The sequence below is a fragment of the Trachurus trachurus genome (genome assembly GCF_905171665.1).
Source record: "Trachurus trachurus genome assembly, chromosome: 24".
Taxonomy (NCBI): domain Eukaryota; kingdom Metazoa; phylum Chordata; class Actinopteri; order Carangiformes; family Carangidae; genus Trachurus; species Trachurus trachurus.
This window is the reverse complement of record NC_139910.1, coordinates 15351360-15423300: the sequence shown is the minus strand read 5'-3', so window position 1 is coordinate 15423300 and position 71941 is coordinate 15351360. Positions and strand designations below refer to the sequence as shown.

At 43.9% G+C, this 71941-nt stretch overlaps 3 protein-coding genes across 6 annotated transcripts in view; 2 read left to right on the top strand and 1 right to left on the bottom strand.

Moving 5' to 3' along the window:
- Positions 1-15393, top strand: part of LOC311007853 (prospero homeobox protein 1-like) — a 37930-nt gene extending 22537 nt beyond the window's left edge. For 3 of the 4 annotated variants that reach the window (XM_084001213.1, XM_084001214.1, XM_084001212.1), the window contains exons 5-6: positions 10248-10429; positions 10748-15393. In XM_084001213.1, the coding sequence (XP_083857339.1) occupies positions 10248-10429; positions 10748-10754 (189 nt within the window). In that variant the 3' untranslated portion in view covers positions 10755-15393. Of the gene's footprint in view, positions 1-10247 lie in introns of all 4 variants that reach the window. The other variant, XM_084001215.1, reaches the window with a different exon arrangement.
- Positions 15394-33685: 18292 nt separating this feature from the next.
- LOC311007386 (N-lysine methyltransferase SMYD2-A-like) lies at positions 33686-43768 on the top strand. The gene is made up of 13 exons (XM_084000537.1): positions 33686-33850; positions 35493-35699; positions 37794-37857; positions 39408-39518; positions 39605-39665; positions 40553-40677; positions 40777-40844; positions 41593-41695; positions 42124-42234; positions 42370-42490; positions 42853-43027; positions 43144-43252; positions 43340-43768. Exons 1-13 carry the CDS (start codon positions 33825-33827, stop codon positions 43418-43420), a joined length of 1362 nt encoding a protein of 453 aa, XP_083856663.1. The 5' UTR covers positions 33686-33824; the 3' UTR covers positions 43421-43768.
- A 211-nt stretch (positions 43769-43979) lies between these two features.
- Positions 43980-71058, bottom strand: LOC311007525 (tyrosine-protein phosphatase non-receptor type 14-like). Its single transcript, XM_084000748.1, has 19 exons — positions 70768-71058; positions 68042-68217; positions 59652-59749; positions 58231-58298; positions 57851-57921; positions 57660-57747; positions 57413-57501; positions 57202-57289; positions 56934-57016; positions 56686-56746; positions 55985-56063; positions 54585-55039; positions 52546-53886; positions 50601-50741; positions 49074-49292; positions 47832-47960; positions 47347-47581; positions 47073-47236; positions 43980-46353 (listed from the first exon to the last, which is right to left on the bottom strand). Exons 1-19 carry the CDS (start codon positions 70939-70941, stop codon positions 46225-46227), a joined length of 3888 nt encoding a protein of 1295 aa, XP_083856874.1. The 5' UTR covers positions 70942-71058; the 3' UTR covers positions 43980-46224.
- Positions 71059-71941: the final 883 nt, after the last annotated feature.

Here is a 71941-nt window from a genome sequence, read left to right as displayed (position 1 = left end):
CTTGTATTGTAGAACAGATAAGGCCAAATGTAAATTGAATGTACAAATAACTTTAAAAAAAAATATAATAATATGTATATTTGACTGAAATGTCAGGTTTACATTTCACCAGCCTCAGAAATTATATTTTAAGCGCAGCACCCAGCAAATACACTGTGCCTGTCCTGGCTGCGCAGCATCTTCTTCCCCCTCCCCGGCAGACAAACCCTGTCTTGCGTGCATTTCCTGTCACACCTCAGACAAGACTGTCATTCTTCTCCTGGCACCAGGAAGCTACTGTTGGAAAAGGCTTAAGGGGAACAGCCTATTTGCATACATAAATGTGAAAATTTGCAAGAAGGCAGACAGAGAGGAAAAGAGTGAGAGAGGCCAGGTGAATAAGTCTTCTATTGGCCGAGGAGCTGCAGTAGTTGGGGGAACGAGGGCGGAGGAGGGAGGGAAGGTGTTTTGCATATTAAGGGTTTTTTTTTTTTTTTTAGCCGGGCAGGTGTCTGAGAGATACAGGAGCTGATTAGAGTTTAACACAAGGAAAATTTGCCCAGCCATGCAAATTTTAACCCCCCTGACAAACCAACCGCCTTGGTGAACACGAAGACTCTGAGCCTAAGTGTTTGTGTGTGTATGAATGTGTGTGTATGTGTGTGTGGGGGTGTTATTTGTGTGTGTGTGTGTGTGTGTGTGTTGGTGAGTGCGGGTGCGTGGGTTGTGTGTTTTTTGCTGTTTGATGTTTGTGTGGGAATGATGTGTCCGTGTGTATTACATATGTGCACGGGCACATTTGTTATGTTTTTCCGTCTTATATGTGTGTGCGCGAGAGTGTGTGTGTGCATGTGCATGTGTGCGTATGTGTGTGTGTGTGTGTGTGTGTGTGTGAGTCATAGAGGTAATGTGGAGATGGAAATGTACTGGATGTGTATCAGGATGCCCCCAAGGCCCTTTTCTGTGGATCTCTCCCCTTTCTCCTCCACCACCACCACCACCACCTCCTCCTCCTCCTCTTCCTCCTCCTCCTCTTCCTCCCCTACCTGCCTGCACCACCACTTGAAACAGGAGCCTACGCAGATTCAGCAAGCGCACACACACACACACACACACACAGACACACACACACAGTGAGTTTTCCCTTTGCCAGCTTCTGCATCATCAAAGTTCCATCCACCTTGGTGGCGTCTTTGGAATGAATATGTCCTCTGTTTCAGTGATCACACACACACATACATAGACACACACACACATACACACACACATACACACACACACACACACACACACGTCTGTGGCCTTTCTTGTTTGATGCTAATCTGCTCTGTCACTGTGCTGGCCTAATACGCTCCCCATCTCCCTCCCAGCTCCTCTTTTGTCGCGATTGTTTCCCCTTTTCCTTTCATATCCCTCCTCCCTCACTCCCTCTCTACGTTCTCTCTTCCTTCTGTTGCCTCTCTCCTTTCATTCTTTCATCCTCCTCTTTTGCATGTCTTCCGCTTACCCCTCCTCTCCTCTCCTCCGCCGCCTCGCTTTTTCCCCCCCATTAGGAAGTTTTAATGGCATAATTGTCACATTCCTTCTGGCACAATGAACACCAGCGGTAATTAAAGAGCTTGCCGTTAATTACCTAGACCCTGGCTCTACTTTCCTCTTTTCTCAGCCCCCCTCCTGATCCCCTCTCTTCTTCTCTTTCTTCTCCGCTTCTCATTCGCTCTGTCCATCACCATCAAAGTCTTCCGAAACACACTCGGCCTCCCAAAGCCTTGACTTTGAGCAAGCAGCGCTTTCATGTGAGGACTCAAGTGAAAATTCTCGCTTAGTGTCCTTTTCTTTTTACTCTGCAGCCGCCTCTGTCTGTCTTTGAACCCCCAATGACAACACACATCATCTTTCATAAGACAGGAATGTGTGTGACCTGGTAATGGGTTAGAGAGAGAGAGAGAGAGAGAGAGAGAGAGAGAGAGAGAGAAAGAGAGGGAGAGAGAGCGCTGGGGTCTCATAAAGAGGCAGTTTTATGATGGCTCTGGGAAACTCTCAGATTTCCATAAGACAGACTAGGCCAAGTTTCCTCTGTCAGTGGCCACTCCTCCCACCGAGGACACACACTCACATATACATGCATACGGTGCGCACACCTCACCATTTAAAAGAGGAAGTCCTATGATCTCCATGTGAGAGGATGGTACCAGCAAAAACAGCGAGAAGCCTTCGTCCATGCTCGCACACACACACACAGGTATCGTGTGTCCTCTCTTATCAGCTGCTCTGTCTCCATTTGGAAAGATGTGTCACCCCTTTTGTCCCTCTTCCTCTTTTGTCCATCCATCTGTCTGTCATCCCTCTATTTGAAATGATAACACCCTGCCTCAGACACGCACTCACTCACCCACTGTGCTTTTATTAGTTATATTTCACAAAAAAGTGGCCGAGTGGTGACAGAAAACTTTCAAAAAGTTTGACTTTTCCGCTCCTGGTCCTCCTTTCCTCCTTTGTTTGCCTTTTCCCCTCATTATCCTCTCTTCCTCCCTCTTTCTTTCCTGCTTTTCATCCCACTCTCTCTCTCTTCCTCTCTGTCTACCTACTTCCCGCTCTCTCAGTGTCTCTCCAGCTCTCCATCCATTACCAGAGCCACAGAGAGCTGAGAGCAGATGCTGTCTGTCCAACCGCCGTGCCCCATAGCATTGTGTGCTTCACCTCTCCTTCCCCCCTCTTCTCCCTCGTTCCTCCTCTTCAGTCCCTCTCGGGGCTCCATTTGTTCTCCACCCAGAGAGGCTAATGTCTGTTTTCTCCTCCTCCTCCTCCTCCTCCTCCTCCTGCTGCTGCTTTTGCTCCCTCCATGTCTTCCACTCCTTCATCCCTGGTCTCTTTTTCCTCGCCACATAGGGCATGGTGTCTGTGTGTGTGTGTGTGTGTGTGTGTGTGTGTGTGTGTGTGTGTGTGTGTGTGTGTGTGTGTGTGTGTGTGTGTGTGTGTGTGTGTGTGTGTGTGTGTGTGTGTGTGACATCTTTGACCGGGGTTCGACCTCAGGGAATTTGAGGTGAAAAGGTCAGGGCTGTTGCACTGGATGCACAGGCCGAGGCACAGACGCAGATTCAAACACGTGTAAACATACATAAGTACTTAAAAGCACACACACACACACACACACACACACACACACACGGGTTTGGTGTTTTTCTGTAAAGTGCTCTAGGGTTTTCTTTGAAGAGCGATTGAAGGAAAAAAGAAGTAGAAGATACAAGGAGAGAGATGAAAAGATGGTCGTATAGATTTAGGTTCAGAGGTGCCAAAAATACAACCGATACAGTTTGCCAGTGGGTTTATGTCAACAACAACAACAACACACACGCATACATACACACACGCACACACACTTCCCCTCCCCTCATCCTCTTCTTCCCCCACAAATCTACACTATCTGCTGTCATCCCCCTCTACCCTTCACTCCCATTGAGAGAAGATCTCATCGCACCAAACATCCCACTACTATACATGAACATTCATCACAGGCCCATTACAGCTGCACTGGATGCTGTCATAGCAAATAATAATGAGGAGGGTACTCACTGTCCTTGTAAACATAAGCAGCTGTCCCTGAGTGTGCATTGGTGTGTGTGTGGGTGTTTTGTGTATTTGCACTTGTTTTAAAGTCATTGTTTTCACCATGCACAAGTTAGATGAATGATCATAGAAACACACTAAGATATATATATTATATATACTTATAATTATATATATACAGCATTAATAATATCAGTTGATAAACCGGCTCGTGAAGTTCCGGATAATCCACAACACACACTATTACAACATTTCACGGGAACTACTCTCTCCTGAAGCAGCCGTTCCTGTGAAAACTATCTTAGAGCAAAATCAGGACAAGCTGAGCAAAGACAATCAACAAGGCAAGATACCAGGAAAGATATCTGCAACAACCTCCCTTGTGTTGTGTGAGACACTGGTAACCCAGATGTTCTCCTGGTGTCTGCTGACAGCAGCACATGTATCTACAAAAGGAACAAACAAATCTTCAGATATTAGCCCGAGCCCTTGCTCTGTCACAAACGTCATTTCCAACTTGTAATGTGGCTTTTTAATTCTCTTAGTGAGAAGAGTTAGGGGAAGAAAAGAAAGGAGAGCAGCATCATCTGCTTCTCCGTGAATAGCCGGGGGCTATCGAGGGCCCCCGTTTGACACAGCCTGACAGGTCTTTTCTTCACCGTGCGGAGTGTGTGCACATATGTGTGTGTATGTGTATGTGTGTGTGTGTGAAGCCACTTTATTCTGTGCACTGATTAAATGACCAGAGCTGTGTTTAAAGCCTGGGGCGCCAGGGCTAGCAAGGAATCACTTAAACATAAAGAACTACATGATCCCCTCCCTCCTTTTCTCACCTGCTCTCTCTCTCTCTCTCGCGCACACACACACACACAAACACATCCTCTCCCTGCGCTCTCCTTACACTTGATTCTCCCTCCTTCCTGCTTTTCCACCAGTCCTCCCCCTTCCTCCTCCCCCTTCCTCCTCCTCCTCCTCCTCCTCCTCTTTGCTTCTTCTCCCCTCTCCTCCCTCCTTCTTCCCCTCCTCCTTCTGTCCCTGGTCACCTTGTGCGGGGCAGCCTGCTCTGTGGCACAGCTGCTGATTATGTCATTATTTCTGGACCATTTTGGTCTCCCTCCGTGTGTGTGTGTGTGTGTGTGTGCGTTAGAGAGACTAATGAAGCGTGGCAAAGGGACTCATGCCAAAATGACCAGGGCGTGCATCAGAGCTGCAGATGTGTCAAAGCAACTCCCCCATTCACACACACACACACGCACGCACACACACTGCTGATGCCAAACTCTGCCTCCTTCAATCCAATCTGCAGTTTATTATTTTGCTTTCTTCTCCTGCCATCTTGCTCCCTCACTTCCACCCTATCTCCTTCTCCTTCTATCCACCCATCCATCTTCCATCCTCCCTCCTTCGCTGCAGCTCCTTGCCCCCCTGTCCTTTATTGTTTGCCCGCCCACCCACACCCTCCTTCCTCTTACCCCTTCTATTCTTCCTCTCCCTCCCTCCCTCTGTTCTCCTCCTCTCCAGATGTCCTGTTCCTATCTTCCAGACTCCCTTGCTCCTTTCTTTCCCTTCTGCCTCCTGCTCTCTTGGTCTCTCTGAGCCGGGCTGACTTCCTGACCTCCAGAGGCCCCTGTTACAGCGGGTCCTGACACCCCCCCCTCCCTCCCAGATTGCCTTCTCTCAGCCTGTGTCCACCATAGAAGCTCAGACAATGAATTTTTAAGACTCTAAACAAGGGCTGAGCTGTGATTCCTGATTATTTTTCTGAGGAAAATACGGGGGAAGAGCCAAGAGGGGAGGAAAGAGATGTCAAGAGAGGCCATGACATGATATGAAGGTGGGGGGTTGAGGCAAGCAAAGGTGGAGGGAGGAGCGAGGAAAATGGGATCGGAGAGCGACTTCATCAGTGTCTTTGACCCTGTCCCGTCCTTGACTCCCCCCCAGCGAAGGTGCACCTTGAGAAGAGCCCATGTGACGCCTGCGCTCACTCTCACATATGTACACACATAACATGTATACACAACGGGTCCCTCAAGGCTCCACGTTCTCAAGGCTATCAGCGGAGAGAGGGTGGCTGCTGTTTGCTCAGCTTTGGGGCCTGCTTCCCGTCCCCAGTGGTGTCCTGAGCTCTGATCCACTCTTCACAAATGACAGACATGAGGAACTGAGAAGGTTGTGAAAATGAAGAGAGCAATGAAGACATTTAGAAAGACCGAAAAAAAAAGAAAAGAAAAATGAAGCGAATGAAGGATCCAACCAGCGCGACTCAAATCTTTTCCAAGTTGGTTGCACTCTTCTGCTGTGCCACAGTCTTATCAGTGGCAGAGGGGGTTGGGGACAAGCACAGCGAGGGGACAGGGAAGACAGGGGACATGGGTTGTGTTTGCCCAAAGTGACAGTGCGGGCCAAGGGCTTATCAAGGCCTTTGTAGATTATCGATCGCAGCAGATATGTGAGGCACAGGGGCCCATGTGCGAGTGCGTGTTCGAGGTACAGGAAGCTCTGGTTTGACTCACTGAAATGTCACAGGCTCCTGTTTTTACACTTAAGTTTCACTGTCAGCAGAAGTGAGAGCGTCCTTAAGATGCAGTCCCTTCATGAGACTCACATCAGTGCCGGATGAGCCCGTCTGGAGCCGGGAGCGCATGTTACATAAAATCTATAAATTACCCGTTTTTCACACACAAATACAGTGACGGACAAAAACCATGGGAAGTGCCGGTATTCCCAGGCTGAGTTGTGGTTAGGAATTAACCTGGCTGGCAGCGGGGGCTAAATGTTGTGTCCCTGCATTTCATCCTTCAAGGCTACAGCTTGCTAGCGCACACTCACTTACACACACGCTCTACACACAGCCTTATCTTCCAGGGTCTCGTCTTGTTTGGCCAACGCTGTGCAAATAGAAGGTGCAATACATCTCCTGACAGTTCCCAAAAGCAAGGGGGAGAAACATGTTAGCCAAACAAACAGCCAACCCTGAGTCACCCAGAGAGAAGAGATTTCTCAGGCTTTACCGAAACACACACACAGACACACACACACACACACTTGCGAGCAGTGTGTGTAACGGTAGCTTTTATTTGAGGGCTGGGCCCCTGGCTACCTTTTTAAACGTTTGTCTAAGCAGTCTTAAGACAGGGACCGCTGCTGGACTGAATAGCTCCCAGCAAGCCGTCCATAGGGCTCCTATTGTCCTCTGTCATATTTTATTATCTCATCAAAAAGCAGGAAATCCGATTCCCTCTCTCTGAAAAAGAGCTTATCCTTCTGTCTCAAAGCAACCTGTCACGAGAGAGGGAGATGGAGAGAGGTGGAGAGAACGGGTGAGAGAGAGAGGGGGGGGGGGAGTCAGTGAATGAGAGTGATTAACTGCCTCATTGCTGTCAGAAGTCCCTCAGTCTTTCATTCTTCCTTCCTTCCTTCTTTTCTTTCTTTCTTTATTCCAGATTAGTATTTACCCAACACACAGCACGAGGCAAAGTTTAGGGGTAGAAAGTGTGTGATATTAGAGACCAGCTTTATCTCCTTTGCTGGCTCTTCTCCCCCCTCTCTCCCTCCCTCTATCTTCCTCCTTTCATACTGTGTTACACAGTAGCAGTAATATCCTTTTTCTGTGTGTGGCACATGAAGAAGTCAGCTGGTCCTTCTCTTCCTCTCTCCTCTATCAGTCAATAAACTACAGAGCTCTTGAGCAGCAAGTCCACACCTCCAAAGGTCAAACTCATGATTGACTTATTACTTTCATACATGACCTATCAAGCACAATAGGATCATAAATTGTGGCTTAGAGATACAAGTTGTTTTCCTGGTGCGTGTTGCTGTGATACGACACAAAGTACGATTGAGAAGTCATCTGGCACAAATAAACAACATCAGGTAAATGACAATAGTTGTTGCATGTGATTGTCTGCAGCATATTGACATTTAACGTGAAATATCATCAGAAGGTTGTCTTTTTTAAATTCAGGGTTAGGACAGGACAGTGCTGGACAGGACTCTGTCATCATTTTCTAAAGTCATCATTTTCCTCGTCCACGTGAAAAAAAACCACAAAGCTGACGTTTTCAGATTGTTTTTCAGAAAAGTTAGAGAGAAAAGTGAAACGGAAAAGAAACGCTGCTTCAGTGAAGACTAAAATCTTCTAAAAGAGAAAAGGTGTGTTTTCAAATTTAGCCAGCGCAGCGTGGACGTAATCTCAGTCGTCTTATTTGCTTTTTCCAGGCTACAGTCCCTCCTCACATACAACTCTATCCCTCGCTCTATACTCTTCTTTTCCTGCCTCTACCTCCTCCCTCCCCTCTTTGTACATCTGTCCTTTAATTTTGGGCTCTGCTGAAAAGTTGTTAAAAAGCCCTATGAAATATGTATGAAGGATTGTGAGCCACGCGATTGGCCCCATTTACCGGACAGCCCGGCGAATGAACGGCCACACTGGATAATCCCCCACAATGCTTCTGGAACAAAGGCCCAACAGCTGACCCTAGAGAGAGAGATGAAGAGGGGGGAGTGGGGGGGGTGAGAGGGGGGATAGAGTGGGACAAGGGAGGGGTTGCAAACAGTTAAGGCTCACTGCTGGTCAGGAGGCAGCTCGCTCACATACACAACTCACACGTACTCACAAAACAAAGGCTTGCGGGACAGGAATAACTCCCCTCTGTTCTCTAGCTCTGCTCTCTCTCTCTCCTTAGACTCTTCTCAGCCCCTCCTTCTCTCGCCATCTCCCTCTCTCTCCCTCTCTCCCTCCCTCCCTCCCTCCCATTCTCACTCTCTCTCAGTCAAGAGGATCTGAAATACCAATACCCTTTTCTCCTTGACATTGCTTTCTCCTTGCAGTCAGCGTTTTGCTGTCCTTTTATAGTCAAAACGTCAGGAGAAATTCCATGCAGGAATATTCTTAGTAATGCGGCACTCCCTGCGTCTAACGGCTTGGGCGCTACGCTGCACTGGCCCGTTAGCCAGGTCTTTTGGGAAAAGCGTGCGCATGCCCACACGCGCTCTTCACTGTGCAGCGCATACACACAGAGTTGCCCTCAAACTGGGGTCATTGTGCCAGTGTTTCAGAGACTGCAGGAGCCCAAACAATGAATTATATCCACTTCTATTCCACCAGAGGGGAATTCAATATTTGGGGAATTGGGTTAGCTTGTGTTTTCGCTCTCTCTCTCAAACACACACACACACACACAGCGCACAAGCTCCTTATTCACGGCTCACCTTTTCACTCAAGCAGTGGACAGAGATATGCTCACACTCTCACACACACACACACACACACACACTAGACACACGGGCATCTTAGCCTCCATTCATCACCCCGAGGGGGGTGGGTGGCTGTCCCATGTGTGTGTATGTGTGCATGTAAAGACGCCTGCCTGTGTGTGCACTTGTCTGTCTGTGTGTATGTGTGTGTGTGTGTGTGTGTGTGTGTGTGTGTGTGTTCCAGTGGCCACTAACCTTGCTGTGTCCTGACACTCCTGATGAGTATCTGCAGGACACTGGAGGAGAGGAGCGGCGTGGAGTGCGCACTGTCAGGCATTTGGGCAAGCTGCTGCTGCTGTATGTGTGTGTGTGTGTCTGTGAGCATCAAGGGAGGTGGGCAGGGAGACAGTCAGCATTATCCAAACAGGTGACCCCTGAAGGCTGCATCGCCCTGGAGCTTCGAGTCGAGGAAAGAGACTCAGCCAAACGCACTGGGGTAGCCGGTGTGTGTGTACAGCGAGCGTTATGTAGAGCTCTGTCACAGTGCAGGATGTGTCATCTCCTTGGCACAAGGAGGTGTGTGCGCTGGTGTGTGTGCTCACGCCTGCATGAGCGTGTGTGTATGTGTGTGTGACAGAGTGTTGGCTTGGGGGAAGGTGTCACAGATCTTTGCCAGACTAATCATCTCCATGGTGTCGGTGAGCACTGCTGTCAGGGACACTAAAGAGGCGGCGTGTCTCCCCGTTCCCAAAGCATTTAGTACTTCCTCTTTCGCCAGCACCTCTCTGTCGCTCTTCACTCAGCTCCGCTGTCTTGTTTGGTCACAGATTTACAGTGCGACCCATAAAGATGTCACGCTGGCCGTGTCGTGGGGAGGGAAGTGTGGGGTGTGAGAAACCTGAGAATTCACAAGAAGTGGCTTTTCTCAGGCCGACGCCTCAATTGGCTTTTTGGGAAGTAGCTACTCAAGAGATGGGAGATTTATGGTTTTACATCCACTGTGAAAACAAGAACATATTCTACAACTGTATCGCTGACGGTGTCGAGGATGATGCAGGGAAACTACTGCAGACTGCAAAGTGCAGTAGAGCTGTGAGGCAGCAGGAAGAGGTTGCAGCTCCTGGAAGAAAAATCGCACTGTGGGGCGATTGACACTTGGGGCACCATGATCAGATGGACATGAAACTGACCTCACTGAATCATTAGTAAAAGAGGAGATATTATGGTAGAAAATGGTTGTTTGTGAGTGGAAGTTACCTCAAACAGCTTTATAAACATACAGGTTTCTGAGACTCACTTGTTCCTTGGTCTGGCACAGCTACAACATCCACAACAACAAGCTGGCAGATAAAAAGTTGGGGATGTGGGTAAAGACAATTAGAAAAATTGAGCCTTTATTGTTGTGAAATTATCTGTAAGGGAGATAATGCTTGTAATAATGATGGCTCAGTGATCTAAAATGTCTGGATGATTAACCAATTCCTTTTCTCTCTGTGTCTTTAAAGGTCCCCGAGCGCTTCTTGGAGGTGGCTGAAATCACACTGAGAGAGTTCTTCAACGCCATCGTGGCTGGTAAAGACGTGGACCCGTCCTGGAAGAAGGCCATCTACAAGGTCATCTGCAAACTGGACAGCGAGGTCCCAGAGATCTTCAAGTCCCCCAACTGTCTCCAAGAGCTTCTACACGAGTAAATTTCTTCTCCTCCTCCTCCTCCTCCTCCTCCTCCTCCTCGCACGATGCTTTGCGCTTTTTCTTTTCTTTTTTTTTGTCTGATTTCCTAGAATTTCAGGATGATATTCTCTTTTGTTTTCTTTTTATTTTCCCCGACTCTACGTTTGATTTCCTGTTTTTTATTTTTTATTTTTTTTAAATGTATTAAAGTTATGAAGTAGCATTCCCAATCTGAAGCCTCTGTGGCAGTTCCTAAATGACCTAGCTATTGTGTTGTTGTTCTTCTATGATGATAATTATCATGATGGTTATTATTTGTTTTTGTTTTTCTAAGATTCTGATTAACTGAAGAGACTCTAATCTTACTGGGTGTTTTCTGGACTGTGTGATCCCTCATCTGTTCTGGCCTGTTATATGATCAACACTAAGTCCTCAGTGTGTGGAAGGATTTCCTGAGTTCCCATTTACACTACTAAGAACATAGGCTGGGTTCCTTAAAGACTTTACTCATCGGCACCCGGGGGTGTCGCTCCAAACCAGAGGGCTGCCACATGAACTGTCCCTGCAAAGAGCAACAGCGGGCGCCCAACAGACTCTGCTACTGAAGATGTCCCTAACCGGACTGTCACACACACACACGTACACACACATGCACACAAAAACAAGGCCTAGTGAGGTTATTGACTGGACTAAGACTGGACTCGTGGTACTGGTCTGCACTGGTCTGCACTGGTCTGTGGGACTTGGACTGGTTTCAAATAGCTACTGAGCTCTACCATGTTTTGAAGTGTGTTTTCCCCGCAAGTAGGGCCATTGTGTTTATTGGGTGTACATTATTATTTTGATTATTATTATTGTTGTTGTTGTTTATGATTATTATTATTATTTGTCATCACTGCTTGCTGAAGATTGGCACTTCGAGATTTGTTTGTCCCTTGATGCCGTTGCAGAAAAAAAATAAATTATTGCTATTAATATTATTCCACAAGAGTTTAGATTCTGAAATATTTTTGCCCCCCATTTCCCATCCTTCTCCTTACTCTTGTTTTAGTTTGTCCATCTATGAGGTGGACTGTTTTTCTTTATTTTATTTTCCTCGGTCGGGGTCTGGGGGGTTTGGGGAGGGGGGGGGGCGACGCCGACTTGCTTGGAAAGTGTTTCGATTTGGGGCCATAACGAGTGGGCTTCTCTATATGTCTATAGCCACTAGTCTATCCTGCACAGGACCAGTGTGGTGGCGGTGCTGGTGAGGGCATTACAAGCAGAAATGCATGAAGTAAACAGTGCAGAAGTGGCCTTTTTGGTGCGTGACTTGCTGTCTTTAAAAAAGGCTACATTTCCATAGCCACTCCAGCTTTGATAACTAAACTGCTCCCACTATATGAGCCATTTGTTCAGCTATGAAATAATTCTTAGTCATTTAATTATCTGTTCAATATTGGTGAACTTGCACAGTAATGACTGTGTAGTTGTTGTTTTTTTGCCTTTTATACAACAGTTCATTAATTAACTCGTGTGTGAGATGAAGTCAGCCTGTTTCTATGGCAGGCCTTTAATGTGATTAGCCTACACAGGTGTAAATTACATTATGAAGTTATTTCAATAGCCGTCGATACTTGAATATATCAGAATACTGTGGCAATCTAAAGTGCAGTGTTGCTGAAACAATAAATAATTGAATATATACAAATAGGAGCATCACAGACGAGGAGGATAATTCAAGGAGAGCAAAGAGAGAGGTGAATATAAGCTGAAACACAGACGTTCATTAATTCTGCTTCAAGTGGAACTTACCCACAAACAAAACACACACACACGTACACACACTGCTCCTTCCCTCCACGCTCACCTGCCTTTGAGTGATCTAGCTCTTCTCTCAATGCAACAATGCTAGGTCGAAGGTGAGCACTCACCCCCGGGGGTAGATGGAGAAGCTCTCAGCACTACAAAGAGTACAGACAATGGCACAGAGCGAGGAGCGACACGCACCTAAAACCCACCGCTCTGTCCCGCCGTCCCACGCTGGCAGCTTTTAAGACCCAAAGTATGATTCTGTTGAAGCCACTGTGCCCACTTTGTTAAACACCATTCCTTTCACTTTTACCTGAGATACTAATCCCAGATTTTCCACTTGACTTGTATGTAAATCTAGTGTTTTATTACTTTCATCCACCCTCTCAGGCTATTACGGTTTTTTAAGAAGCAGTTAGTGTTAGCTGGCCTTTTGATGAGGTAAGTTTGAAGCAACGAGAGGACTTGAATACTTTCTAAAGTGCGTGCGAGCTAGCTGCTGATCTCACCTTGGCGACATTAGCTTATAGTGTGTCTGTGTGTGTGATCAAAAGATCAAAAGGGGCAGGTTGCTTAACCTGCTGACTTGTCTAAGGGAGACAAAGCGCTTGACAAAAGGAGGCAGAGAAAGACAGAGAGCTACTCCCTCCATTATATCATCCCCTCTCCTCCTCCCCAGACAGTGTTCTTCTTAAGATCCGGAGCCCTGAGAGAGCGAGCCGGACACTTTTCTCACTGAAGGATGGGCTCGGCCCTTCATGTCTCAGAGTCTCAAAGCACCAGCCAAGGGCTCTAAAGCGCCACAAACAAAGGAGAAGGGAAAGGACACTTTTATCTGATGCACAGATTATTATCGCTCCCCATCCTCCCCCTTCCTGCAACCCCACCCTAAAGTTAAAGAGTTCCTGCGCCTAAAAAGATTACTTCAGGATAATGAAGACTTATGTGCAAAAATAAAAGGATTAGCAAGACCTTAATACCACGTTGAAAATATTTTTGTCAAGTTTTCCTTTACTGGCGTCATTTGATTTTTAGGATAACATTATTGAAATACATATATAGCCTTTTTTAAGAAATGTAAAATATAAATCTATGAAAAAAATATATACTGTAGTGGAGGTTCTTTGAAAGGCACTGTTAGCAATTGTTTCATAAAAGAAATCTTGAGGGTATTTTTAGTGACGGCTTTGTTTAAATCTGTATTCTGAATAAGTGAGTTGTTGGTAGATTAGGAGCAATAGTTGTAGGTTTTTTGCAGGTTTTGTGACCAGTTTTCCTTTTGGTTTCTTTAACTTTTTGTATCGTGCTGAATGGCTGTCTTCTTGAGATCAGAAAAATAAACTTGGAATCCGTTTTCAGAGTATGAAATATTGTTGTTGCTGCTGTAAATACTGTCAGGATGAAACAAAGAATAGCTGTACAGTTTTTTTCTATGATCACTCAGAGTGCTCGAGAAAGGTGAGAGTGGTTTAAAAAAGAAGGGTGGAGAAAAAAAAGAGAAATGACCTGTTTCTCTCCAACTGGACTCATAACCACTCTTCCAAAGACAAGAGGAGAGTTTTTTGTTTGTTTGTTGGTTTTGTTTTTGTTGTTTTTTTTCCCTGCCATGCCTTTAACGGGGGTCTGTTTCCCGTCGGCAGTGCCCTTGAAGTTGCACCAGCATCCGTTTCTTTAATTTTTGCTGACAGAACAATGCATTAGGCTAGCAGCGGTCAGGTAATGATGATGTCACGGAGCGTCCCGTTGGCAGTCCATGGACCCGGTCTCGTCCAAAAACAAGGGCAGACTGCCACCGACGTAGCTCTAGATTCGACCCGGGAGAGAGAGACAGGAACTCATTGTCATCAGAAGACGAAGTGTCATGGAGGGGGCACATGTTGTACAGTAACAGTTGAAAAAAAAAAATGAAAAAAAAAAAGAAAAGAAAGAGAGACTACAAACAGAAAAAAGTGATTTATACCTTTTTTTTTTGACTGGGTTCAAACAGTTTGGAAAAGTCTGGACTTTTGTGGAATTTGTACGCTTTGCATTGTGTGTTTGTGAGTGTGTGTGTGTGTGTGTATGTGGATGTATATGAGTGTGTGTCTGTGTGAGAGAAAAGACCGATTATGAGAACCTGTGAACCAGTGAGTGACACAATTCTCAACACTGTGGCCCCTCCCCCACCCCTGGGAGTACCATCCTGACATGTAAATGATTCTCATTAAGCGTTGGCAACATGTGTGTGTGTGTGTGTGTGTGTGTGTGTGTGTGTGTGTGTGTGTGTGTGTGTGTGTGTGCGTGCGCGCGCGTGTGTGTGTGTTGTGATAATTTCCTCTGATCTGTTTTCTGACCTGTTTGAAAGGGGTTTTTGTTTCTCTATGCTTTCAGTAGTAATTCTTTTTTTTATTATTATTATTACATCGCTCCTCTTTTTTTTTTTTTTTTTGTAAATATAAATGATGTGGACTTACAGTGATAAATACTGCCTTTGTATAACTTAGCAATATGTTATGTAAATAGTGTTTTGTTGATGCTTTTTGTATGACATTATTATTCGATTCTAGTGCAGTAATTCCAACTGGAACGGCCATGTTTCAAATACAGTCTGAATAATTACACACAGGTTGTAAAATAAAACTCACTACATGGCTGCTTTTTTTTTTTTTTCTTTTATTGGTGTCTATTTGTCTTGCAGATTTTGTGTAATTTATTGGTTTAATTTATCCTAATTTATTTGATGTTGTTTTCTTTTGTTTTTCAAACAGGGAAGGCTGTACTGCATTTCATTAAGTAGAACCAACTTCAAATATTTGAATCCTTATCTACCTAAAAGTATGAATACAAAAACATAAAAAAAAAACCATTATATTCTACCTTGCTCATTCAATTGACAGAAATGATTAAATTGAGATTTTGGCAGCTAAATGGAACAGGACAGTTTTGAAAATTAAAAAAAATAAATAATGAGAAGGTTGTTAGGTTTTGTTCCGGGGACCGGGCCAATGTTGGGCTAGAAAGCTGTAACTAGTTTGAAGCAGTTTTGTATTTTCTCTTGAGATTTTTCCCCCTGTATTACTTTGGCCCAGCCCACAAACAACCAGTAGTCAAATTGCCTTTCGTGCCTTCACCCTCTATGAACTGAATGTATGTGCAGTATATATGCAAGCTTGTGTAAAATGAATTAAAAAATGGAAATAAAAATGAAAAACAGAGCAGAAAATGTGTTTGCTGTTTGTGCTTCATCTATATCACCTCAACATGCACGATTAAAAAAGCTTTGTGTGTGTGCGTGATGGGTGGGGAGATATAAATATAGAGAAGAAAGAAGAGATTTAAGTGATATAAAAAAAAATAGCGTTAACTCCACATCGCCGATGTAGCTTGTCAACTTTTTTCAGTTTCCAGTGCGTCACTGATCAGCTTGTGTCTTTACTCTACAGATACTTTATGAATCATCGCTGCTGTTTTCGCTCCCACAGTCGTTCAATGCACTAATGAGGGGTTTGGCTACAGAGTGCCAACCTCTCAGCCTTGTTTTCTCCACAGGCTCCACAGACAACTGCAGATGCCGCCTCATCAGGCTAAATACAACAATCGCCCCACACACACACACGCACACACACACACACACACACACACACACACACACACACACACACACACACACACACACACACACACACACACACACACACACACACACACACACACACACACACACACACACACACACACAATGAAACCATTAACTCCATTACAACCTACAGCATCAACACTTATGGAAGAAATCATTGGAAATGGTTTTATAAATTAAGCTCTCAGTGTTTGAAAGATTTTCTCAGTTAAAGACAAATTGATAAAAGTTTGAGAAATCAGCGGACAGACAAACTGTTGCGGCCGACATTTACTTGACCAGTTTTCTCAGTTCAATGATTTTTTTCGGTCAAATCTCAAATATTGTCAAGTGTTATTTGAGATTTACAATTGAAGTGTAATCAATCACCATAATCAACTGATCAACTAATCACTGTAGTTCCTTACACGTGTCATGTGTTTGGTGTTTGTGCTTGTTTAATGTTATTCATATAAAAAGATGTAAAAGATCTAGTTTAATTCATCAAGTGCCAGGGATCTTTAATGTTTTGTATGTGTGGATTTTATTTGCTGATGAGTTTGGAAGTCTTTGAAGAAAAAAAAAAAACGAGACTATTTTAAAAAGGTTCAGTGTGTTCCCTCAGTTCTCTCTGCGTCATTTTTCTGTTTTCTTATCATGACCTCTGTTGTATTTTCCACCACGCCTGCCCGATGCACCGTTCCTTTTCTTCCTTTTGTTCTTGCCTGACTGCTTTTCACTCTTTTTGCTTTGATGCTCAGTTTTGGAGTTGCTTCTTTTGTGTCTTTTTTGCTTGCCTTTTTTTTTTTCTCCCCTCTCTCCCTCTCTCTCTCCCATGTTCCTTTTCCCTCTCGTCCTCCCTCTGCCTGCCTCCCTCTGCCTGCCTTCACCGGAGGCTACAGCTCCTTAGGTTGGGCTGAGACAGCATCTTTGTACAACACCAACCGTCTGCTCTGTAATCAAATACCATCTGTCGCTACATCTGAAGACTCACTCTCTCGCTTCCTCCATCACGCACGCACACACACACACACACACACACATATACGTAGGCACACACATTGTTCAGGAGTGGAGAGCACAGATGTGGTGTGTGTGTTCATGTATGTGTGCGCCCGCGTGTGTATGTGTGTGTGTGCGCTTTTTATGTACAATGACCCGTGTACTTACAATCATTCCACTTGATTCATTCTTGGCCTGCAGGGAGGAAGTCACCGGAGTCACTTTCACCACTTCCTGTTTTTTCCACCTCTCCCACTGGGAGGGGTTCAAAGGTCATTGTCTTCAGGTATCCATGTTTGTTCTGTGGCTCTGTGTGTCAGCAAGACCTTGGCTGCTGTATCAGACGGGGAGATAGTGGACTTTAGCTCCTCAGTCTTAGATCAACGTCCCACTATCTCAAAGGCTGCCAGCCTTTCCCAATGTTTGCCCAATGTTTGTCCCTGCTCCGGCACAGAAAACGTTGACACGGTCCCCAAGGTCCCTCTCTCCGAGTCCCTCCTCCCTCCGTGGCGGCTTGTTATCACACGCTCAGGTTCAAGAACATTTTCCATTTAGCATTAAGTGTGCACTTTTTTTTTTTCTTTTTTTGAGCTGGAAAGATTTAACAGTGTATTTTGCAACCGGGCTGGGGAGAGGGGGGGTGTGAGGGTGGGAGTGGGGGGGTTTGCAGCACGCCAACCTGACAACAAATAGAAATCTTTCTGGTAAATATCACCACACACACACACACACAAGCACTGATGTAACTCGGTGCTGGGGGGAACCTTTGTGACGAAGAAACACAAGGACTCAGGACCTCTTTTCGATTTCTTCTCGGTGCGATCCTCCCACCAACGACCAAAATGAGCTGTCCACCGTTTGAACCATTTTGACACCTACTCCTCCAAAATGACTGTGGGCTTGAAACTAAAACAGCACAATATTACTGCTGTTTTATTTACACGGGCTGGCAATCTGCGTTTGTGTATGAAGCTTTTTATTTGCTTAACTGTGAGGATTTATTTTTTATTTAACCTGCAGCGTACAGTTCAACTTCCCAGTTTTGAATTTAAAAAAAAGCTTGAGAGCAGATTTCCACATTGCACAGATTGATGGATTCATTCTGCATGTGTTGGTAATTAAACACTGGATTTCATCTATTGTGGATGGAGCAACACACTGCGTGCTCCAGAGCCACTGGCACAGGCTGGGATTAACTCAGGGTTGCCCACATTTGGCATCAGTGATGAGGACACCTAGTGGTCAGTATGTGCAGCACCGACACACACTGACACTTGCTGTGAGCCATTTTTTGATGTCTTCTTCATCCCATCCTTATCCTCTTCTTTGTTCTTCCCGTCTTTGTGCAGTTTGTTCTCTATTCTTTGTTATTCATGTAATCATTTGCTTGTCTCTTTCTTCCTCTGCCCCCCCACCCCCTCCTCCTCCTCATCCTCTCTCTGCATCTCTACTTCTCTTGCGTGTGTGTGTGTGTGTCTGTGTATGTGTATGTGTATGTGTATGTGTATGTGTGTGTATGTGTACTTGTTTTGTGGAACTGGAAGATTCCAGTTGGACAGATCATTGTGCCCCCTTTTTCCTCCCAGCCACCCCCACCCCTCCATCCTCATCTCCCTCTCTCTCTTTCTTTCTTTTTCTCTCTCTCCCTCTCTTTCTCTTTCTCTCTCTCTCTCTGGAAGGCTTCGACGCAACTGGAGCCTCGGAGGCTCAAGAGAGGAGCCTGGGAAAGGAGGAACAAAGGGCCGTCCATCTGCAGCCATCACCACTCTGCGCCTCCTCTCCTCTCCCCCCCTCCTGTTCTTCCCTCCCTCGGTCCCCTCGCCTCTCTCTCTCTCTCTCTCCCCACTGGCCAGCGCCCCAAATTAAGACTTCAGACAAGAAAATGGGCTCACTAAAAAAGGGAGCGAAAAGCGAGAGAAAGAGAGAGAGAAGGAAGTCCCTAACAAGCCAAGAGGAGCAGAGCGACAAAGCCTCTGTTGTTGAACGGCAGGGCCCCTCTGTTGCTCCGCGAGGAACTGTCACTGTGTCAGCTTGGACCCCTTGTTGCAAGGAACACAAACCATAATGAACACACACACATACACACGCACACACACACAGGCAGAAACATGCTGCAGAGGACACTGCTCAAACCATCACACCTGCAAATAAAGCTGGGGGACGTAAACATACATATACACAACATACATGTCATCACACAGTTAGAGCACAGGTGAGAGGATGACAGGACCACTGTACACCTTCCTTTTGACCTGGGGGGCTGGGGGGCGGGGGTGGTTGGGCAACTTCCCTTGAAAGTCAATGTAAGCGAAGGCTTGTAAGGGTGTGTACATGTGAGAACGTGTTGGAGTCAGACAATGGTAGGATAAATGATAATATATAAATTATATGATGACACCCATAGACTCATGTCCTCTACAGGGAACCCCCCCGAGGGCAAACACCTGTTTTCTGGTCTTCTGATGCATGCACACACACACACACACACACACACACACACACACACACACACACACACACACGGCCAAGACCAAGACCTTGTAAATATAGGAAAGATCAAACAGTGCAGGTGCCTTTGACATGTGTTTGACCCCTAAATGCTCTTTGTATTCACTTCAAGAGAGGGAGAGGTTGTGAGGAGTGTGTGCTGTTTTGATGTGCGTGCGTGCGTGTGTGCGTGTGTGCGTGCGTGAGTGCTTGCACATAACTGTGCATTGGGGATAGAGCTAGAGGCTGAACTGGTTTGGCTTCTTCCAGTCTAAACTGGGTCTAGTGGGTCCAAGACAGATGGCACACAGGGCAAAGCTGGTCTGGCCTCTCTTGCTGTCTCTCTCTCTCTCTCTCGCTCGCTCGCTCTCTCTGTCACACACACACACACACACACACACACACATCTCTTTTAATAGCCATTATTGGCATCCTTTGCCTCTTCCAGATCTCTGAATCAGAAATCACAGAGGCCCATTATATTTCCTATTGACCCATTTGGCAAGATGGTGGGAGCATCGAGTGCTGGATTAAATCGAAAGCAGTTTATAATCCCGTAATTCTAATGTTTTAATTACTTAGATGAACAGGAGGTGTTTGAGCAAGGGCTAATCTCTGAGACATAAGGGGGAGAGACACACACATAGACAGAGAGAGAGAGAGAGAGAGAGAGAGAGAGAGAGAGAGAGGTGGGAAGAGATCTGTGTTTTTCCTTTACAACACACACACAGGCTAACTCGTGGAATATTAGCAGCGTATTAAAGTTCATCACCTGTTATCAACACAGATTAAAAGATTCACAGAGTTTATTATTCACATTAAGGTGATGCCCACAGAGCGGAGGTGCAAAATGATTTCCAAGCCGAGATGTCACAGTGTGTTGGTATGTGACTTACATGAGCATCTGGCTTGTTTTTATCTCACGCTCTATGTTCTGTTTTCTTTAAAAATCTGGATTTCTCAGTTTATTTCCATAAATTACTAAGTGTTTTTAATTTGAGGCAACTGAGTGACATCCATGGCTGTAACCGATCCCACAATTGTCTTTGATAACCCCCCCCCCTCCACCCCTCCTGTCAAGTCAATCAGGCTGTAGGACAAAGGCTGCTAAACCAAGGCTGATGACCTCATGCCTGGGGTCCGCTCCATACCGAAGGGGTCTTAACACCGTTCAACTTGCCTTTTGTGTCTGGGACCGTTTTTCAGACGCTGCTCAATACCCACAATCACCTCGCAGTATCTCTCGGGGCTCGGGATGCACGCACATACAAACACACACACACACACGAATGCATGCACTACCACATGCGCCAACACACATCCCCTTGATCCATGGGCTGGAGCGTTGAGCCAGGAGTGAGCCTTAAGACAAGGAGTGACAACCGGGACAGCTGCAGGGGCTGGAAGCCAGTCTTAGCCCCCTCCACCCCCTTCCACCAGCACCACCACCACCACCGCCTCCAGCCAGCCAAACAAGCCATTGTTTCTGGCCGGGGCCTGTGGTATTTCATTTGTCATGAAATGGATACGGACACGAGACGACCATGAGGCTGTTTCTCCAAAAAAGACACTGCTACCGCTACTGTTACTGCTGCTGCTGCTGCGCGGCTGAGCCGAGATTGCCAACTCCCCTCATCCTTAACCTTCTCGTGCAGCTTGCCCCAAGCACCCCGCTCTGAACTATTAATAAACCCGCTTTTTACTAGGTAGAGAAAGAGGTGGGGAGGAGGAGGGGGGGGGGGGTTGGTCCAAGGGGTATTGTTTTCTGAAGGGTTGCGAGAAGAAAGAAAAAGAGAAGGAGCGAGAGTGTGGGAGGGAGAGAGGGAGGTTAGCTTATGTGCCAATCTGCTTTTGTCATCCTCCATGATCTTCACTTTCTCGGGTTTCTCAGTGGACATTAGGCAGGTCAGGCCTGTGAGCCAGGTAGGTCATCGACATCCTGCTCAGCTGTTGTCAATCTCTGCTGAGAATGAGTTTGGTTTCTGTGGGCGTTATGAGACAAGAGGCTATATCAGCCGCCCCGGTAATTGGCCAACCTTTACACATTCATATGGCTGCTTGAAAGCTGTTTGCACATGCCGCGTCTTAGGGGCAACTGTCAACGTACGGTAAACGGCAAAAAGGAAGAACAGCAACATCTATAAAGACGCTAAGACGTTCATCTCCGTTGCAGCTCCATCATCTGTAAGTCCACAGAACAAAAGAGTTCATGGGCATAAAAACAATAGCCCTCTATCTCCGTCAAGGGCATTCCTTGGCACAACAATAGGACCATCTCCTCTCCCCGTATTTTCCTTTCCTCCCCTCCCTCCTCATTCTCCAGCCCCTCCATCAAAGAGCATTCCAGCTCCAGAGCCCCCTAAGCCCTTCACTTTGGGCCTGTCCATGTGACACGGCACGCAGACAGTCATCTTTAAGAATTGATTCACTCTGGTATCCAAAGCCTAGGGAGCCAGGCTGCCAAGATACCCAGCATAGGCGCCACTCATGGGGTCCAGGTACACAACAGCTGCTCCCCAACAATAAAGGCAAAAAATGGGAGGCACTCAGGGGGAAGATGCAGCCCTAACCTCCCTCTCAAGCCTGAACTGGTCACCTTGAGCCAGTTGTTCCCTGTCCGCCTGCCTTCAGAGACGACAAAGGATTGGGTCCAACTTTGGGATGAGGGTGGTGGTAGGGGGTGGCTATTGAAAGACACCTATAATTCACAATAGAACTGGAGAGAAAGAGAGCGCCGCAGGGTAAAAGAGGGCAGGAGGAATATTTTTTCCTTCCTTGGAAGAAGCACGGCTGTGCAACCAAGATGGTCCAGAGTGACACATGGAAGACCATAAATAAGACAATGGCATGTTGTTTTCTTGTGCGGCGCATTGTGTAGAAGCCTGGGGGTCAAGTGAAGGAGATGCAAGCCCATCCCAGAAACCTTTCACACACACACACACACACACACACACACACACACACACACACACACACATATGCACACACAGAAGTAACAGCGGGTATGTTGTGGTACCACAGATAGGAATCACAAATCATGCAGAAGGAGACAGGCGAGATATTACCTCACCTGAAGTGTTTCCATAAACTCCAGTGTACCAAAGCCTTGGGAAGTGGTATCACTCTTCAAGCAGGTCGTGACCCACACACAGAGTGATTTATGGTGATACAATCTAGTACATCATCCGTCATAAATAAGGGAGATTAAATGAATAGACTGAGGCTGTGGATATAAGCAATTCCACCGCCAGAAATTATGTATACCGCTGAGCCACTGTGTCGTCTTAACGCCAACACTGACACCAATGTTGTTTAAGATAGAGAGGCAAATATCTCCTGCTATTTTATTTTTTTTAAATGGAAGTTAAAGAGATAGTTTGTGTTTTTTTTTTTCAGGGGGGGTTATGTGAGGCAGTCGTGCATAGTTAGTACAACACCCACATTAGATCCTGTACAGCGCGTTCCCAGTAAGGAAAGCCGACCAGGAGCACCAGCGGACTAGCAGAGCTACTGTGTGTGTTTTCACTTGTTTATATTCCTGTCAAAGACATAATGGTGCAACATTTTCAACCTAAGCACAAATAGGTGAAAATATTTTTCATGGCTACCTCACACGACCCCACCTTAAAAAAAAATCCAAAAACCCTAATTAGGCAGGAGTCAGAAAAGAGGAAGAGGACAGCTAGAAGACGAGAGGCAGGCGAGGACAGAGAGGAACTTGGCATCATTGGTCTTCCTGTTAAAGCGGAAAGGCAGAAGAGGGAACGCGAGAGCCATGGAGAGCTCGGGAGAGAGGGGGAATTTACCAAAGCAGCTCAGGAGGGCCCTCATTACGATATTAAACAAGATTTAATAAGTGAGAGTGATTTGATGAGGTGATTATCCTGGCCCATTAATCAAGCAGGCTTCTGGCCTCGCTGTAATATGGCCCATCTTTCCCCCTATACCAAAGCCTCTTTAGACGCTGAGCTCCTTACTGCACTAACGCCGCTTCAGAAACAACACCAGACCAGGAAAAAAAAAAAAAAAAAGAGGCATATTACGTCTCATCTCTCAAGCCTGCGGGTATTTTCAATGCTCACTCATCCCTCCACCTCCCTGTCCGCTCTTCTGGTGCATCTGATAAATTGAACTCCTTAACATCTGGGTCAGAAAGTAAAGTCTTATCAGAGAGAGCTAAGAGTGATAACTGGCAATGATAACGTGAAAGCATCTGTTGGCTTTAAGGCTTTTGGTTTGAGAACAGAAGGAACTTGCACAGATTCCATGGGATTGTTGGGTTTTGTGGAGAGGTAGGAGGGGCACGCGTGTGTGTGTGTGAGTGAGTGTGTGTGTGTAAATGTGTGCGGACAAGCTGATTCATAGAACGCATTGCAGTTGCATCAGGACGCAAGAGAGCGAGTACAGTCACCTGTTTGTTCTCAATCAGATCACAGAAGACTAATATGACCAAGACTGACCTCCCGAAACACACCTGCAAGGACTCCAACCAAGATTATTCTCACTATCGATCAGTCACTCGATGTTTTCTGTTGTAACTGTTGTTTGTGTGTTGTGTGTTGATACAGACAGTAGCCTAGTGGAGGGAAAAAAGAGACAAAGACGTTCAATTTAAGTGAGAAAGACAGTAAATCCTCATAATTGCTTCACGCAGGTACTTCATAATTAACTTGACTAATTAATTAAAGTATTTGGATACAAACAGCTGTCAAATAACTAAATGTTAGAGTAAATGTAACTGTATTGTTTAATTAATACTAATCATCCAAATAGCTGCATTTTAATTTCCTAGTGATTGACTATTAGGTTAATTGACTGTTTCACCGTCATTTTGTCCATCACACAGCATGATAATGTGATGACAGTGTTGCCAGAACAAGCTGGCACCACTGAAATCTAACTTAAAATTTTGGTAAAACTAGTTATTTAATGTGCTGTATTCTTTATGCGATTTGTTTTTATTGGTGTTGGCCTTAACTCTTTTTAAGCCATGTCTAAAGCTCATCATCCACTTCTTCAGCTGCATACAAGATAAAATAACATGTGCAGCATTGCTGTGGTCACTGTTTCATATGACTCTGCATTTTAAGTTGTTTTAAGATTATTGTTTATTACTTACAGTTAACTGGTGTTGATGAGCTGTCTCACAGACAATTGGTTGGTTGCCACCCTGAACCTGAGATCATATTAGTAGCGCACAATAAGCAGACATCCTGAAGACACATTTGATCTCAAGAAATGTAATATTCTCCTCACTGTGGTTAAATCAAACCTGTAGGGCAACAACGAGCCTTCAAAACTTAAACCTAAACCGACTGAATGAATCCAGTCAGACACAGCCCCGATCCACATATTTATTAAAGATGTAGCCTATAATTTATTGTGTAGACTGGTATGATGATGATACAACTGAGTCAAAGACAAGAGGTCAAATATAACCTCAAGAGTGGGAGAGCATAGGTATTACAAGACAGCCAATCTCCCCAAAACATTTTAAAAGCTCAAGTGGAAGAAGATTACCTTAAAGCAGGCGTGGGACGGAGCTTTTTCTGGGAACTGCCTGAGAGTATTAATACAATAAGCACAGAAAATATAATACAAGAATGTTTTTATCAACATAATCCGGAGAGATGAGGCCGAACCAACCTGGAATATAATCCCAAGGAGAAGTTCCCCTGGTTATCAGCCACACACACACACACACTTACTGAGACACACTCGTACACACTCTCGTGTCTCGTCCTGGCTTCAAATAATCGACAGATAATCTTCAAGAGGATGTTGTCTCTTCAGTCTCATCTTAACTGTAACGTCCGCGCCACCATTAAGGGTCAAGAGGTCAGGGGCTGGGTTAAGCTATCAGTGGGAGGTCAGCTTGTTAATATTTACATTAATAGGACTTTTTTATGTTTTTCACAGGCACTGTGTTTGGAGGGTAAGATCCTACATTTGATAAAGGCTGACCTTTGACCCATGCAATTGTTTCATTTAAGAATAAACAGCAGCATTAAATAAGTCACTCTGTCTGTCCCTGTTGTCATCTTAAGTAGTAACTCACACACCGTGGAGCTAGATTTAACTGCACAAAGTTGGAACAACTGTCTGTTTATTTTAAATGTGAACCTAACCTCAGCTATTTGTGAGTCTAAATTAAAAACATTTCATAGTTTTATTGTCTCCTACATTTATTAAATCTAGGGCAGCATATTGTTGTATTGAATGTGCATTTATCCATCATTGTTGTCCATGTCTCTTCTATTTTTTTCTCTTACAATCAATTTTTATTCCTCTCTTTATTATGCTTTAAATTGTTATATTGCCTTTTTTAAACACATCAAATTGCCTTTATATTTGAACAGTACCAATGCACTTGTCTTCCATTTATAATAAGACAATTAGATAGTAATGATGACAGGAGTACAACAGTATCACTGTAGTTGAGGGACACCTCCAGGGGTAGAAGCGGGGGTTTGCTTGAAGGACAGATGCAGAATTTGGTAGCTGACACTCAGAGGGCTGTAAGACAATGTCGCCTTGGCGAGTAACTTTCTCTCTCTCGTTTTCTCGTTCTCTCGCTCTCTCTCTCACTCTCTCTCTCTCCCTCCGTGTATCTAAGCAGCGTAATTTGAGTAAATGACAGGGGAACATCTGCTGTGCATAAGAGAGAGGCCAACACTTTAACATGCAGATGTCTCTCTCCATCTGCATTAATTCAATAATTACCGCAATGGAGGGAGGGGAAAAAAATCTTTTTTTATAGCTTAAGACAATGTTATCTGTGCCAGTTGGTATGGGGCGGGCGAAAGGGGAGGGGGAGTGAATGAGTGTGTGTGTGCCTGTGTGTGTGTGTGCTGCTGGAGGTTTGCGAGAGGAGGGGTAGATTATTACACCATTTAGCCAGAGCAAGCTGTCACATTGCAGAGAATCTCACTAATTCCATTGTGCCCTTGGTGAGTCACTGGCAGACTCCAAGTGACCGATGATGCCTCAACGCCACCACTTGGCCACTGAACAAGCAACCTGCTTTCCTGAGGGTGCAGCGGCGTGTGTCTTATAATGCATGTGTGTGTGCGTGTGAGCAACCACGTGTGTGTGTGTGTGTTTGATATGACTAACCTCTGGATTTTAATAGAAGAGTATGCGAGCGCATGCAAGTGTATGCTCGGAAACGCAACCACTTTTAAACATGCGTCACGCTAAGTAAGAGTGTGTGCGTGCAGGTGTGTGTGTGTGTGTTTGTGTGTGCGTGCAGTTGTGTGTGTGTGAACATTAGACATATTACGGTATAGTGCAACCCATCGGCCAAGGTCTCTGAATACCAAATTCAGGGGAATTTGAAGCACAGCAGTAACGACAGAGACCTGCGGGTCAAGGCTTTGGATATATTTCCAGAACTGCTCAATGAGTCCTTGTGACATTTAAAATGTCAGGCAATCATATTTTGGCCGGGCACAATCAATTACAGCGAAAATATCACGCCACAGAGAGCATTAACATGGAATGGTTTCCATTCAAATTGAGCTAATTACTTTATTGAAAGGTGGGCTCAAATAACTCATTTCCATCAAAAGCTTTTATAAAGCAATCAGACAAATCTGATTATAATGTCTTTGTTCGATAAATGGAAGGGATGAACTGTGCTGAAAAGGATAGGCCAGATAATAAGACTTGTACTTTTGAACAATTAAAACACTACATCACGCACCTGGAGACGGAACTGCGAACACAAACAGTAGCCTATGTACAACAGATTAACGTGCATTCATCCAAACAGCATACCGACACACTAACAACCGGCCGAGCACACGACCTCTCACATAAAAAAGGTCACACTGTCCATGAGTGGCGAACATATACACTCACACTGACACACAATTAGGATGTATCGTTGTGCATATACGATTACACACATAAATAAACATACAAACTGACATAATACCCACGAGCATGCACGCACTCGCTCGTAGAACCTCAGAGACACGCACCCACATCGAAGAACAGTTACACGCACACACACACAAACACGAACACACACACACATATCTAACTCTTACATGCCGGCTAAACATAGGGACAAAGGAAAATATTTGTATACTTGGCAGGCCAACTTCCTTTGATTGCAGCAGTGCCACTGTAGGAAACAATGCACAGGCACTAATAATACACCAAGGCGAAAGAGAATTCCTCTTAGAGGAAAGCTCAAAGGAGCCATCGGCCAGGCTATTTACAGACTTACTGACTGATTGGATGACCGACTGCACTATACTTACTGTAGTCTCTGCATCTTGTCTTACTCGACTCTTTTTTTCTGCAAGGACTCCAACATGCTGACACACACAGTATAGGCCTACGTTGTGCATTAGAGGCCCAGTGGCACACATTCCTCTATAATATCTTCTTTTATATATTTGCTGACTGTTGAGCTCATGGTAGTTTCACTGTGCAGACATCAATCAGAGGCAAATGCTGAGGAAATGTAACAGATCTTTCATGTTCTTCCACTTCTGTATCATGTCCACATTGTGACATTTGACCGGTGGTAAATAGCCGGCCGGCCGCACTTATGATGGCCTCTCCTTTCTAAAAGTGCCCAGTTAAAGAGCATCAAATCCCCACTCACTAAACCCACACAAGCCCAACCTTCATTAGCATAGCTAACAAACTCCCTGAAAGAGCAACAGTGGAGGGAGAGAACAATGGCAGTCTATTAAAGGGGGAGATGAGGGGGTGAGAGGAGGAGAGGAGGAGGGGGGGGGGGAGCTATTGTTCGGGTCTTATTTAGCCTTTGGTGTCACCCTGCAACTGTTGTCACTTCTAAGTTTAGCCGGATGGCTGAAGAGGACAGTGAAAAGAAGGAGGAGGGAAGGCAGGCGGAGGAGGACAAGGAGGAGGAGGAGGAGGAGGGAGAAGGACGAGAGGAAGATGGAGATCAGAGGGAGGGTGAACAGGAAGAGATGGCGTGAGGAAGAAGGGATGATGAAGGGTGGAGGATGAAATGACTGCAAGAGGAAAGAATGAAGAGTGAGTTATAAAAGAAAGAAGGGAAGTGATGAGATAAGGTTTATGGAGGAAGGCGGTTTGAATTTGAGTAAAAAAAAGAAAGAAAGAGTTATTCATGAAACACAACTGCAAATAACAAATATTCATTGTCAATAAACCTGACAATTATTTATTGCAATAAAGTTGACAAAGTGTAAAACTGAAAATACTGAACATTTAACATAATCATGGCAAATGGTAAAAGTGGCAAATCTTGAGATTTGGGAAACTGCATGGAGGCATCAACATTTTTGTTGAAAACTGGTCATAAAAATAAATAAATAAAATAAAATCACCAAAAACAGTTGTAATTTTTCTGTTGCTCTACTCAACAGTCTCCAGAGTCATGACTCAGCTCTGTGAGTGACAGTCTCTCAGGTAGAAGCTTGAGTTAAGTCCTGAGTCAAGTTCAGGCTTAACAACAACATGATTCTTATCAGCCAGTAATGAGAGCAGCTCATAAACTGCGAACGTGGCCCGATATACGTAAATAAGCGATTAAAAACCTTTTGACCAAACCTCTCTCATAACCCGTTTCACAACTTTTCCTGTCAAAGACCGAACTTTGCGTTGCCAGAGGGAATCTTTAATGATTTAATTGAACATAAGCTCTTTATGCAAAGTTAACCTGCAGCCGACACTGTGGTAACACACAGACATGCTGACCTGTCTGGATGTGTTTTCAAAGTCCCGTAAAAAAGAATCTGAAGCTGCTCAGTTCACAGATTACAGTTTCCTGGCTGGATGTCACAGAAACAATCACACCTCCAAGCCACAAGTGTGTCAGCTGGTAGCCACACACACACCTTGTGATCGCACTTTATAAAAGGCATCATTAAACGTCAATAAAAATGAATTGAGAGTCAGTGGATTTATTTGTAGCTTGAGTGCAACTTAAACCCTGAAACCAGGCGCCTTGATGAGCCTGGGACCAGTCCTGACAGGAAAGATACAAAAAGGGAGTTTTTGTTGCATATTGTGTGTGTGTTTGTCTGTGTTTGTGTACTGAGGAAACAGAAACAGCCGTGTCAGTGTGTGTGTGTGTGTGTGTGTGCGAGGAATGAGAGCGAACTACACAACAAACACAGAGCCCAAAGGAGCCAAAAGAAGCAATGAGGCAAGACCTAAGGAGAAAGAAAGAGGGAGACAGATTAGCCCAGCTGTCTGCTCATAAAGCGGCTGGAGGGTGAGGCGTTAAGCCCCTCAGTGAAAGCAGAGCTTAGGTGGGTGACACAGGGCAGCGGACCCCACTCAGCCCACAGTGGCCTACAGCATAGGGCCTGAGCCAAAGCAAAGACACATGGATAAACAGAGGGAGATGAGGCTCCGCGCCTGCAAAGCCCACAGGGCTAAGACAGTCGAGCAGGCGAGCAGGCAGGCAGGCAGGCAGGCAGGCGTCACATTCCCCCCCAGCCAGGAGTGGAGACAGGGGGGTTACGGCTTAAGGCTTGGCTCCCTAACTGGCTGACAAGGGACAAGGCAGGATGGTAGACACTGTCTCAGTCAAGTCAGTGAGTTCATCAAAAAGAATGTGGATTTACTGTATATTGCCTATAGGCTCCGCTCAGGGGAATATAGGGACAATTACTTATGGTCTTGGCATGTACAACCCCTTCAACTCTACCGACAGGCCAGAATTATCAATTACTCTGTCTCCACTCCTTCCATCAGACGCAAACACACACACGGCGACGTCCATCTTGCCAGCCGTGCCCTGCGGATGACCCCTAGTTAGCAAAGCAGCCTGGGAACGGCCTGTGATGACAAGGTCATGAATATGAGGTGAAGAGGCCTCAGTCCACCGCCGTGCTGCAGCAAGGGTCTTTAACTGCACTGGATTTCACACACAACCCCTCATCCACGACCTCATGGCAGAGAGACGTTAGCAGCTGTCGTTTTACGAGGTCCCTTATGTGACAATGTACCGAATCCATCAACAGCACAGCAACAAGTTTATACATGCAGTGTCTTCTAAAACAGCCACAGCGCCCACACTGATCCTTGAAGAGGGGCAGGGGCAGGGGGGGAAGAGGGTCCTGACAACATGCAGATAAATCATGAGACAGTAAAAGTGTAGATTCATGGTAAGCCTTTCATTTTGATCCTGTGACCTAAGCCATGACTGAACATAGCCTAACTTCCTTCAATGGTTAAGTCCAAATAATATAACACTGGAAGAGCAAATATTAAACAATTAACCAGTGCATCTTCACTGATCTGTGTGTAAAGCTGAGAAGCACCACCCTCTGTTGTCAGTGATTTAATGGATTAATCTGTACGGTGTGGTCGGTGCCCCCTGTTGAAGTGCTATCGTCCCATGTCCGCTGTCATGTTTACTTCTGTTTTCCAACTGGACTGAGGACATTTCCTTTACATTTGGAAACTAATTTATCTATTTCAACTCACTGGCAGCCAAGCCCACCATGCTCTGGAGAGAAGACAAAGACACATGACAACATGACATTAAGATTTTCACATTTTTCACAAACTGCCAGTAAGTGCAAAGAAGAGCAAGTAGGTTTAGGTTTTTCATTAAATTGACGTTTTAGCATCTCAAGACCTAATCATTCTTCATAGCTGTAAGAAAACTGAAGAACACATTTCTGGATAAAAGAGCATGAAAAGATGTGTTCACACCTAAGGCAAAGGAATATTTTCACTATCAATATGTTGAATATTTTAATGACTAATCATTTCATTTATTTGTTCTACCAAATGTCAGAAAACAGTGGAAAAGTCTTGTTTTTTTGTTCAATCGACATAAGTGAAAATTTAATATGACAAATAAAAGCAGCAAATTTTAACAACTGACTAACTAGGATACACATCTTGAAAATTGATCTTGAACGACACAATAAATCATAGATAATGACATTTCTGTCAATCAAGTTAATCAGTCATCTAATGTTGTTCAGATTGATGGGAAAAGAAAATCAGAAGGGAAGTTGATATTTGCATCAGCGAGCTTCATTTGACTTTCAGGAAGCAACCTGAGCACCAAGAGAAACTCAGCAGAGAACACAAACTTTAACAGAGGACCTTCCTCTGGGTGTCTACAGCTGAAGCAATTAAATCTAATATAAAAAAGTTAATGTTCTGCTGATCAACTAATTGCTTCATTTCTATCTATGAGTAAGAACAGTCAAATCTTGCAAGATGAGCAAATGTTCAAATTACAATATAGCCTAACTGATGTTTAGAGGAACTTATCGTGAACTGTCATGTTGAAATCGTCCTCTTCCTGTCTGCACACCAACAGGTCAGGACTACTGTCTCTATTTAATGCCACTGTCCTCTCTCCTTTCTGTCCTGTCTCTTATTCTGTTGATTTTCCCTAACAGGGTTTCCTTGAGAACTAAATCTACTTAGGATTTATTGTTTCTTATTATTTCTCGTCATTGGAAATTATAATCCTTTCACCTAATCCCCCTCTCCCTCCCTCTCTTTCAGATCATATTCATCAAGATCATCCCCTCTGACAAAGCAAGAAATCAGCACAGTGGGGAGGTCTAAAGAGATCGCGCACTGGAACAGGGGGGTTTCTTCCAAATCAAATCAGGTTCCTCTGATGTAATCAAGACGAGACGCCAAAGACGACGACATAATCTCCCGCGGACATGCTTCCCTTGCTTGCACGTTATTAAAAAACGAGGAGGAACAAATCTTTAGATTGAAAGACTGGAAAAATGGAATTATAATAAATCAGGGCAAACTGGGGCAAGGTTGGATAAAGGCTTCAGATACAGATGAGGACAAATCTTCACTGTGGTTTGTGTTTGTATGTGTTTATGTGTGTGTGTGTGTGTGTGTGTGTGTGTGTGTGTGTGTGTGTGTGTGTGTGTGTGTGTGTGTGTGTGTGTGTGTGTGTGTGTGTGTGTGTGTGTGTGTGTGTGTGTGTGTGTGTGTGTGTGTGTGTATGTGTGTGTGTGTGTGTGTGTGAGTGAGTGAGATAGAGAGGGAGAGAGAGAGAGAGAGAGAGAGAGTACTGTAGGTGCGTGGACATCCAATTTGTTTGTATGGCTGCTTATGAATACTTTTAATTTACTCAAGATCAAGTCCCCTACCTCTGTGTGAAAAAGAAGAAGAAAAAAAAACAGGAGTGTTGGTCGTCCCACTAGAACTCACACAGTTGTCAGATAATCTGTGTGAATCTCAGGTGACAGGTGGACTGTGATGCTGCTGCGGCTGTACACCCCTTCATTTGTGGGTGTACTTGCAGGGAACACCCACATGATGGCACAATGTGACAAAAGTGGACACACAACCAGTCAATAACTTGGAGGCTCTTTCTATCAATGTCATGGTCTGATCTCCATAATGGGTAGAGCATTGTGGAATTCATGATGTAAACAAATCATGTGTTGCTTAAGGTGTAGCCTATGCCTATATAGTTATAGTTGAATGTACAAACTCTTACTTGCCACAACATATAGACATAAACTGAGCATGATATACATAGACATCAGCTTTTAAGACACACTCCATCTTCTCCACCAGATGGCCTCAGTGAACTGCAGTAAAAAGTTTCCAACACCGTTTTGACACTGTCAACCATTCGTAATATAAGGGTGACATTTGTTTTTTCCATCACCTAAATCAGAAAAAAAGGATATCCCTAACTTTCACCCAAAATATCCCTGTCATCTCTCCCCGTATTTCTTGCAATCTTTCTACTGTCCACTCTACAATAAGCTGTTAAAAAAACAACTACAACAGAATTTACTTAAACCCCTTAATGCACCATCACATCTTATAACATCCATAACAACAAGGCATTACAGAAATGACCATAATTTCAAATTTGAAGCAAAATTGCTAATAATCACTTACACAACTTTTAAATCACAGGTTACGATATAAACAAGAAGAACAACAACTGTGGTGCTTTCAGTTACCACGGTGGATGGACAGTGTCACAACACCTCCATGACAGTTCAATGTCTATACTTTAAGTGAGGTGTGTGTGTGCTTGTTAATGTGGCGCACACATACACACACTACAGCGCTCAGGCACAGTAAGGACATCAACATCATGTCATTTCTTGAACCTGATCCCACTCACAGCCATGAAAGAGCACAGCAGGCACTCACAATGGAAATGCAGCAACACAATCACACTATCTGTATTCACTGCAAGTGCACATGTAATTTGTGCTAAATATAATGTAATGTGTGACTTTTATTTTTATTTTTATTGAGAGCAATGTTGTTTTGTGATACATCTAATTCACTGGCAGGTCTTACGACGTATCCATAAAGTTATTATGGTAAAAACAGCTCATGGTTTGTTAATGTGATGTGGAGCAGGCGTAGCCTATAAAGGCTGCAACACTAGACCTGGACAACAACCAAGGTTCAGACCCCAACCAGCCCGCCAGCACACAACTCATCTGCTAAAGTTAGCAAACAACTGTTTGGACTGGTATTACTGAAGAGAACGAAGATAAAGACACATCTAATTTTTAAGGTGGGAGCAAAGAAAATAGAAGATGCCAATATGTCAACAGATGTTGGTAAAGGTAGGTATATGGATGTGCAAAATGCACAATGCGAGAATCTATGGAGTGCTTATGTTGTCCCAGTCCCACTATGACCTATGAGTAGGGCTCATGTCAACTATGGAGTAGCCTGAAGAACATGTTTTATTGTAGTGTTGAGTTGACTTCTCCTCTTATGTTTGAGTGTTGTGTTTAAAATGTATCATAGCTCAGAAATCATTCAGCTGCAGGATGAGGTCATTTCATTGTTCGTACACCTGCACCAATGAACAGCTCTCCACAGAATAAGAGGAGAACATGTTTGTAGTAGCCTATATGGTCAAGTGGGACTTGTTTGCATAATTATGTAAACATTAACAGAATAATTTTGTGCACATTTCATTATTTTCATAGGCCCCTATGTTTCTCAAGACCTAGCCTTGGCAAAAGCAATTAAATATCCCCTTCAACTTTTTCACAAATAAAATGCACAGACACTGCACAGATAAACTTCAAATGTCTGACGTAGGAAAACAAGCTGTAGCGCCGAAATGCGGACGCTGCGAGTCAGACGCTGACTTCACAGCCAGATAAACAAAGTAGCTATTACTTACAGTAGGACATGGCGAAGAGGACCATCTTTTCGATGACTTGTGATTATCCAGGTGACCAGGTCACACAGTCCCACTGTACGTGTTGCTGTGGTTATTTGAAGGCAGAACTCTTCATCCTCTCAGCAAACCAAAGAAATGGTAACATTAGCAAAAGTGGAGAACAAGCTAACATCTTAAGCTAACTCAACGTAACTTAACGTGGAGGAACTGTATACAGTTTCTACATTTAAATATTTTTTACATTTAACTTTTTGACAAGGTGGTTATTTGACAACACACGCTTTATGCATGATTGTTTTGTTTGTGTATTTGTTGGCAAGTTTTTACCTTGACCTCACTGCTGGTCAGTATCTCTCCATCACTGTAGTACCACAGGTGACCGCAGCTCCTCGTCGCTAGGGGCGCTGTCGCATTCACTGAAGATTTAAAACATGGGCCAACCAGGACTTGAAATAATATTAAAATATTATTTCAATATCTTCTATTATTATTAATTATTGAAATAATATTAAAATATTATTTCAATCAAAAAGGAGATAATAATAACTGTTATTATTATTATTAAGTAGTAGGTTTAGGAGTTTTTTTTTCTTTCATAACTGTCAGATTGTTTCCACATTTGCCATTTAGATTAAAAAAATAAAAAATTTAGATAAAATGGAGTGGGAGAAAAAAGAAGAAACAAAAAAGATGTGGCATCTATTTTAAGAAATTCAAGATTTTCCTTAGCTGTTGGGTTTTTTGGGTTTTTTTTTAATGCCTATATTGGACTATTCAATGTTGCTGTCCTTGAACGTCCCACTTGGAAACCTGGTTGTTTCTGAGGCCTCAGATGGGCTGATGTCATTTGATGTGGTTGATGTGAAATTAATCTATTGGGAATCATCTATTGTGTGCTAAAATAAGGACAGAGACTTCATCTGTCACACACACCTGCACAAAGAGTTTTATGGTTTTTATTAGTCGTGCGCATTGTGTCCCCTTGGGTGCCACTATGAACCTTGGCAACGCCCCAAGCAGTGCTGCTGCTGCTGAGGTGCCACATCCCACTTTCTCTCTACAGTCTATGGTGAGGAGTCATTCACAAGGAAGGAGAGCCGGAGGCAGCACAATGACGGGCAGCATCGAGGGACTCGACAGGTTTGACAGTCCGGAAAAAGGCCGAGGTCTGCGCGTTACCAGACCGTTTAAAGTTGGGCAGCTCCTGTTCACCAGCCCGGCGTACTCCTACGTGCTGTCAGTGAGTGAGAGGAGCTGCTACTGCGAGTTCTGCTTCACAAGGTAGCTACTGGACTGGTTATTTTTATCCGTGCATGCATACTTTGATAACTCATTTTATTGCCCTCCAGCATTTAATACAGTTTATATCAGATCACGTTGGCCTGTATCAGATCATGCAACTTTGATGATGACTGACATCCGGTGGCAGCACCTCATGATGCAACAACACGATTTATTAATTTGGTAGATCTGAATTAATAATAATAATAATAATACATTTTATTTGTTGGCGCCTTTCAAGGCACTCAAGGTCGCCTTACAAATAGATAACAGAAAACATTAGAACAGTACAGTAGCAAAATAAATATACAAATAACAGACATGCAGAACATACAAATAGCAAAATAAATGTAGCTACAAGTAATAAACATAAGGAACATAAAAATACAGGTGGCTAAAGATGGATATTGGGATTAAAGGGAGTAGGCAGTTTTGAAGAGGTGTGTCTTGAGATGTGACTTGAAGGTATCAAATGAGTCCAAGATATGGTTAATTTACTACTTTTTGTTAATTGGTAATGATGTATTGATTACTAAAGCAGCACCTTAAAGGCTATTTGTCATAAAAAATGCCACTCTATAAAATCTATTTCGGTTGTGAGGCTCGCCTTTCCAATATATCTTCTTTCACAGATCTGCATACCCTCTGTCTGAATGGCAGCATTGGAGTTTGTGAACTGAATGGTGCCACGATACAGTTATTTTCACCTCTAGCTCTAGTTGTCATTAATGACTGGGATATAAAGACAAATCGGTTTATGGAGTGATCAATGAATAAGATGATCAAATGACACATACTACAACTTTGTTTACATACTATCCATTTGGATGCTAAACTCTATTTGTTGGACTATAACCTACTGTGTGTAACCACAATAAAGTGCTAATCTAATTTAATCAAATTTAATATTTGGTTGCGCTGTGTTTCTCCATATTGAGAGCGCTATGATGTTAAAGTTACAGCACTTTCTTTTGCAGCAGCAGTTTTTTATGCTTTGTTATGCTTAACAATGTCAGATTAGTTGTGCTTGGTGTGAAAGCAGTGTTTTCTTTGGCAGCGCTCTCTGAGGTTCACTGGATGATGTACAGTAGTTACTGAAGCACCAGTCATTTGTCCCCTTTGACTCCTTTAATGACACTGCAGTGCTGCTGACAGAGTGGTGCTGCTTGTGTGGAGGCGCTGTCGCTTTAATGATGCTGCCTTTAAAATAATTTGAACAGTTGCAGAAGATTAATGTGCTTAGTTATGATTCTGTCTAGTCAAGTGGCTTGTTTTTACTGCTCAGCCCTGAACTCTCAACTATCAAATGACAAAAAGGAAATTAAAGGTATCACTTGTGTTGTAGCTGGCTATAATCCTGCATCTGACCTCAGTCCTAACCCTGTCTTATCTCAACACTGTCCTCTTTAACTGTAACCATAGTCTCCAGTAAGGGCTTTGTTATGTCAACTTGTACATGTTTCCAATTCTAATGTGAGTGAAGGAGTCGTGTTTCATTTATTTAGCTGTGAGTTTGAAAACACCACGGAGGCAACTCTCTAGGTGGTGCAGTCAAATACTCTTTGGTCACTTTTAGAGGGTCAAGATTTTGCATTTTAATCTACATATCATGTATTTTCCCACCACTTAATCTGACTGCATTCTGCGTGCTTGAACTTGTCGCAAGGATCTGAATATTATCAGTGCACTTTTGGTCTGCTTTACTGTTTCATTGAGGTAGGGAGACAGCTGGTCCCTCCTAAGGTCAACTCTATTAATACCCCAGAATGTTTTAAAGCCCTTCATTGCTTTCACTTATGCCAGGCCACCAGCAACTGCTGCGTCTTGTCTCAGAGCAGGATGTTCAAATGTTCGTACACACACTTGGACGGCGACAGACAGAAGGAACCAGATACTGTACTCACCCATACCCATACAAATACATTCACAGGATTAAAGTGTAACATTTTTTGAGCTATCTTTGGTGTGCAAGAGAGTTATTTCTTTGTGCGACTGTGAAGTTCTTCAAGGACCTGTGAGGATCGCTTAGTAACTCCTTTATGGTGTCCTATACTTGTCACCTATGAGATAATATACCCTTTTTGTCATTCATAGGAAAGAGGGATTGGCAAGATGTGGAAAGTGCAAGAAAGCCTTCTACTGCAATGCAAAATGTCAGGTAGGAAACACTTTGGTAGAGTTTCTCCTGGATGACACTCCACATGATGCTCAAAATCTCAGTCTGCAGAGCTGCCACAGTTACAACAACCACATTTATGTTGTTCTGCAAGCATCTTGGCATTGTGGTTCCCTGGTTTGTCAGAGTAAAATATCCCAACAACAATTTGATAGGATGACTTGATGTTCTTTGTCCAAACCCTACATATTTGGCCCCACTGGTTCTGAAGATGATAGCAAAGGTGATTCATGAAGGTCCATCAGTAATGTCTATGATGAGCATTACATGTTTTTAAGTCCAGTCTTATGCTGTGGATGAATAAGTGGTGACCTCTCAGTTATCAGTTGAGGACCTCAAAATGCCCACATGCGCGATTATATTTGTGTGGTTCTGTATGTGCATTATACACTGTTGCCCATAAAGTTGGAATAATTTTGTTTTCAGACACATTCTTTTTTTAAATTCCTAGTTATACACATCAGTAATCACCTTTGACCACGTGCAATGATTACATACTGAGTCCCAGGTTCCAGTTTTGAGGAGATATACACTATCAAGAATTGTTTTTTTGTTTTTTTTATTGTATTTGTTAATTTGCACAATATTACAAGCAAGCAAGCAAAACAACTAAAATACAGCAAACCGGATGTGCAGGTGAGATTAAAAAAACACAGAGAGGTTTATAAAGGAAATCTCACCTCATAAAAAGAAAGAATAAAAGACCACAGCAGTAAACAAAACAAGCAGACTTAGAAACATAAAATCAAGAGGTAAGAATAATTCAAAAATCACAATATAGAACACATCTAAACTTATAAGTGAGGGCACAAGTGTGTGTGTCTGTAGGCTAGTCATGTTCAAGCAAGCATGGAAATGTGCAACTGTAGGCTACACATGTTCCAGAGCATACTCCAGTTCAGCCAAATCCTTTCAGTGGAAGGAGAAGGGTCAGTTGTAGTCAGGTATGAGTTTGGTTCATCAGATAGGACCGAAGCCTTTGTTTGAAATTCTGCAGGGAGGTGGACTGAAATGAGATTTGAATATAATTGTTCCAAAGCATTTTTTTACCTCTTCATGAGAACAGGTTAAAAAAAAAAGTTTGATTCCAACTTTATGGGCAACACTGTAATTGATAAATGCATTTATATTGAGCTTCATAGTCTAATACCTCTCAAAGCACTTGCCACATTCACCCATTTACTCACACATTCACACACTGATAAGGTCGGCAATCAGCCCACATGTTTATGACGTATGTCTGTATAACATGTATGATAAGGACCCACTGTATATGAATTTGCCCCAATTTGATTGTAATGAACTAAATCAGACAGTAAATTAATGGGTCAGTTACTCAGTTTACATGTTGGATGGGGAAAGGGGTGGCGGTAGCATTAGATTAACACAGCGTGGAGTCACATTGCACGATACTGCTTAATGTTACAGCTGGCAGTGAAGCTCCGTATACCAACTGTTAGGTGTTTGGCTGTGGTTGGACTTACACCAGCAATAGTTGTCTCTACTGAAGATACTCACTCTTTTGTGTGTAGAAAGGAGACTGGGCCATGCACAAGCTGGAGTGCTCTGCAATCACTGCATTTGGAGAGAACTGGTGTCCGTCAGAGATAACCCGCCTGGTGGCCCGAATCCTCGCCAAGAAGGTTGAAGAGTTAATGGAACACATGAAGACTTAATGAGAGATTAGCACATACTGTACTGTAGTTCACTGCTGCCATTTTCCACACAGAAAACACAGAAAGAAAGATGTTTGTCTGAGAAGATCTTGCAAATAGAAGACATACAATCCCGTGAGTATTTGTCTAACAAGTGAAAAAGCATGTGTGTTCAATCTTATGATTGTACTTAAACCAACCTGGAAGGTATTTGTTTAAATTTGAGAGAAACTGAATACTGAGTATAGTCTGTGCACTTCAGTCCTAAGTGCCCCCAGATGTCCCTCTTCAAAAAGCACAGCCCATTCAGATTAAAGTGACAGAGACACCCATGGCCACATCTATATCTCTCACTATATACACACACACATATCCTATGGCTGTGGAATTGCCATAAGACAGCGTAACAAGTGTAACAGCTTGAAAGAGAAGCAGCAGCACTTTAGACTGACACAGTGCTGGTTGCATGTGCATCTGTGTGTCAGATGGTGTTGGACCAAAGAAACCACATTAAATGATTAATAAATTAGTCTCTGTTCAAAATCTGAAAAATATACATTAATCAATTATTCTTGACGTAAAAAAACAAAAAACATTACAGGTATAAATATATACGTGCTATGGCATAAAAAGCAGTCAGCAATATGGCTGTTTCTGCTTCTTTTAATAGTAGAACCCACTATTAGAGTGAAACAAGCCCATCTCCTCACATTAACATCGCTGTAACATTATATAACATGTGTTTGTTTTTTTTGGCCATTGTGCTATGAGTCGTCATGGCTCCTCCCATTTCCTGTAAGGAATATCATACATTTGGCCTGCACAGATTGCTGTTCAGATCATTTATTGAACTTCTATAAATGTCTGCTGGTTGGAGTGAATGTGGCTCACATTGTTAATAGAGCTTGAAATCCACACAGAAACAGGTTCACAGAGTAAAAAATAAGTCAAAGCTACATGTCAATAATCGTGTCAAATGAGTGCAATCAAGTGAAAATGTAAATCCCTCTCCCTGTTAACAGACGTGGAGGACATAGATAATGAGAAAAGAGAAATGAGTGAGGGAGATATTGCCGGACTGCATCGTTTTTACTCCAAACACTTGTACATCCCTGACAAGAAAGACCTGCTCACACTATTCTCCCAGGTAACACACACACACACACACACACCTCACTGTAAAATAGGCAAAGGATGATTATATATAAGCATTGTTTCTCTCTCTGCTCTGTCGTCTCTTCAACAGGTTGCTTGTAATGGTTTCACTATAGAGGATGATGAACTGTCCCATATAGGGACTGCAGTCTACCCAGAGTAAGAAGGAAAACTTTCATGCACACATACGACCACATTGTCATTCAGTACTGTTTTAACATCGCTTGTTCAGGTACAGTATACCACACTGTGTGTTCTCCTTTGTTGTGATTCATTCAGATTCACTCTGTGAAAATCGTATGTGTTGTCAGTGTTTGTGAGTTTAATTTTTAATCTGCATTAGCATTTCCAAGGTTAGTTAATTCAATTGTTACTGATACTGACAGTGTACAATTTGATTGCCTTTTCTGTGTTTTTGACTATGTACTGTATTTGCCATGTGGATGCTGTGTAGGAATCTGTTTGTAGAAGTTGTGTATGTGCATGATATTTAAAGCAACTTGAAGCCAGTAAGAGAAATTCAAAGAAGCCTGACGAGACAACTTTTCTTCAGCAGCTGGTGTTTTGGTGGTAAAATGGGCTCCCTGCTGTTGGTGATGTTTTAAAACTTGCTGAGTTGGGCTGAAAATGTTTCCTCAGAATCTTGTTGAGATATTTCCAGCCTGACACCCAGGTAGTGACAAGGCTGCTGACGTATTTCAGGGTCTCTCAAGACCTCTCTGTAGGCAGAGCTGTAGCATGGTGCTAACGTCGTTCAAAAATAAAGCAGTTATGTCACTGTTATGTCAGTGCTCTGTCTCACTGCTCCTCCATGCTCATCCGTTTTACTAAGAAAGGATAAGTGTAGTGTGGTATTTTTATTTTAACCTCCCCGTTTCTCTTGTTATCTTTGTGTTTCTCCTCACAGTGTGGCACTGATAAACCACAGCTGTCTTCCCAGCGTCATAGTCACTTATAACGGGATGTCAGCCGAGGTCCGAGCTGTGCAGAACATGAAGCCTGGAGATGAAGTGAGGAAAGGGGACAGCTGCCTTTAGAGGGGGTTGAGTCCTGTTCTCTTTTTGTGTGTTTGTGTGTGTGAAGGAGGGCGCCCTGCTTCCCTTATGAGAGGGCAAAGTGTGCCGACACTTCAAATCCCCCTAGCGGCTCTTTGCTGCGTGTCATTCCCCCTCTCTGTCTCTCTCTCTGACTATCCTATCAATTAAAAGCATAAAAGCCCCCCAAAATATATACATTTTAAAGACAATGATTGAAACAATACCATGCAGCAACTTTGTTGAAGAGGCTGGTGGCAATTTTTATACCTGACCTTTTAACCTAAGAGGTCTAAGAGCTGTCTGCCAGAGAACTGACACCGTCAAACAAGAGGAAATACATCAGGAATGCAGAGTGGGACTTGTTTTGAATTCTTTTTTCCATGTGTTATTTCTACCTCTAGGTGCTCATCAGCTACATAGACCTCCTTTATCCAACAGATGACCGTAACAACAGGCTGAGAGAGTCCTATTTCTTCACCTGTGAATGCCAGGAATGTAAAAGCAAGTCCAAAGTAAGACAAATTCAAAAGATAAAAAAAAAAAAAAAAATGTTATTAGCAATATTTTTGGGAAGACACACGTGTGCTGTGTATCCCATCGGTTGGGTTGGTTGACTACCACGTTGAGGCTCTTGTCGTCACTTACAGGACAAGGCAAAATTGAAAGTCCGTAAGCAGAGTGACCCCTTCGAGCCGGATGTCATCAGCAACATGGTACGCTACGCCCGGAAAACCATCAGAGAGTTCAGAGCCTTCAAACACACAAAAAATATCCTTTCATGTCATGAAATAACACTTTGATTTTGTGTTGTCTGCAGGAAACCCAAGTAAAAGTTGTGTAACTGTTCATTGTCCATAAAATGAGCCTTATGAGCCTGATAGTTCAACTGTCAAACCTCTGTTTGCACTGAAGAGCTTTGATCTGAATTCATTCATTTGGTGAATAATTTGCATGATGTAGTAGTAGTGGACATTTTCTAATTATTTGCAGTTAAGTTGTGATTTACTCACTGACTCACTCAGTGTAGATTTTATTCTTTATCTGAGTAGTTAAAGACTGGTTCATCAGAGGCCCTTTGACATCTCAGTTCAACCTCAGCTTGTGTTGATGCAGCCTTGACTCTGTAGCACCCCCTAGTGAGTTAATGGAGATGTGTGAGCAGAGCCTGGAGGAGATGGGCGCCGTCTTTGATGACTCTAACGTCTACATGCTCCACATGATGTACCAAGCCATGGGGATTTGTCTTCACATGCAAGATTTAGACGGAGCGATCAGTTACGGCGAGAAGATCCTCAAACACTACAAGTAATAAGTAAAATATGTGCAATACAGTTCTTTGCAAAGACTTTAATTATATCTACACTTGTGAGATTTTTGTGCTTGAGTAAAATAACCAAGTATGGTCTCCCTCTCCAATGCAGCAATCTGTATCCTCCGTACTCCTTGAACGTGTCCTCCTTGTGCCTGAAGATGGCCAGACTGTACATGGTGATGGATCGGCACTCCATGGGCGTTAGTGCTTTTAAGAAGGTAATTTGACATTCTGACTTTTAAAAAAAAATCAGACTTTTAATGAACTTAACAATACTTGACTAAGAGGATTTCGTGTGCCCACAGGCAATGGCCATAATGGAGGTGGTTCATGGGAAAGATCACTACTACTTGACAGAGTTACGCAAAGAAATCGCACAAAAATGAAGAGAAGGGAAGGAGATGATGGAGCATGGCTGATTCCTATGGACTGCATTTACTCCTTGGATAAGGAGCGTTACAGAACTGTAGGCACTTTCCATTCTTTTTGGTATTAGAGGCAATTCATGTTTTTATGACTTATTTTATTTATTGATTTTTAGAGGTTGACACAGGGACTTGAGTTGTGTGAAGAATACTTTTGTATTTGTTCCTTGTTAAAGTTGTTACACCAAGATGTGTTTTTTTTTTACTTTCACAATGACCATAAGGCGTCTGAGAAGTTCTTTTTCCAAACTGTTAAGGATTTTGTATTTGTTTTTGGCTCACTGACTGACACGTCAGCTGCACCCTGTCATCCATAATAATAATAATAATAATAGCATTTATTTGAATAGGGACAGTGCATATTAATGAACATTAGTATAACTAAAAGAAATACTGCTGTAAATATGCCGGATTATAGCCAGGCGGCTAATTTGCGTCCGACGTCCCTAATAAATAAATAAAATACAGCAGTACACCACAAGGAATAAAAACAAAACAATAAATACAATATCAGCATCAGTCACGATGTTTACGTTTACGTGTAGAAGGTCAGCGCAACCAAGTCGCTGTCAGCCAGTCAGGACAGCTGCCTCACCACAAGGGGCCTATTAAAGCTGCAGAATGTGCCGAGGCCTCAACAAGAGGGCTGGGAGAGAGGACTGTGTTTGCATTAACACCTTCTGTGACAGCTCTGTTATAACTAATGTCTCCAGCACTGTGAGAAAAACCCTCTCCAACACACACAATACCAGTGGAAAAAAGAGAAACTGATTTCTAATAATGCCTAAATAAATTAATTCATGGCCAAAGTAAAGAAAATAAGGCTTTATTGCATAATAAGCAAGTACGACAGCTTCATACATGTCTGGGGAGAGAAAAACAAAAGACTTGATGCACTGAAAACGCATATACAAAACATATGTACACATACTTTGAAACGTATTTGGGAATTTTGCCAAAATAAAAAAAAATTAAAAATTAAAAAGGGAAAAATTAAATATTAACAAACAGTGGAATGCCGTGTGAGAAAATACTGTCACAAAGAACTGAAGTGCAACAAAACACTTACATGTCAAGAGAGCATAAAGCTTATACTTATCTGAGAATATATACATTGAAATATAAAAATGCATGCATAGTTTATTATGTTGCGGTATTTTTAGGGTACCAAGTCAAAAAAAAAAAAAAATTAACTATATAAAACATTTGTAGAAATCTTTTTTTCTTACATGCCCATTATGTACAAAGTTATTTTGGACACGGCAGGCTTTGCATTACAATTAAAAAAAAAAAGTATATTTAGGGTAAGATGTAGAAGGAAAATCTTCAGAAGGTGAATTTATAAACAGGATTCAGATTCTTGGCAACACAGTAATCTACTGGGTTTGGATCAGGTCAGTAGAAACAGCTGTCTTTTTGTGGAAAAAGACAGTTGTGTCACTAAACTATTATCCTTCAAAAATAAACCAAGACATCAGCATTCTCCCACTGCCAAATCTTTACCTGAGAGTTAGGTAAATGACTTGTGTTTACGTTGTGCTCACCTCAACACATAACCTGTAAAATACTGATTTAAAGATTTAATCTTTGGAGGTTAAAATAACAAGTTTATCAAACCCATTCAGGACCATAGAACAAGAATAACTCAGGCAGCTTCTTGTTTTCAATAAGGCGTCATGATACAGTGTATGCTGTATCTAGTTTTCTATTCACTGCATATGCAAACTGAAATGATATGTATACATTATCTCCAATTCATCAGAAAGTGTTTTGAAATGCCTTTAGGTAAAAAAAATAAAATGTAACAAGACACTTGTTTTGAAGGAGCTGCGATTAAAGAAAACAAATGACTGAAATGTACTTTGTATATGTTTGCATGTGGCGGTGGGATCTCAATAGAAATATTTAAACTGAAGAAAAGTCAAAGGGAACCCTCATGGCATTCACAAGGAAGGCTTCTCTGGAAAATATAGGAAAATTAAGACAAGTCTGAAAAGATCAACATGCTCATCAATGCTCTGTTCTACGGCAAATGTGACCTCACTCTTGATAGAAATAAATAAAAAAAACATTTGTTACAATGTTGAAGTAAATATCTGCTGTATTAATCAATATTCTGTTAAAAAATAAAGGAACATTTTAGAACAGTGATTTGAAGAGTTATTTCTGTTTGGCAAACTCTTTGAGAGTGTCGAGTTTAGTAATAATACTGCTGCCACCTACTGTTCATGCAGCATAATGCCATTTCTATTAACGGCTGAATAATGAAGGAGGAAAGTAGCAGACAGGCAAAGTGTGACTGACACTTGATTTCTCCAGATATTTCCGAAGGAATCTCAGGAGCACACGCTCAGGGCACGGAGACAGACATGCACGTTCACGCCTGCGGGAAAGATAAGCTGCTTATTCACCTGACCTCGTGCAGAGAGAACGCACAAACATGTCTGCTCTTACACAGAAAGATCAGGTCCCCCAAAACCCCAGGGGGGATCAAAGAATGAAATGTGAACACACTTGACTGGGAGAAACGGTCATCACTTTCACTACAGCCCGAATCCTCTCCTCCCATGAGGTGAGTTTGTACGCAAACTCGACACATTTTCATAACCATTAACTGCCACATGGAAAACGCAACATCAAAGTGAGTTGCTTCTAACTGCATCTGCTTCAAACCGACGCCATCTGTTTAACTCCGCCGTATCAGTCCTCATGCTTGCGTTAAAGTACCATTTTCATGTTTATGCCACGTCACGTAAGGTCTGCGCTCAGATGAGGCGCGAGTTCTTGAGGAACTGGATGAGGACCTGGTAGACAAACTTGTACTGGGAGATGGTCTGGACCATCAGCATCCTCTGCTGCCTCAGCTCGGACAACATGGCGGGAACCTCCATCGGCTGAGGAGAAAGGAAGAGAGGAAGAAGATTTACAGAGAGAATAAAAAATGGACATACAGTACCTGGATATATCTGGTCCACATATATATTTTTTTTTCACTTTAATTTTTATAGAGAATTTTTCCTTTATACAGTTGTAACAACTCAATTAATACAAGGAAATACAAAAACAAATTAACACATGGGAGTCACTATCAAAGTAATCTGTCCATTTTCCATTTTCTTTTACTCAATCAGGTTTTTTGTTTTGTTGCTGTTCAGTCATAAATATTGTCCATCTCATTCATTTCTCTTGGAACTGAGCTTCCTGTAGCCTTAGGCGGTGCGTCATTTCTTCCATTGGTCCACATATATTTTTAAAAAAGGATAAGGGGAGGAAAAGCCATCAGACTCATGACAAATTTTTATTGTAGGCTTTTCCTCCCCTTTTCAGTTACTGCTGTAGCCATGCACCTCCTTAAGTTTTATCCTTTTTTTGGGTGAGTGCTCGCTTCTCCCTCTTTTTGTACTAAAAAAAGGATAAGCAAGTGTTTTTAGTTTGAGTAACTGATTTCTTAAAAGCAACTTTTACAAAATAAAAGTCTTTTGTGCATGTTCTTCAAGTTGAATGATATATATTTCGGGTCAAAATAAAAGTATCTAGAAATGACTTAAACTTAAACCAGAGCCAAATCAGACTCTTGAATTTGCGACCCTGCCTCTTGACTCCATCCACCCACCTCATTGTGCTCCAGGCAGCTGATCATGAGCTCTGTGAGGATGACCACGCCGGTCCGACCCACGCCGGCGCTGCAGTGCACCACCACAGGAGGATTGGGGCTCTTTGAAGTGTCTAGCATGGAGTTAGTGTGTCTCCTTACAGACTGGATCTCCTCCAGGTAGGCTGCAGGAAAAAGGAGGAAACGTTAATAACTGTGAATAACAACTGAAAACAAACGACATCAGTAACCCCCCGGTAACAGATGATAGTGATGATTATAATGACACACTCACAGAGAAATCCCATGACATATTCAGGACAGCCCTGCTCAGGCCAGTCGGTGTACTGCAGGTGCCAGACCGTCCTCTCCTGGCCAGACAGCAGGTGTTTGACTTTTAACCCCGTGGTGGCGTAGCATCCTGAGTCGGTACGGAATTTGGTGGTCACCTTGAACTTTCCGTGAGTGGCCGAGTTGTGTTTGGAGCCCAGTTTGGGCCAGTAGCGGTGACTCTTGGACCGGCCACCCTCCTGGATGAAGAGAATGAAGGATGAGGATTGATTGGTGATTGGAGCAGAGGGCAAGGCAGAAGGAGATGGGTTTGTGTGCACATACATACACACACACAAACACAAAGGCACGGCGACACACACACACACACACACACACACACTCTCACTGGCATCGTATTTCTCACACACAGACAAACACCAGCTGTCGGCCGCTGAAAAATATCCACATCTGCGTGCGCCATGTGTGTGCATCTGTGCGCGCGGGTACCTCCTCTGCAGTAACCATGGCGATGACGTTGACCCCCTGCTCCCAGACCATCTGCCAGAAGTCGGCACAGGTGTTGGCGAGCGGGCCCTGGGTGGCGATGTAGTGCCACTCCTCCCCTCTGACCATCACCTGGGAAAACACACACAAAAGACACACACATACACATTTATTAACGATCAATTAGTGCACATGCAGATTAAAGTGACACAAATCCAGTGAACAAAGTCGAAATCTAAACTAAATACAATTCATATACATCTTAGCCAAAGAATGAATGAGTTTACATTTTAAAATAGATTTTCTTTACGGCTCATTTAAAGCACCGACAATAATGTCGTCCTCCACTAGAGGGCAGTGTAAACACCTCTGACTTCTGACCACAGTGGCACCACATCTCTCTCATTTATAAAACTATCAACTCCTCTCCTCTAACTTTCCGTCGCTACCCCTCATTAATAACCATAAGGCCACACACGGCACTTGAAAACTCTTCTCGTCTTCGATACGCTCCCGCCAGAGACTCCAGAGCCATTACATAATGAGCATGTCTCGGCCGATTCCTCGGGGCCGCCTCGTGACTGTAAACACAGTATTAGGAGATGGATGGGGAATAAACAAGGCCTTTTGTTCTGTGGCAGCTACCTTAAATGACAGAAGGAGGGGGGGGGGAGTAAGAGGGTTACACCGTGATAGGCAGCGATTCCGTGTGGTGATCGCACTCTTACACCGGATTCGCAATTAGGCATCCGCACGAAACGCAAACTCATGCGCACACACACACACCCCGTTTGCAACTAAGCATGAATAGAGGGGCTAGTGAGAGCAGCTCAGGTTGACTTAAGAGGGTTTGGAGTTTGGACCACATTCTTTGGGAATTCCACAAGCTCTGTGAGCTTAAAGGCCCAAACAGCCTTCAATAGCTGCCTTTCATCCTTTCCTCCGAGCCATTCCCCGCTTAGAAAACGACCACAACAATGACTCGCAGAGAGCTGAATGTATCAAGTTTATATCCTTTGATTCTATTTATATTGTATGATGCACATGAGGGCAAAGCATTTGGAGACTGATGCACGTGTAAACCTGAGTTTTATAAAGCAATTTGTGACTTTTCCCACCAATTTATACCACACCTCTATATACATTTAAATTGAATTTTCAAATTCAGGTTCCCATGTTTACATCATTGGAGATTCATGGGCTTCAAAGGACAGTGTGTTGTATGCAAACCATCAGATATCACACCTTGATGTGCGAGGCGTTGATGTAGCCTGTGTTGTTTTCCTTGTTGGGCACAAGCTCCACGCGATTCTCTTCGTAAGGAACGACGTCACGGAAACGGTTGCGCTCTGTGTTCTCGGGCAGAGTTGCGGTGGTGAGGACGCAGTTCGGCCTCTTCTTGGGCACCTGCTCGTACTCAGTGAAGACCCGCTCCTCCTCCAGCTTCAGCTCCAAGGTCTTACACTGGAGAAACAGAGAAGAAGAGAAGAGAGGAGAGGAGGAGGGGGGGGGGTTAGCCATTGAAAACCAAGCGATGCAACCAAAGGGCTTTTATTCGTTTACATTCCACCACACCTAAAAGGCTATTCAGCCCGGCAGAATCCAGAAATCTCATTAAAATATGTGTCCACAATTCTTAAGTGACAACTGAACACTGACTCAAACCGTGTACAAAGCATCAACACAGCTGTAAAAAAAAAAAAAAAAAAGCAGGACATGCAGCGGTGTTATTCATCCTGCTGGGGGGACGTGTTTATTAGGCCAGTCATGTCTGAGAGACCAGCATCTCTCTTTCTCTCTTTTTCTATCCCTCTCTCTCTCTCCCGGGTCACATTCTTAACATACCAGCGGGCCCGGAGGCGATAAGCACCACCATGCCACGCGTTCCACAGCCCACTTAGGGCTTGCCCCCATTAGCTTAGCAACAGCGGGGACAAAGACCGGGCTTCACATCTCTGCACTCAAAAGCAGAGCAAACAGACAGTACCGGGGAAGTGGAATTCATTAAATTAATGTGATTATCAGGGGGCTGTTTTTGGAGTTTCACGGTTATCGACTATTGGCCAAACAGCCTGAACTTCTTCACCTCTGAGAGAGCCGTTTAAACAGACACCACTAATCAATCATTAATTTGAACAAGACAATGAATCTGAATCTGCTATTTCCAGCCTTAATTTATTTATTTATTATGATCTAAAATAGAAGATTATTGACAGTGAAGCTCATTTCCAATGATGTTGTGTAGAGAGATGAAAATGCCAGTTAAACAAAGGATGTGAAATCAAAACAAACAAGAATCTATTAAAATGTGTTCGCTCCTTTGCATTTTGTGAGTGTGAGTAAAACAAAAAGCTTGTTTGTTACCTATAGTTTCATAAAATTGCACCTTAATTTTTTTCTCCCAAGGAGATAACAGAAAGAGCTGCTGTAATAAAGGAGCAAGCAGATTCAATAATAATTTCATTAAGTAATCACTCAACAGTTCATACTGTCAATCTGTAAAAATCTAAACAAACAAGAATCTATTGAAGTGAGTAAAACAAAAAGCTTGTTTGTTACCTTAAGTTTCATAGAATTGAACCTATTTTTTCCCCCCAAGGAGATACAGATTGAGCTACTGTAATATAGGAGCAAGCAGATTCAATCATAATTTCATAAAATAATCCCTCCACAGTTAGTCACACTGTCTATACTGTCAATCTGTAAAACAAGCGAAAACAGTTCAATCCATGATCTTGCGACACAGCATCCGAGAGAGGAGAGACGACTTACCCGTTCGTCGGTAGCAGCCTTGGCGCCGTCCTCCGTTGCACTCTTGGGGACAGGCATCCGGCCCACATGGAGGCCGTTGAGGGCGGCCATCATCAGCGGCCTCTTCATGGAGTCCACGGACATCTTCTGTCTCTCCAGCGTCTTCAAGAGAGAGGAAAATCCCGGGGTCATGGTTACAGGTACCGGCAGCATTGTGAGACTGACTGACCTGCCGTGGCCCGAGTCTGCAAGATGTGTGCGTGTACGGAAGTGGGTGGGGAGAATTTGACGTGCATGTGCATGTGAGTATGTGTGTGTGTGTGTGTGTGTGTGTGTGTGTGCGTCCTGTTTGTAGGGCAAACTTGGCCGTACCAATCCCCTTGTATTCTGTCCAAAAGTGTGAACTAGCAAGCCTCCGTATACAAAGCCTATTAAGAGTAGACTTGTACCTTCTTATCCATCTCATTGCCTTCAACTTTTCCTTTCTTCCTTGTTTTGTCCTTTCTCACATATTCCTTCATCCCTTTGTTTATCCCCACCTACGTCCTCAGCCTCTTCTTCTTCTTCTTCTTCCTCCCAGCACACATCCCGACTCTTTTTCTGTCGACCAAACTCTGACCCACATTGCGCGGCCGCTCCTTCCTCCGAGGATTACCTCTCCTAATCTCTGATGCTATTAAACCTCCAGGACAGCTCCACCCTTCCCCTCTCCACGGTCCTCACGCCCCCTGTGGGACTGTCAAAACAACAGCTTGGGGGTCACCGGGGGGAGCCCTCCATGTATGAGCTCAACCAGCTGGTATCAATAGCAGATATTAGCTCTGGAGTTTTGGCGGATGGAAGAAAAGACAAAACACTTTTCTGAGCTCAAATCGACGGGCCACACCTGGTCAGTCTTGAACACCGAGGTTTATCACAACCAAGTGAGGCAGGCGATTATATGATTTAACTTATACCTGGACCCTGGCGCTGTGTCAAATGTTTGCTCCTTAACAAAGAGCCGACATACACAAGAACACCTAACCCAAAGAATAATCTGAGGGATTTATGAGGGCTTTAGCTGCATGGGGCGACTCAGAACCTAGTGCTACCCTCTCAGGTGCTGAACCCCGGATTACTGCTAATCAGGAGCTATGAAACCAGCAAGCAAACAACAGACTGCAACATTTAAAAATGCACCAGTATGATGATGGCAGGATGATGGTCAGCTCTCATATTTCTGTTCAATTACTCTTACATGTCTGGATTAGATCATAATGCCATTATCATCACAAAGATGCAGAATGATACAAGCCAGTTATTCACACCAAAATACAACATTAATGTTGATTCTATTCTCTATTCTGAATATCGAAAAATAATCATCATCATAAATTGTCAAAGCTATTTTTTTTTAGAGGTATTCTGTTCACATTGAAAAAAAAAATACAATATCAAATCCTCTTATACAAAGAAAAACTGAAATTCCTCACATTTGAAAAGTTAGAGTCATCAAATGTTGGCCGACTGATTGTAAAGATGTTCCCATATTATAGATACAGATCTCACCAGCTGAACTTGTGCATCAGTCAACACAGAGCACTGATACAATGCCACACAGTTAAAATCATTTAACCAGCTGTATATTGCTAACCCTGTGTGGGTGTGATATGTTAAACTCTTTGTAAATCATATAAATGCCACAGAATCTCTCTCTTATCATGTTATCTCACTGTCAACCATACAAATCAAACTGATTTCCAGGAAAACTGCTTTTATTAATTCCTAAATGCATGCTTGTCATTACCCAATAACCAAGAGGATTTTCCGATTCAAGCAACTCTGAATGAATGCTATTAAATCCTTTTTTGTTGACTGACACAAAATGAAATGGATAAATCAGTGTAGTAATAAATGTTGGCACAGGCTTCAATTAAACTATGAATAAAGGGGTATTGAAAGTTGGACCAATAAGAGATTGTCTTACCCTTTGCGCGATCTCCCTCTCCACGATGCTGTCCTCCAATGAGAACATCTCTGACACTGGCCTCTCCTTGACTGGCTCCTTCCTCACCCTCTCCTTCACACTGGTCAGGTCTGGTTCTGAGATGGATGGACCTAAAACTATTCCATTCACCCCACCCTGGTCCCCTCGGGTCAGCGTCCCACCAGCACCTGCACCACCGCCACCACCACCTCCTCCAGGCCCACCGCCGCCCTGGCTCTGCCCAGTTTTGTGGACTCGGCCCTGGGCTTGGTTTGGGTCCATGGGTCCCTGGTTGCTCTGTGGTCCTTGACTGTGGTTGTGGTGGTGAGTGTGGTTGTGATTGTGGGTGTGGTTGCGGATTTGAGCGCTGCTAGTTGGTCTGGGAGGACCGGGGTACTCGGGAGGGGGCTTGTTGGGCAGTTTAGCCAGAGCAGCCTGCAGCTGAGCGCTGATGCTGATGTCCTCGTTGAGGCCTGGGATTTGAACGTCCAGCTCAGGCCTCTCCTCCTCCTCCTCCTCCTCTTCTTCGCTCTCACTACTGTGAATGAGCATGGTCGCATTAGAAAGAGTCTTTTGATGCTGGTAGGCCACGGCTGCAGGTGGCGCTACGGAGGCCTCGGGCGCTTTCTGGGCAGCGGGCATCTGCATGGGCAGCTCCTTGGGCTGCTGAGGCGGAGGCTGGGGCTGCGGCTGAGGTTGCGACTGAGCGGTCTGGGGCTGGGGCTGAGGAATGGACTGAGGCTGAGGCTGAGGCGGCATCACATGTTCTCTGAGAGTGTTCCTCCGATGAAGCGGAGCATTCATGCCTTTCATCACCAAGCCCTCCATCCCTCCTCCCCCTCCTCCGCCTCTCATGCTGCTGATCACCTCCATGCTGTGTCTCTTGCCAAGAGTGGAGCGGTGCTTAGCAGCTGCAGTCAACGGTTCGCTGACCTCCTGCAGGGACTGATGCACCACGGCCGAGCTGTCCGGCTGGAAGGTCTTGACCGACAGCTGCACCATGCGGGTGACCAGCTCCGGACTGCTGCCCCCGATGCAGCGGTGGCGGTGGCTGGCCAAGTCCGGCGTGCTGGTGGCCGGGCGGAAGGAGCTGGAGGGGTACGGCGGAGGCGGGCGCGACATGTGGTTCCTCAGCATATTGGCTGTAGCTGCGTAGCTCCCCGCGTTGGTCCCCTGCTGTTTAGTATTCGCCAGCTCAGGTGTGCTGACGGTGTGAGAGATGGAGCTTCCTACCCCGCCGCCGCCTCCGCCACCGTTCACACAGGGTGAATGACAGGGGCCCTGGCTGCTGGCTGGTCCCCCCTGGTGAGGGCCGTGGGACACTGGCTTACTGTAGCTGATCTGCAAGGTACACAGTGACAAAGATGTGAAATGTAGAAAAATCGAAGAAGGAAATCAAAGAGCGGTGCAGTTTACTTAGAGAATCGGCCTCTACTTTTGTTCATATGTTATTATTATTACATATTCATGCCCCGTGATAGACTTACTATGGTCTAAGATTATCTCCTTTATTAACACTGTAATGTCCTCTACTCTGGTACAACAACCACTGCTTTGTCTATTAGGTGTGTTACCAAAATGAAGTGGTCTAACTGTCCACCAGACGGTATGGTGTAGAACAGCACTTATTACTGGATGCAGGATAGTACTGCGACACTGGACAACAAAATAAGTTTTACAGGTGAAAGAATGGTTCGATGAGATGGCCAAGATTGCTTTCTACGAACGTCTTAGTTATGGATTGCAAGACAAGGAAGACTTATACATGAAAATATGGGGCCCCTATACCACAGCATCTTGATACAATGGTGGGTTGCACCCTTAGGCTAACTTTTGTCACCAGTCATCATTTGTATGCATATATTCATATTGGTGTAGGTACAGTATATCGTCTCTGTTAGATTCCCTCTGTGTGCTTGTTTGTCTTTGTTTTGTTTTTTGTTTGTTCTTTAGAGGCTCTGTTTGAGCTTTGTTTGTATGTATTTTCTTGCTGAAAACTAATAAAAAGTGAATTACAAAAAAAGAGAATCGGCCTCTACCTGTGGTGTGTAGGGTCCGGGGCTCGGCCCCAGACCATGGTAAGGGCCCCTCTCCCTCATCTCTGGCTGGCTGTACACCAGAGCTTCAGGCTGACGGTAAGCACAGGCATTACTGATGTTCAGACTGCGCAGTGATTGGCTGTGGAGATCATGGTGAGCGGGGAGCATGTGGCGCTTCTGCCGCATGACAGCATCGTACTCGGGCGTGGGCCGGTAGGACGGAGCGATGATGGCGCTGTGGCGGTGGCTGGGGATGTAGTCGGTGCGCATGAGCTCACTGCCGGGGATGCTGAGGTTGGAGGATATGGGCGAGGGTGGGATGAACGTCTGGGAATGGTTGAGGGAGCTGAGGCTGGGGCTGCTGTACATGCTGCCGTTGGGCACGGTGCCGTTTCTGAATGGAAGGTCCAGACTGGTTTCCGACTTGTAGTAGGGGTCGTCATGGAAGATGCTGTCTGGAGAGCAAAAGGAGGGAGGAAGAAGAAATTAATAAGAAATACAGAGAACAGCTTTAAAGCCATTTATACACTAAATCTAATTTCATGATTTAAAGCTGTTGCATGAAATTCTCAGTTTTGACCTTTAAAGCAAGGATGCTTGACAGGTCATTCAGCCAATCTCATACAAAAGGCCTTTCTGTTGTTTTCCAGTAGTTCAACTCTCTCAGCTGTTACGGTTGAAGTACGGCAGTGAATACTGTGTTGTCTTTCCTTAAAGTGTCTGTGATGTGGCAAAAATGATCATTGTTTGTTTCTGGTTGCACAGGAGAGTAAAATATGTAAACATTTCCTGCCAGTAGTTAACCATCTTAGAGCTCTACTGCTCTGTGGGATTATTTTTTTCCCAGCATAATGAAAGGAGACAGCGGTATGCAAGTTATTGCTCTTTATTTGACAAATAGGCCATTCTCTCATCTCGTGTGAAACTATCTCCAGCCCACAAGCCGGCAGACACACTACATAATCCCCATCCACACAAATGGAGTGTGCTGCCTGAGGTCACACTCCAGAATGATCTCACACCCACGCACAAGCAGCACACCCTGAATGTTTTTTCCACACGCTCTGTTTTACCGTCAAGCCGACATGACTGAACCTCCTCGGATTAAAAGGCAAGGCCGGGTGTGCAAACGTGTGAATAAAAAGAGCGAGGCTCGCCCTGAGGTCACGGTCCCTGCGCCCCTAACGTTGGGACTCTAATTGGCTGGGAGATTGTTTAAAATACAAATGGGGCTGTGAGTCACACGCTGGATGGGAAAGACACAATTAGCTCCATTGAAACGCTTCAGTTATTATGAGGGAGGCAGAAATCGTAAATCACGCTGTGGTTGAAGCAGTGAGCTGGAACTCGGCTTTTAATGTGCTTGTGTTTGTCTGTGTTTGTGCGTGTGTGTCACCTACCTTGAGAGCTCTGTGTGTCCTGATAATGCTCTCCATACTGGGAATGCATTGACTGGAAGTTACAGGACTGGGGACGTGACTGGATGAAGAAACACATTCAATGCAACACAGTTAAGAAGATGTAATAATTCCATGTCATCACAATTTGCTAACATTGCATCAGCCTTTGAAATAAACTTCAACATGTCACAAACTCACAACCTACACGACAGGTGACTGCGACTGACTCAGACCTACTCGAGGGCCGTGGAGTTGTCAAACGCCACTGGCTGCGGTTCTCCAGAGAGACATCTGAGCACTCGATTGGACCGACTGAGCAGTCATTGTGCCACATTTAGCCTGGCCATTGTCTGGCCAGCAGGGAAGGAGACGCACAAATCACTGCCTTCATTGTCGCACCGGAAATCAGACCAAGCAACACCCATTGCAAACTTTCCAACAACACCCACCAAAACCAGCGACGCACGTTAAAAACCGAGGCTCCGCTGGCACAATTAAGAGCTGCCCTGAGTGGGAGAGCAGGGTCACATCTCTAACCACGGGCCGTTTCTGTCTTCCCTCCCAAATTCTCCCTCCATCTCCAGGCTTCTGGTCTCATTTATACTGGCCAGAGGCAATAATAAACAGGCCCGCGTCAAACCGCTGAGCAATAACAAGTGGTATTAAACCATATCAAAGAGAGCAAATGCTTGTGACGGTACCAGAGAGAGGCGGTGGGTCCAAGTGGGTCTCCTCCTGATTGGTGCAGGTGAGTGAGTGGGCCTGAAGAGGGAGAGACGCATTAGGTGACATAGAAGATGATTGGCACAGTGAACTCTGCATCAATGCACGATAAATCTGAAAATGTTATAGGGTTAGGGTTCGACTGGAAAATGAAATGACTGATAATGAGGGATTTAAATGTTCCGTTGGCCTTCACACGGCCTCCCTGTGTGGCCTCCAGACTCACTCTGCACAGATCTTGTTCTGTTTGTAGAATTTGTGTCTGGCCGTGAAAAGGCGAGCGATGTACTTGGCCATTTCCATATCCTCCTGGCAGAGACAAACACAGAAAGGAAAACATTGATATCTCAAATTAACACTGTGGTTATATTTATAGACACTGAAGACTGAATGTGCCCCTGTGAATGTGCGTTTTTTTTTTTTTTTTTACGTTGTTGCACTTCCCACTAGAAACCTTGTAGGAAGGATTTGCCACCTCCAGACACAACACTCACCATGTGAAAAATGATGGTGTCGTCTCTGCTCATTATCTCCACTGTGATGGCTGACTTGTTGTGTGCTATGGTACCAATGTCCTTCCACCTGTATCACACACACACAAAATGCACACATGGAATTAAGTTTCTCACACAAAATATTTCATATTTTCTTGCATCTTCATGTATTTGAATCACAAATTGGGTCAAAAATCATTTTCAAACTCACTTGTGGGCCATGATGGATCTGCCATTTCTGTGTTTGACAAACACGCCAACGAAGGATACACCAATGAAAATGTCGTTGGTGTAGTTGTCCTGTGGAGGAAGAACAAACATCATTAGTACACAGGCTACTCTGTGTATGTGTATGTGTATGTGTATGTGTATGTGTATGTGTATGTGTATGTGTATGTGTATGTGTGTGTGTGTGTGTGTGTGTGTGGGAGGCTGGGCGTGATTTGTAATTTTTATACCTTAGCAGCAAAGCTCTCCTGGCCAAAACCATCCAGTTTCTCTACCTCCTTGATGTAAAGCAGTTCTGCTTCAGCGGCCTGCATTCGACTAGAAAGTACACGCAGATACAAGAACAGGAGCGTCACTGTCTCTGAATCTGTTTCTCTGTCACACGTCTTACACATTTAGGATGAAATAACGCTGACCGTACCAGTGGCTCTTGTGCTCTTCAGCAACTTTCTGCGTCCACTCCTCCAGCACCTCGTCTCCATTAGGCCACTTCTGAGAGAAAATACAGAGTGGCAGAAAAATGAGATGGGGAGTAATGAGAATGGAATAAATAAATACAAAGGAAAAACATGCAACAGGGGATGGAGATTAAAGAGATGGTCAGGTGAAGAAAAAGTAAAGTGAAGAACTCTTGTGCAGATTTTTTTTGCTCATGCTATCTGCCTGTCAGTGAGGTATGCAGAGGGAGGAGAAACACAGGTGACACAAGAATGTGTGCCTTGAGGCAACACGCACACACACACACACACACACACACACACTCAAAACACATATTTGAACGGCAACAGTTTAGGTACTCACCACCGGGAAGAGCACATACTCCCTGAGGAAGTCCTGAGACATGAACTGAGTGAAGTCTCCAAAGTCAGCTAAAAGAAAGACACAAATAAACAATTTATAGAATTAGACAGTTTATTCAAGACACATTTTATATAATTGTATACATTACATATATACAGTATATACACTGTACTGTATGTGTGTATATATATATATATATTTTTTTTTTTTATTATTACCATTTTTATTGGCTTTCATTACTTTCATATTTCAACATTAGTTAGTTAAAGTTTATTTCGAACATGTTAAAAGAAATAAAAAATAATACAGTAATGGACAGACATAACAAATAAATACTTTGCAAAGACAACACATGAAAAAAAAAATTAATTGGAAAATAAAGATAATTTGTTTGTTTGTTTTTTCTTTTTCATATCCAAAAAGGAGTGGGAAGAAGTGAAACTTATTTACTCCCACCCCCTATTCATAAATTAGCTATCAAGCTTCCTTGTCATTAATTCAACATTAATTCCTCAGAAGTAACCTATTGCATTTGTGCCAAAGATGCTTGCACACAAAAAAAACTCAACAGGTCAGGTAAATAAGTCTTTCCAAATAATACCTAACTAAAAGATCATATTCTATTTGTCTTCATAAAGATCAAATCCCCTCTGTTTTACCAACAAATAATAAACAAAGCAGCTAAAACAGCTAAGCCAAGGTTTATCTCATTACATTTCTGTGCAGGGATGAGTAACTGTATATTTTTACTGAGGCCAGCAGCCTGATCCAGAGTAATCAGAAGCAACTTGTTAGCATAATTAACCAACAGGTATCTTAAGTAGCCAGTTAATTAATCCCAGATCTGTTACTCATTTCTTGTAATTACTCTGCTGTGGGCTTCACTGCAAATAAAACACCACCTCCACAACGTGCTCAGTGCCTCTGATAGGGCCTGTAAGTGCATCCTAAGTACTGCTCTGCTGTTTGTCCGACAAAAGGAGGTGCAGCGGAGGATCCTCGCCTCCCGACAGATAAGAGTCTTCCTGATGCTACCGAGGCTAACCTTGGAGCTAGTGATAAGCTAACAGTCTGTTTACATTCCCCCCTGAGACACAGACAGCACCCAGGAACAAGTCCAAGAAGATGGAGTGAGGCTGTGCATGTGTGTGTGTGTGTGTGTGTGTGTGTGTGTGTGTGTGTGTGTGTGTGTGTGTGTGTGTGTGTGTGTGTGTGTGTATATGTGTGTGTGTTAAGACTGATACCATAGGAACTCAAGTGGACTGGGCTCTCCCAGTGGTATGCAGCCATATTAGGTAGTGAAGTCAAGATGACCTGAGAAAGTGTGAGTTTGTGCTCACTCTTTCTCTCTTGTGCCGTCTGTCTCCCTCCACTAGATTATTCACATGAGATGTTTGTTCATGCGTGTGTGTGTGTGTTACCTTGTACTGCTAGGCCTGCTAGTCTGATGCCCTGCTCTACTGTGCAGTGGAGACGTCCATCCAACACTTCCTTCTTCACCTGCAAGTAATACTGATACCTAGAAAGAAAGAAGGAAAGACAGGGGTTTATTTTAGACGAGAGAATCACATTTAAGTGAGCCACACTGGTGACATGCAGTATCTACTCATGCTTTCCCAGAGTATGAATCATCAAGGTCAAGGTTCCACATTTCTCCTGTGCATGACGAGATACCTGTATATTCCCATCAATGCTCAGGCTGGATTGCACCAACAACGTTAATCCTTAAATTTAAACTGTGATATCTCCAGCTAACTTTAACATTTCCAATTGTGGAGTTTTAACTGCAAACACAACTGAGAGACAGATTTAACCCACTTGAGTTTAATTATCAAGTTGGAATGAAATCGTTCTGGAGCTGAACATAGGGATTGGGTCAAATGTTAAACATGGCAGCTGCAAATTAGCATTTATTTAGCAAGATAGCAACAATGATCTCTTTTTAATTTTCAGATGCACACCTGTCCTTATCAATTAAACTAAGTTTAAATAAACAAACTTGGCTTCACTAAACCAAGTTTAACTTGACTTGGTGCAACAGAGCTTGTCTTAATTTTAAACCTGGATAAACCTAGTTTTACTTCACTCAGATTAGAGCTAATATTAGGTTAGATTAAACTGTGTTGGTGCAATCCAGCATGAGTCAGAGAAATGTAGCAAATGTCTGCATGGTAAGAAGTCTTATCTGAGATGGTGAATATGGTAAACATGCCTGCAAAAACATCAGCATGTTCACATTTCATTCTGGGCATGTTAGCACGCCAGCATTTCATCTTCTTGTTTGTACATATCAGACTGCATACCACAGCCTTTCTACCAACAACTGAACTGTAGAAGAAGTCTGACTAAGTGGGTGGTAGAACAGGCGACTCTTATTGGCTCCCAGGAACTCACCAGAATTCGACTGGCAGTCAGTGTTATTTTTCCTACTAGCCACACTGTCTCTGAACACCACTTATGTAAAAAAAAAAAAAGAAATATGGAGGTGGAAAACATGATGGGTCTCAGTTCGACACATTTCTCCAAAGAAAGTAAGAAGAGCTGTGCTTAAGGCATTTCGCATTAGCAACTGAAGGATTGCAAACATCTACTGAGACACCGCAGAGAGACATATTCTTAAATGCTCCTGGTTTGTGCAACAGAAAGTATGCGTCAAGACAGTATTGGCAACAGCATTAGCCGGTAAAAACAATGCCAGAGCGGCCTGTTGCAGAATCCAAGTGAGGAATGAGTGAATCACCTCTATTTGAAATACCAGTGACTCACTTTTGACTTGAGAGGAATGCCAAATGTATACCAGGAGAGGCTAAACAAAATGATTTTATGGGCCTATAAATTTTCAGCCAACAGCGAGAATGACACTAATAATGGCCGATTTTAATCTTTAGTAGGACCAACACCAGCTGGACAGAAGTATTATAATTGTGCTGCAAACGCAAGGCGAACGGAGCCTCGGTGCCCTGTGGTTTCTGAGCAGAGGCGCTTTTGCCAAGTGTAAGCTGATATGATGACACGGCTCAGATTGTCGGGCGCTCTCTCTCTCTCAGTCCTCACAAAATGCAAAGTCCCAATGCGAGTCCCAAAACCCAGAGAGAGTGTGAGAGAGAGGCTGAAACACACCAACGCTCCTTAGGTTTCTGAGCTGCTTTTGTCCACTTTTAGCCGCGGTCCAAGTGGATGTTTGTCTTTTGAAAAGAATGGAGTGGCCACACAGGAGGAAAGAGAGAACTGTCAGGGTGACCGGGCTCGGCTGCAAGAAAACTTTGGTGCTCGGTGCCCCGTTTCCTGTTTGTTGCCATGGAGACCGCAGGCTCAGAGTCTTTTCAATGTGGGCTCTGAGACACCTTTTCTGACATCCGCATGCACACACCAACACACACACACACACAGTCATAAAGAGTCCCAAGTGGAAGCGTGCATGCCAGGGTACACAAACCTCTAGGTTGAAACCACTGAATTATACGTGCTTCGTAACTCACTCGTCCTCCTCAAAAAGCTATAAAATCTTGAGTTAATACTTCGTTTTTGGTTGTTTTGTTTTTTTTGCTCTTGCTCTTTCTACTATCCAGCTTGCTTTATAGTTCCACTTTGCTTTATCTTCTCACATCTTTCATGTTTCATATTCTCTTCACCATTTTCTCCCCCTCGCCCCCCACTTCTCCTTCTCCTTCTTCTTCTTCTTCATCTTCTGCTTTTCTTTTTTGAACTCCTCGCAGCGTAGCCTACTCCCGGGCCTATAATCTGACCCCGCCCTCCTCCCTCACCCTGTCATTACACCCGTTGGCTAAGTTGCCATTCCGTTCCCGTGGCAACCCTCTAATTAGCCAACCCCAACCACCACGGCTGCAGTGGATGGGATGGGGTGGAGAGAAGGGGAGGTGGGGGTGGGGGGGGGGGGGGGGGGGGGGGGGGGGGGGGGGGCGGGGCCTGATGCGGTCTGGAGAAGGAGGAGCCTTGCGGGACACAAAACCCTTCAAATGATTGTGGACTTTGTTTTTACAAACTCTCAATGTTTTCCCAGCGCTCTCCGTATGGGGTCCAGGGAAACGTTGAGGTTGACAGTGGTTGGTTTTTGTCCTGAGGTTCAATGGTAACATCACGATGGTGTTTATACATAATGCAAGGCCAGCGGTGAAGAGGCGGATGGTAAACTGTTGAAATGACTATGAACAAATGAAAGCGTGATAGCGGCGGGGCAGGAGAAAGAAGTTTCATGGTGCGCCTCATGGGAAGGCCAGAATTAAACAAAAACAGCCACAAAACATAGAACAGCGGTTCTCAACAATTTGGGTTTTTGACCCGTAAGACAAACTTGTGACCCCAGAACACAAGTTGTATTTGTCTACAGGTTGTGATCAGTGACAAAAAAAAACATAAATTGTCAAGTTTTACTAATGTTATTTCCAACGACCTTAAAGGGATAGTTCAACATTTTGGCAAATTGGCCCATTGCCACAATGCCTATAGTTTTAGGAGTAGGTTCGTTACCTTTAAATGTTGGTGCAAGCTATTTTTAGAACGGCGGAGCAGAGACACGAGCTGGCCAGAGCTATGCTACGGAGGCAAATGGGATTTTTTGGTTTCCCTCATCAAATACACAATCCAACAACTCCAAAACACTCTCGTGGACAAGTTGTGACCTGCACATTCACCACGCTATGAGATAACAGAACATTGCGAGACGGAGTTGTTTTAGAGGTAAATTCATGCAAAACCGCTGATGCGCGTTCCAGTCGAGGGCAGTTTTTCGGCAAGCAGTCTCTGCATTTCCTAAGATTATAGGGATTATGGCAATGGGCCAATTTGCCCAAATGTTGAACTATCCCTTTAAGTGACATCATAATCTCATTTGAGCAGCTAAACAAATGCAAAGGCTTTTATTTTTTAATAGTGGAATTATTTATTTCACAGATTTTTATTATGTGTTCTGCCACATGGACGACTGCTCATTTAGCCGACACATAGCCGCCCACAAAGACGTCCTTATAGCAGCACACACCTGGCATGTATGTCAGAATGACATCAGCGTGCCGCAATAACAGGTGAACATGCATACACAGGCATGAGGTACACAGCGCTCCTTACTTGGAGCTACTTGTGACTTCCAGCATGGCAGAGTACTCTGCTGGCACTCCAGGCAGCCGCACAGGCACAAAGAGCCCTTTATATGCCCACGCATGTTCAAGCCTCGCTCAAGACGCGCTGCCAGATGTCCAAGTGGCCTGGACAACAATCCTGTGAGCATATGTGCATGCATGCATGAGTGTGCGTACGTGTGTACATATGCCTTATCCCCCCCACCCCCAACCCCATCTCTGCAGTGGTATGACCATGACCAACCCCCCTCAGCCCCCAGGATGGGTCCAGACAGCTTGTGTGGGAGGCAGGAGGATTTCACTTTGAAATGTGTTGAATCAGCAAGGGGCACAACACAGTACAGCTGTGTGTGTGTGTGTGTGTGTGTGTGTGTGTGTGTGTGTGTGTGTGTGTGTGTGTGTGTGTGTGTGTGTGTGTGTGTGTGTGTGTGTGTGTGTGTGTGTGTGTGTGTGTGTGTGTGTGTGGTAACTAGCTGAACAAAGCTAGGATTTCAAGGCTGTTGGTGCTGTTAGCCTTGGGGGCTGCTGAGGCCAGCTGGCCTCACTTTGGTCAACAGCTCTCTGTTTAGGTTCCTCACTTTCTCTCCCTGGGCCACATCGCCCCTCCCTCGAATCAGTGAGACAGAGGGAACAGAGGGTTTCACCCACACATACGCTACACCTCGCCTTCTGCAAGATGTGCGTGTAGTGAAAATCCAAAGAGGCCTTTTTTCAGGAAGCTAAAAAGCAAAGTGGTGAAACAGTATATCTAGGAACAAGTGAGTAATATATAGGTAGTCTGGGATTACACAAGTTCAAGAAGACACACAAAAACGCACACATACACAAAACACGCAGCTGTTCTGCCTCTACATAAATAAAACAAGTTTGTCCCCCTACACCAAAACACTCACTGGGGACATTATGACCACTACTGAGTTCAGCATTACTTTAACTTGTATATTTACATAGGTAGATAAAACTATCATTGTGTCTAAATATGTCTGACTATGATGCATGAGGTTCTATTTGCAGTTCAACTTGCCGCCATCAAGGTATGTTGCTTTGAAACTGTGCCATTGTTTCTGCAGTAGTTTTGTTTTTATGGAAACAGAACTAAACCGTCTATTCAATTAGAGCTAAAGTGAAAGTAACAATGAGTTAATAGTTCTAACTGTCTGGTTACAACTCATCTTTCCCCTCCAGTTATTTTAGAGATATAATGAACGTTTGTAGGTATGATAGAGAAGAAGACTGTATGTAGCTTTAGAGTGTCTGGAAATAAACACATGGAGGCACCTGAATGATCTCAGACATGCATGCACTGGATCTCTCTGATTACAGTGTTTATGGTTTAGTAATTTGACAACACGAGACCACGATTACTAAAACTACAGGAGCATGACTGGAGCATAGTGTTTACATGGGATCCAGTTTTCTTGGATTACTGGTGTGAATACTCAGCCAGCAAACACACAGACACACACACACACAGGTCTGAGCCCCCTGCTCTGGGTAATTTCCACAGCTGCATGCAGGGAGGAAGAGAGCGAAGGAGAAACAGATGAATGGATGGACGACGGGAAGAGAGGGAGATCCAGTGTCAGGTTTCACATCAGTCAAACGCTGAACATCAAAAGACTCGACCACATTATAAAACTCACATTACTTTTCTCAGTAAATCTCATTAACTCAGAAGAGACAGACTTAACTGTCGTTGTGGTTTCTGGCAATAAAGTTTGAATGAATTTATTTCTAAAATCGTTTAATCTGGTTTCAGTTAATTAAATCTTTTTTTCTTTTATTATGGGAATTTTAATAGAAAAATAATTAAAATAATATCAGTCAATATAGATCCCATTAGATAAAGAAGATTGATTATAAATATCAAAAAACGTATTACATATATAATGACATACATTTTGGGTAAAGTAATAAGGTAAGAAGCAATATTTTCATTTTAAAAGTCACTTTCCTCATATAGTTTTTTGTGAAAGAAAAGCAGTGGCCTAAACACCAAATAAACCCCTCCCTCTCTGTTTTTACAGACAGGCACAAACAGACTTTTCCGCGCGGACACATAAATATGTATACGTTCCAGCGAAAAAACACATGCGGGCAGCGAGTTCAAACCACATAAATAACAAGGTACAAACCCAAAGCCAAGTCCTGCTGCCAAACTTTTTCACTTTCTCTGTCCCCACTTGTCTTCCTCTCTGCCTCTGTCATTCTTCCTTCGAAATCCAGTCTTCACCTCCCCCTCCCTTCATCAGACCAGGTGTGTAGAAAAAACAACGACAAAGCTTCACTGCTTCACTGGATATGACCCAAATCAACCTTTAGTCAATAAATGTAAAAAAAAAATAAAAAAAAGAGGGCTGTTTGTGCTCTTTCCCACTGTGACAGATGGAGTTGTCATAGGAAAGTACAGACAAAAAATGCTTATAAAAGATATTTAGTAAAACACTTCGTTAGAGGTAATGGGTAATAAAAATGTCTTGAACTTTATTACATTAAAAAAAAGTTGTAAAATGGTTTTTAACTTCATGTGGAGTTAAAAAAAAAAAAAAAAAGGGAAGGGGCTTTTGGAGAAGCTTGCCTCGGGGAGCGTGTATGTTCTTACAATGTGGTGTATTGTGACTAACTCCTCTGACAGGGCTGCAGCTGGCTTCTGAGAGGATTCTTGGGGGAGTGTGCGAGGTGTGTGAGGTGAGTGAGTGTAAGTCTGTGTGTGTGTGTGTGTGTGCGTGCGTGCGTGCGTGCGTGCGTGCGTGTGTGTGTGTGTTTTGTAAACCAGACATCCCCCACCTACCCCCCTCTTTTTTTACCCCCAGCACTTTTGCTGGGAGGAATGTGTGGTCCGCCTCCTACGCTGGACGGCTGTGCCAACATTCCTGACTAACATAAGAAGAGAAAGAGCGAGGGAACAAGAAAAGGAGGATGAGGGGATGGGGAGGAAAGAGAGTGAAAATGTGGCGACGAGAGTGATGGGGAGATCTGCTCTTGATAAAGAAGGAGTAGGGGTGACACTATGTACAGGGATTGTAAGAGAAAGAGAGGGGGCTTGAGAAAAAGAGGCGACCATTGTTCCCTAAATTGCCCCTAAGGCCCCATCATAACCCCTTCAACCCCATAACCCCCCATACACACACACACAGACACACACATGCCGTAAAAGCCCGCAGGGGATTCCTGGAATACCATCCCTTTACCAGAGCAGATCCTGGCTTCTGTATAACACACACACACACACACGAACACACACTCCAGTACCACCTCTTCCTCACACACGCAGTAAGTGCATCAGGTCGTCCACTGACACCTGATGATATTGATAACATTACTGTCAGTGGAAACACAAAAACAGCATATCTGGTGTTGCCTCTCAAAATTGCTACATAAACAACAGTATGAATGGTTACCACACACACACACACACACACACACACACACACACACACACACACACACACACACACACACACACACACACACACACACACACACACACACCTTAGTATTAAAACATCAAGCTGTGACCTGAAATCGACCTTTCCCACATTCAGTGAGGCAGCAGCCGCAAATTCACCAGCTCAGTGCGAAGCAGACCTGCAGAATGCGATTCTGTGTTAGTGCGTGTGTGTGTGTTAGTGTGTGTGTGTGTGTGTGTGTGTGTGTGAGGATGAGAAGGAATCTGAGATGGCAGACTGTCCACTACGCACTGACCCCTGGATGCCCTCTTCACAGCTCACTAACGTGCTCATTCACACTCTCACACGCACTCACAGACATAAACGTGTGTGTAGACGCTCAGTGTGGTATTAGGACAGAGCTGCTGCTGATGTAAATGTATCCGTCCGTGACCTGCTGAGTCCGAACAGCAAAGTGTCGATACAGTCATTCACTTTGTGCCGCTCATTCAATACTCCTCTCTGATATCTCTGTTATTATCAACATGAATATGATAAGAAGGGGGAATAATAACCCGTACACAAAACTTGTAAAACCCAAAACTGTATACTTCGTTCGTATTAAACTACAACATATTTAAAGCTTATTTATGAGCTTTACAGATGGTCATTTTTGTCTTCTGGGAAAGCCACACTAGCTGTTTCCCCCCGCTGCCAGTATTTATGCTAAGCTAAACTAGTTAACGAGCTGCTGCCTGTAAATCCATATTTATCCCACAGACAAGAGAATAGCATCAATCTCCACATCTATCTAAGCTAATAAATAGCGAATAAGCCACTATGTTGACTTCTCCCTGAAATAATTATGCAAATAATAATGCATTAGGCATTAATGTTTATGGGGTCAAAGAAAAATGCAACATCTAGGGGAAGTAACAACATTTTCTGTGCTATTCTGTTATGACATAAATATCACAGCAATTAAAAGGCAGAAAAGCTCCAATAATTTTCCTTCTCATGTGGCTGTGACTATATGGGATATGGAAGGTGCATTAAAGCCAGTTTACATTTTATCTACTAAAGAAAACACTACAGCAGCTACCTTTAAAGACACCAGGCTTCTTTGTAGACAGAATACTTTTAACTTGGCAGTAAACAAATGTATAGAAGAGCAAACTGACATGAAGAACATCTGGTGTGGTTTTGTTTTGCAGACATCTGCATTAATGGTGAGTGTCCTCTGTTGTATCTCTGATACAGCCCGAAGCACAGCTGCTGTGTCTGAGTGTTTTTGGCTTTTGCGTGTAGTGTCTGGAGATTCTTTACCTCGTGGCCTCTTGTTCCAGGCGGGAAACATTGGGCACATAGAACATGACCCCGAAGAAGAGCAGCGGCTCATTGCCAAACTTGTCCAGCTGCTTCTTGAGGGGTTTCTCCAGCTCCACCCAGCGCTGGGCCGGGGCTTGAGTCTTTCCTTGGAACCACAGTCCAAAGTAATGGGTCTGGAAGCGAGAGAGAGACGAAGAGGGCAGTCAAGGTTAAAGTAGGACGAGTGACAGATGGATGGCAAACAGAAGAGGCAAACAGAAGAAATGGAAGTTTGTAGGAGGAAAATGGGAGATGAGTTGAGAAAATCATTGAGAAAAATGGAGGCTAACAGAGAGGAGATTCATAGCAGCTGAAATGCAACAAACACGTATTTCTCCTTCAAATCTGATCAAACCTTTTGACGTCAACAGTGTAACTCCATTAAAAATGAATATTACACTAGAGCCATTACCAGTAAGATTACCCTGGGAGAAAAGGAATAGCCAATGATCCTGTCTCACTTAATCCAAATGACATTATTTCTTCTGGAGACTGATATACTATACACAAGAGCTGAATGAGGAGCAAAAAAGGTGGTATAATAAAGCTGTTCATAGAAATTATTCATGTGAATCCTGTTGTATTGATTACAAGGTTTATTCAGCAGAGGGGCTCGAAACAGTTTAGACTAGTAGCCAGCCATTAGCCAAGCTGTGACTCACTATATGAACCGTAAAATTTGATGTTTCTGATCGGATAATGTTCTTGAGGCGCACGGACGCCTGTAAATGCAGATCTGAGGGCAGGTGTCAGCACGCTGTGATTTTCAACATGAGGAAATCACGGCATGTCCCTGTCACTGTAATTTCCAGTCAAAACAAATGGCGTGCAGCAGCCCGGCAGAGATGTTAAAGAATCACCTGCAATGCAAGTGTGAGTGACAGTCAATTACACAACATGATGCCGCTACCAGTTGTTACCTGTGTGTAGAATTTTTTTTTTTTTACACTTTTATCCGTCACGCTACAAATGACAACCATGTAATTTAGAAAGACACTATGTTTGATGATCAGCGCTGTGTCTGTGGCGTGTGTTTCACTGGAATCAGGGAGAGGTAAGCACACCTGTTTCATCTGCGTGTTTTGACTCTATAAAATGAAAGTCATAAAGCTGCAAGCTGCAGCTGCAGGGATACGCACGCATGCTCACACACACACACGCTTACATATAATATAAACAATCCTTCCTTCCTGAGACGTAAATGGACGCAGAAACACACTCATGGGGGCCTCCGGAACAGTAATAAAAGATGAAAACAACTAATTCAGATGGACATACAGTTCAGTATGTGCAGAGGCTCCTCGCTGCAGCCAGCCCTGTATCGAAACTCAGGTGGCCCTTTGCTGCCTCTCTCTGCCTCCCATTTCCTGTCTCTCTCTCGACTATACTATCCATAATGGAGTATATTTTGGGGCTTTTTCGCCTTTAATGGACCATTAAAGGCGAAAAAGCCCAAAAATATACTTAAAAAAAAGAAAAAGATGGACATACACTACATACACACACCACAGAGAGTCCTTAGATAGCCTGCATGGATGAGGCAGACAGCGGCTGAAGCCAGGGCATCACACCTCCTTATTTATAACATCGCTGACACCTGGCAAATACCACAACAGTATGTGAGTACGCACAACTACACCGCCTCTCCCTCTCACTTTGTATGCAGCCCCAGCGAGCGCAGACACACAACTTGAACACACGTATCCATCAAAGTCAATCAGTCTTCAACCAAACACACACACATTCTTCGTCCGATCTGTCAACAAACGACTGCATACAAACAATAAAAGCCCACGCAAAACTGTGCTCGTCTTGGAGTAAAAGTGTGAGGTAACGGATAAACCTCAATGAAGGGCTCTTATAAATAGAAGAATACAAGACAAAAGACACACAGAGGACAGAAAGGAGGGGTGTGGTGGGACAGGGGGATGAGCAATATCTGTTTCCTCTGGAGTGAAAGGAGGACAGAGGTAGCCACACTTCGTTAGAGACGGACAAGGACCCTGCAGGAGAGGGACACAAGAGGGCAGGGAGACACACACAGGCTGAGGGGAGAGACGCGTGGCAATCACACACACACACACACACACACACACACACACACACACACACACACACACACACACACGTCACACACACACACACACACACACACACACACACACACACACACACACACACACACACACACACACACACACACACACACACACACACACACACACACACACACACACACACACACACACACACACACACAATAACCTTGCACAGTCTGACGATGCACCCATAAATGTTCTTCTTGTTGCAACTCCAATGCAATTGCTATTACTTCCAATACTTATGGATTGAATAGTCAATAATCAATGACATTAGCTCGTGGAGAAACCTGAGACTAAGCACAGATGTTGGGGCCTCCAACAATGTCAATAAAACATATCCAATTCACAGCTAAGGAACTGTTGATGGGTGTAATCCCCCTCTCTCCCTCTATCTGTATTGATTTGTATTGATTAACAGCAACAACCAAGTAAAGGTTCAACTAAAAAATGTTATACAGATCATTTTTACTTTGGAAAAGGAGAACGTTCCCGATAGATAATTTAAAAAAAGGAAAGAAAAAAGCAAAATACCAGCTGACATGATGTCTAGAAGTAGCACGTAGCAGCATTGTCCCCACTCACCTCCCGTAGCTCCAGCCTCTGGGCCACCGCCTCCAGACATTCCTGTCCCGTACTCTCCACTGACAGAGTGCATTCAATCACGTTGCTGTCCAGCAGGCGAATCCGTGTCACAAAGTAGTTCTTGCTCAGGACGTTGTAGCGCCGCGTGCGCCGCAGCTTCAGCCGGAAGGGCATGGCTGGCCTGGCCGGAGGTCACGACGGGGTCACGGCCGAGTCAAAGGTCAGAAGTCACTTGGGAGCGAGCAAGTGGAGAAGAGTTGGGGGGTGGTGGTGGTGGTGGTGGTGGTGGTGGGCGGGCAGGCTCTATGACCTGGCCGGTGCCCTCCTAACTCTCGCACGACGCCAGCCACGCCACCGGGTGGAGAGATGCACCCTGGCAAGGCGCTGGCCCATTCCCAAAGATGCCCGAAGAGGAGGAGGAGGAGGACGATGGGGTGGAGGAGGAAGAACGGGTGCTGTAGGGAGGGATGAGAGAGAAGGATTTAGTTTGTGGATTTCTTTTAAGGTTTCATGTTTGAGGCCCACAGGAATGTAAAAAAAAAAAAAAAAAAAAAACTATGTGGTTCTCTAATCAGAAAACATTCTTTCTATCAATCACTCCCACACATTATTTCCCAGTATTATCAACCTGCCAACCTCCCATAAACAAGCAGAAACAAAAAACAGACGAGACTTGTGGGATAGCCAGTGATAGCAGCAGCAGCAGCAGCAGCAGCAACGGTGGTGGTGGTGATGCTGGTGGTGCTACAGTGTTAGCAGACACAGGAATGGCACGGTAGCAGACAGACAGCTTTATCCTATAGTTATGGCAGCTGCGCTCTCTCTCCAGCCCCATGAGGCCCAGCGCCGGGCAAAGCTGGGAGACAGAGGCAGAGATGTAAGGCTACGGATGAATGGACATCAAACAGCAGAGCGCAGACATCCATCTGAACCCAGCAGCTGGCTTTGAGGAACTAATGGAGCTTCTAAGTCTCATATCTGCCTGTGTGGGAGGCCTTTCCTTTTCCTTTTTATCTCCTCTCTCTCTCTCTCTGCCCAACAACAGCCCAGTGCCAGATATTGTAGCATACAGTGTCTTAGTGTGTAAGATCACACATACACACACAAATGTGGGGGGGGGGGGGTGGGGGGGGGGCACATAATGCTTCCACACACACACAGTTTTTTGTCAGCC

What these genes read in the sequence shown, in the direction of transcription:
- LOC311007525 (XM_084000748.1), bottom strand. Translation starts at nt 70,941, where the DNA reads ATGCCCTTCCGGCTGAAGCTGCGGCGCACGCGGCGCTACAACGTCCTG. An exon ending in AGGAGAGCTTTGCTGCTAAG is followed by an intron (nt 57,502 to 57,659) that starts GTATAAAAATTA and finishes CTTCCTCCACAG; the next exon opens with GACAACTACACCAACGACAT. An exon ending in ATATGTCATGGGATTTCTCT is followed by an intron (nt 47,237 to 47,346) that starts GTGAGTGTGTCA and finishes TTTTTCCTGCAG; the next exon opens with CCTACCTGGAGGAGATCCAG.
- LOC311007386 (XM_084000537.1), top strand. Translation starts at nt 33,825, where the DNA reads ATGTCAACAGATGTTGGTAAAGGTAG. An exon ending in AATAGAAGACATACAATCCC is followed by an intron (nt 39,666 to 40,552) that starts GTGAGTATTTGT and finishes CCCTGTTAACAG; the next exon opens with ACGTGGAGGACATAGATAAT. An exon ending in GCGTTAGTGCTTTTAAGAAG is followed by an intron (nt 43,253 to 43,339) that starts GTAATTTGACAT and finishes GTGTGCCCACAG; the next exon opens with GCAATGGCCATAATGGAGGT.